Source organism: Vanellus vanellus, assembly GCF_965231255.1.
Source record: "Vanellus vanellus genome assembly, chromosome: 1".
Taxonomy (NCBI): Eukaryota; Metazoa; Chordata; class Aves; order Charadriiformes; family Charadriidae; genus Vanellus; species Vanellus vanellus.
In genome coordinates this window covers 191,759,027-191,830,886 of record NC_138905.1, presented here as the reverse complement: position 1 = coordinate 191,830,886, position 71,860 = coordinate 191,759,027, and the positions used below count along the sequence as shown (strand labels likewise).

Genomic DNA, 71,860 nt, shown 5'->3' with positions numbered 1-71,860 from the left:
AGTCCATTTCACCAGTGGGTTGGATGTCTCTGTTCTGGGATGACAGCATCTGTTGGTGGATGCCAGGGACAGGAATGGCAGTCAGCTGCAGTGGTGCTTCCAGGATGCAGCTGCACATCCTCTGCTGAGCTTGGAGATGACAGACCCTGATGTCCTCTGCAGGGCCCCAGTAAGTCTGGCGTGGTGTGTGGCATTGCTCCATCCTTGCTGGTGAGCCGTGGGGTCTTGGTTGCCTCGGCTGAGTCCCATGGGGATGCATCAGGGTGCCTTGTGCCAGCTGGCTTGCGAGAGCCAAACAAGGAGCTGAAGACACTTGCATTTAAGCAAGCGCGCTTGCAGCTGGTGCGATACCATTGTAGCAAGCGGTTGTCGTCACCCGCTCTGCTGGTTGCAATAATAAAAAGAGACAATTTAGAGCTGTACAGCTCCGACTGGGAGTGCTTCCCAGCTCCTGGCTCTGCATGTGCTTCTCAGCCATGCCCTGGCTTTGCTCTGTGTTGTGCAGAGTGTGAAGTGCCCCAACCTGTGCAACATTTAAGGGCTCCTGCCTGCAGCTCTGCAGCCTCCTCACTGCTCCGTGTCTCCCCCCCCATGCTGCTGGGTTTTCTCCATCCTCTTGGCAGTGGCTTTCCCTTGTCAACCCATGTTGTTCTTGTCTTATTCTTATGGCCCTGCACCTGCAAACCCTGTTATGACAGGCTCCCATGAGAAGTGTTGGCCACCAGCATGAGAATCACAGAATCACAGAATCACAGAATTATCAGAGTTGGAAGGGACCTCTAGAGATCATCTAGTCCAACTCCCCCGCTAAAGCAGGATTGCCTAGAGCACATTACTCAGGACTGCATCCAGGCGGGTCTTGAAAATCTCCAGGGAAGGGGACTCCACAACCTCCCTGGGCAGCCTGTTCCAGTGCTCTGTCACCCGAACCGTAAAGAACTGTTTCCGTGTATTTGAACGGAACTTCCTGTGTTCTAACTTGTGCCCATTGCCCCTCGTCCTGTCACTTGGAACCAATGAAAAGAGCCTGGCTCCATCCTTCTTCAACCCACCCTTTAGATACTTGTATGCCATAATCAGGTCTCCCCTCAGCCTTCTCTTCTCCAGGCTAAAGAGTCCCAGCTCTCTCAGCCTTTCCTCATAAGGCAGATGCTCCAAGCCCTTAATCATCTTAGTTGCCCTTCGCTGGACTCGCTCCAGCAGTTCCCTGTCCCTCTTGAACTGGGGAGCCCAAAACTGGACACAGTATTCCAGTTGTGGCCTCACCAGTGCCGAGTAGAGGGGGAGAATGACCTCCCTCGACCTACTGGCCACACTCTTCCCTATGCAGCCCAGGATTCCATTGGCCTTTTTGGCGACAAGGGCACATTGCTGGGCCATGGATAATTTACTGTCTACCACAACCCCCAGATCCTTCTCCTCCAAGCTATCTCCCAGCAGGTAAGCCCCTAACCTGTACTGGTGCCTAGCATTCTTCCTCCCCAGGTGCAGGACCTTGCACTTGGTTTTGTTGAACCTCATTAGGTTCTTCTCTGCCCAGCTCTCCAGCCTGTCCAGGTCACGCTGGATGGCAGCACAGCCCTCTGGGGTGTCAGCCACCCCACCCAGTTTGGTATCATCAGCAAACTTGCTGAGGATACACTCTGTCCCCTCATCCAGGTCATTAATGAATATATTAAACAAAATAGGACCGAGTATTGACCCCTGGGGGACACCACTGGTTACAGGCCTCCAACTAGACTCTGTGCCGCTGATCACAACCCTCTGAGTCCTGTCCCGCAGCCAACTCTCAATCCACCTCACTGTCACCTCATCTAGCCCATACTTCCTCAGCTTCCTAATGAGGATGTCATGGGAGACAGTGTCAAAAGCCTTGCTAAAGTCAAGGTAGATGACATCTACGACTCTCCCCTCATCCAGCCAACCAGTTATAACATCATAGAAAGCTATCAGATTGGTCAAGCACGATTTACCCTTGGTAAATCCATGTTGACCACTTCCAATAACTTCCTGTTCCTCAACGTGATTGGAGATGACATCCAGAATGAGTCGCTCCAATATCTTCCCAGGGACAGAGGTGAGACTAACCGGTCTGTAGTTCCCTGGGTCCTCCTTCTTGCCTTTTTTGAAGATTGGAGTGATGTCGGCCTTCCTCCAGTCCTCAGGCACCTCTCCTGTTCTCCATGACCGTTCAAAGACGATGGAGAGTGGTCTAGCAATAACATCCGCCAGCTCTCTCAGCACTCGCGGATGCATGCCATCAGGGCCCATGGACTTATGAATGTCCAGCTTGGCCAAGTGGTCTCTGACCCGGTCCTCCTCAACTGAGGGAAAATCTTCCACTCTCCAGACCTCCCCTTTTGCCTTCAGAGGGTGGGATTCATGAGGGACAGCTTTAGCAGTGAAGACCGACGAAAAGAAGGCATTCAGTAACTCTGCCTTCTCTGCGTCCTCCACCACTAGGGCACCTGTCTCATTCACCAATCACCTTCCTTTCCCACGTCTCTTCCTATTCTCAGGTTGTCGCTCTCAGTTTGCATTAGGGGACCTGACAAAATGCACACACAAAGCTTCACAAGCAACAAATGTGCCCCATCAGCATGTGCTCCCATCAGCACTAACATCTTGGTAAGCAAGAACAACCAACAGGGAGTTTGAGAGGGTCCAAAGGGTCAAAAAAAAAAAAAAAAAAACAACCAAAAAACCCCACGTATAGTTACCATGGGAAATCTGTCTGCAGGGAGGGCACCCATGCCACCAGAGAGGATGCCAAGGGGAGGACACTCCTCTGGGAACCCCCTGTTCCTTCTCCTCCCAGCTGGCCATGGGGTCAAGGTTTCCTCTCCCTTCTGTTTCTCCCCTTTAATTTTTTTATCTTTGCCAAAAAGCAGCTATTACCTCTGGAGTCAATCCATGCCACCAGCTACAGACCCCGTGAATAAATCTTTGTGCAGGACCAGCTGTCTCATCATCCAAAACACAACAACCTGGGGGAGCCTGCCGGCAGCTGAGCACCAGCCAGCAGGTGGGCACTGACGGAAACGGTGTCCATCTCCCCACAGGATTCAGTGTTCACCAGCTCCTGGCACTCCTGTGTTGGGATCACATGGGGGGCAGGCTCCAGGAGTGATGCAGAGCCGGGTGACCAAGAGACAAGGTCCATGTGATACCTGGTGACCTGCAGGAAAAAGTCTATCCAGGCACAGCCCTGCTGGAGCACCCTCACAGGAACAAATCAAGGTCCATCAGAAAGGCAGAGCGCTGTGAGCAAAGAAGCTGCCTGTGTAGTTGACTCTTCCTTCACCGTACGTTATCTTCAGACACTGAAAGCAGCATCAGAGATGAAATCAAATTCCTGTTCTTAACCAAAACAATTCACAAGGCCTCCCATTTTGATTAACAGCTCCGGTCCAAAAAAAAGAACACATGAATATAAAAAACGAGGTTAGGATCCATTTTCCTGCCTCTCTTTTTCCGTGGCACCATTTCAGTGGTATTTCGCTGGGAAGACCAACGCACGTGAACCACACCAGGTATCATTAGAAAGCCATTCAAAAGGATGAATGCAGGCCTGCTTTAAAAAGTGACAACGTAAAAATAGCACTCCCTCACTTTACATGTCTGACCAAGTACAGCAGATCTCTACGTGAGCTCAGAAAATGGCTATTTACTTCCATGACTGAAACAAAACCCTCTCCCTGCAAGCACACACCCATATGCTTAGCCTTATGCATGTGTGGCGTCTGGTTTATTCAGTCAAAATAGCTGCGAACATTGTTATTTTCAGGATTTGAGAAGCTATTACCATGGGGACTGAAGATCCAAATAGATCCTGAGATCAGATCACAGGAGGTTTTAAAATAAAATTGCCATTTATGCCAATAATCATGTGAAGCCAACTTCAATGTGTAAGTGTGGGGACTCGCCACTTTGGTGATGTCTTACAAATTGAAGTTACAGAGACAAGAAGAATATCATATGTTGTTCATAACAGCCTGGTACCAAATGTATAATTACTTGCAGGCTTTAAATATGCAGAAAATCTCCTCAAATGAGCAGGAGATGGTGGTGGTAGCCAGCTGTAGTGGGTCTCCGTTGGTACCAGAAGCATAACTACACTTGAATATTCTTCCATCGAGGCACACAAAGGGAAGTGTCTCTTGTTCCAGGTTCACATAGCACCACATCTGTGACCTTATCTCTGCAGCAAGACAAGCTATTATACAGAGATATATACGTTATATATATCTCTCTAAAAAACTTATACCAGAGTAGAAACTAAAACTTGTTTTGCAGAACAGAAGTTATTGGAATCTGCCCCTACTTCTGTGTAATCTCTACAGCAAAGCAATCTCAGGCTGCGCTATCAGCTCTGGCAAATGAAGCGATGTCAGGGCAGGTTAATACTTGGATATGAGAACACAAAAGAAAATCCGCCTTTCTAAGGATGCTGTAATCAGAGCTGCATTAACCAGGGATGGACACAGCCTGCTCTGCGTGGGCGCAGGGAGGTACTGGTTGCACAACATGTGCACGTTGCGTTGCTGGGACCAAAGCGAGGAGGGGAACCAGTAAACCCCCAGATCCACCTCAGTAAATCTTTGCATTGTCTGTCTTAATTATTTGCATTAAATTGTCTTTGCTTATACAAAATGTTCATAATCTGAGTGAGTGAAATCAGATCAAATCCAAGTGAAGGCTCCTGATAACTTTTAACAATGTGAGCACTAAAGATACTTTGGTGTCACTGCAATTCCACTTTGAGACACTTCTGCTAAAGAAAATGCCTATTTTCTGCAGTGCAGGTGTAACTCTTGCAGCTCTCAGCAACTGTGTTTACGAGAAAAGGCGCATTGCTAAAATGTGCCAAAATCTGAAAAGGGTCATCGTGCTTTGTGATGGTGTGGTGGGTTGACCCTGGCTGGACACCAGGTGCCCACCAAAGCTGCTCTATCACTCCCACTTCTCAAAGGGACAGAGGGAAAAAATACGACAACAGGATCATGGGTCGAGATAAGGACAGGGAGATCACTCAGCAATTACCATTATGGGCAAAACAGACATGACTTGGGGAAATTAATTTAATTTATTGCAAATCACATCAGAGTAGGATAATGAGAAATAAAACCAAATCCTAAAACGTGTTGCCCCAACTCCTCCCACTTTCTTCCCGGGCTCAACTTTACTCCTGATTTTCTCTACCTCCTCCCCCTGAGCGGTGCAAAGGGACAGGGAATGGGGGTTGTGGTCAGTTCATCACACGTTTTGTCTGCCGCTCCTTCTTCCTCAGGGGGAGGACTCCTCATGCTCTTCCTCTGGTCCAGCATGGGGTCCCTCCCACAGGAGACAGTCCTCCATGAACTTCTTCAACGTGAGTCCTTCCCACAGGCTGCAGTTCTTCACAAACTGTTCCAGTGTGTGTCCTTTCCCCGGGGTGCAGTCCTTCAGGAGCAGACTGCTCCAGCGTGGGTCCCCCCTGGGGTCACAAGTCCTGCCAGCAAACCTGCTCCAGTATGGACTCCTCTCTAGATGGGTTCTGCCAGGAGTCTGCTCCAGCACGTGCTTCCCACGGGGTCACAGCCTCCTTCGGGCATTCACCTACTCCAGCATAGGGTCCTCCATGTACTGCAGGTGGATATCTGCTCCACTGTGGACCTCCATGGGCTGCATCGGGACAGCCTGCCTCACCATTGTCTTCACCATGGGCTGCAGGGGAATCTCTGCTCCAGCACCTGGAGCACCTCTTCTCCCTCCTTTTTCACTGACCTTGGTGTCTGCAGAGTTGTTGCTCTCATATTCTCACTCCTCTTTTCTGGCTGCTGTTTTCCAGCAATTTTCTCCTATTTTTAAATATGTTACCCCAGAGGTGTTACCACCGTCACTCAAAGACAGGCTGTCCCTCACCTGCTGTTACATTCTCTGCCTCGCCGCAGTCTCCACAGCTTGCACAAGGGCTTCGGGGATTCCTTTTGCCTAAAGGATGCACCAAGACAGGGTACCCCTGGTGGTGTTGGTACAGCCTGAGACTGACATGGCTGATGGGCCTGGTTCACTAGCCAGGAGGGACACCAGGGAAGCCACACATGATCATACAGTTGACACAGGGCTACCTGCACCATGCCTCCAGGGTCATAACATGTGGACTTGCACCACCAAGGATATCACCCAGGAGTATTCTGTGCAACCATAATGAAGAGAAGAAAGAAAACTCCCAACTATACCAATTAAATTATCCACTTTGAAATATAAATTAAGAGAGCCATCCTGCGGACAGTCCTCAGGGACCTTTCCTGTAAACTGCATCCCTTTGCTGTCTCCTTCAGGCGCAGCATAGTCTGCATCAGGGATTTCCTGGCCCTTTTTGGCTCTGGGGCTGGGCTTCAACCAGTGCATCACTGGGCTGCCTGTGCCAAAGGCTCCGGGACAAGGAGCAGACCGCCTGGAGCTGTTCCTACCAGGAAAACCAGCAAGCCCATCAGGTTTTGGTGTTCATGGCACAGCCCAGCCCAGCCTCCTCAGCATCTCCATCCCAAGGCGAAAGCCTAGGCGGCTGGTGGACCATGGCTATGCAAACAGTATCTCAGGAGCTTTGCTTGGATCGAAGCTCAGGGCAGGATGGCATTCTGGCTCCTGATCACTGTCTGACTTAAATTTGAGAAAGCTGTCCAGGCCCTGGTGTAAGTCTCTGTGACCCTTCTGGTTCTGCAGCATCCTGGAGCTCAGACATCAGGAGAAAGGGATGTATTCAGCTCCAGGTGGGTGCCCGGGCCCTGAGCACACCCCGCCTCCTCCTGGGGCTTGGGCTGCCTGGGCCTGGGGCCAGCTTTGCCAGTGCAGCTGGCTGGCCTTGAATCAAAGAGCTGTTTGAGAACAAGCTGTGAGGAGCCTCGGCAAGAACTCACTCCCCTTATCTTGGGAACTGCTTTTAAGCAGGGCTCTTGCCCTTAGTGTCTGCTTGAGCTACACTGCAGCTATGCCTGTACCTGGCCATACAACTCATCAGTGTGGACCCCAACGTGACCTGGGACCTGCATCATCACCACTATGGTCTTGTCTGGTGATCGGGCTTTCGACTGACCTCATCTACCATTGCCCAACCATGCTCTTCTTGCTTGGGTACCATGGCAAAAGGCCCCTGTTCATGAAGCCCCTACAGCTTGCCCACCTTGCTGTCAAGCTCAACCCCAACTCACCATCCCATATGGAGCTGCCTGACAGTGAGAAACAGCAGAAGATGAGGAACCAGTGTGTACTTATTCTGGGGTTTCTTGTGAGAATAGCGGAGGAGGAAAGTGGTGCTCTGTCCCAGGAGGAGCTTCCCCTAATTCTCTTCCCAAAGTGTGGACAAAGGTGGTGAGACAGCAACTTGGCTCAGACTAAACACAGAGGGCCTATGAATAACCAGAGGTTTTACAGTTCCTCCTTCACTAACACTGTCCCCCAGAATCTGGAAATGCTAGCAGACCAGCCAGCTACTCCCTCAATGCTTCTGCTCCTGGTCTGCAGATAATAAGGTATTTATAAACCCCAGCCCTGGGCTGTTCACTAGTTCTTCCAAAGCCAGCTCCTTCCCCAGCTCTTTGTGTTGCCCCCAGAAGCATCTTCTCCCAGCAACAAGGGCAGCTCTCTGGGACTGGGTCCTGGCAAAGATGTACTTGGGAGGGTGCTCATTTCCCTGAGCCCTGTACCAGTTCATATACCTCCTGACAGCCCTGTTTTGGCAAAGTGCTATTGACTGTGCTGCCTATGGATAGCGGGATATGGTATGCTGCTGCAGAAATGTATTAAAGACTGCCAGGTCCATTGAGATGCTCTTGAAGGACTGGGAAAGGCCATCAGAGAGCCATTGTAGCCAGGGTAGAGATTCCTTGTTTGCACCATCCTTGCCTGTGGCTGGAGTTTTCTGCCAAAAATCCCCACCCATGGGGGTTTCCCCCTAGACTGGAGTCTGGCACAAGGTAATCTGCCTCCAGTGTGGGTGACTGGAAAACTTGGACCTTGGCTTGAAAGGGGCAAAGCAGCAACGGGACAGCATGGTGGCACCCATAAGCTACTACCTCAAGAATGAGGGATCATGCTGTACCCTGAGAGTATTCAAGTGCCAAATTCATAGTGCCATGGTTCACTGAGCACTAACTTGCTGGTGTAAATATTAGGACTATTCTGGGTCAGACCAAAAACCGTCTTTTTCAGTATTACATCTCCAACAGTCACCAGTAAACAGATGTCTTAAGGAAAGCATAAGAACAGCAAAAAATGTGATGCTTCTCCCAACACTTTCCCAGCTTTCAATCGTTTTCAGATTAGGAGTTTCCTGACCTGGGTGTGGATCTTTGTACACAGCAACTTTCCATGGGCTTCTCTTCAGTGGACCTATCTCGTCTGTCCTTGAGTGCATGTTACCTCTTCACATTCACAGTATTTGATGGCAGCCTTTGACAAAGCTGGAGTCTTTACCAGGATTTATCTCACATTCATTACTAAGCCTCAGTTACCATGAGGTAAGAACATAACTCTTCCTGTGAAGAGAAATTTTTACTCCAGTGACGGAGAGAAGTGCAAACGTGCATTAATAGTCTCACCAAAATTATACATGTACCTTAAAGGAAAATGAGTGTCAAAGGCATTGTTTGTAGAGGACTTTGCCTTAGTTTTCTTTATGTGTTACTCATCCCTTTTTGTCAGAGAGCAACACCCGACGAGATGCTGCTCAGCCAGTTGCTGGAGAGCTGTATGTACAGTGGGGACAGCTGCAGACAAAGCAGGCAGGAACCCCGGCTGCGCGCATGTCTGACCCCATGCCAGCCACGCCGCCTCTAGCAGACACGAGAAAGCAAGGCATGAAAGTTAACGTCTGCTGGGAGTTAGAGTGCACACAAATAGTGGTAAATTTTGTAGGGAAAAGCTTCCTCTCGCTCTGCCATGCCAATGGCACTACACGGTTACAGCTGTCAGAGGTGCTTAGGCGTCCCATTTTCAGATGGGCGAGCAAGATGCGAGACTCGTGAGCGGTTTAGATCAACTTAAAGGCTTAAATAACTGTCCTTGTACCTTTCTGTGGTTACAGGTTGCATGATTTTACAGACTGCTCTTGACAGATGGTCCATTGCCAAGTCAGCAGCAGCAGTTTAAGATGGGGCACCTTGTCAGCTGCCCCACTCCTCTGCTGGGAGCAGCAGGAGGCATCCACACCTCCTCCACCCCACAGGTTTCGGCTTCAGCTGCTTGTGGCTGTGAATGGAGACACTGATGAGCTGACACATGTTTTATTTGCCTCTCCTGCCTCGCCTTCTAACATCCACTAGCAGGGTGGGACTTACAACAGGTAGCGTCTTAAAGCTCTGCACCTAAATCTCCCCAATCCTTCTTAGAGGGACTGCCAGCAAGGGCATGACTCAGGTTCATTAGATTCCTTTTACATGCTGGTTTTCTTGTGGCTGTATCAACTGGCAGATATCGACAAAATCACTGACTGCAGAAGAGCAAGTGACCAGCTACCGCGGGGTGAGTGGCCTCTGACTCTGGAGCTGTAGGTGGAGTCCTGAGCTGATCACGTGGACTTCCCAAAATATTGCAATATCACCTGCTGGTTTCATTTTGTTTTGCTGAAGCCAAGAGGTCATCCCAGAAACAAGCACAGCTCAACTCTGTTCAGTAACGGGACACCTGAAGAGTTGTTATTGTCCCACATCTTTGAATTATGAGAGGTCTTTCCTCCCCATAGCTCTTTAAACTATGAAGTTTATGTTATTGGGGCACTGAAGGCACCCACAGACATTGCTGACCCTACCCAGACTCTTTTCCTCCCTTTCACCCCTTCCCATCACCCAGGAGCCCCATTTTAGCCCAGCCAGGACATCAGCCTGTGCATCTGGGCACCACTGCAGTGTCGCTGGGGCAGGGAGATGAAATGGAGCGTGAAGAGGCTGCTCAGGGACAGTAAATCCTATTAGTGTGCTCACAGACATATATCTTGCAGGTCTTGGCAACAAGAACATGTTGATATGAAGCTCATACGGTGAGGAAAAATGGCCACCCCAAACCACATGGTTCATTCAGTTCTCAAAGTAGCAAAGTACTCATTCCCTGTATTTTTGTAGCGTCTGTTAATTACAGTGCCAAAAAGTAGTATTTTCTTAACTACATCAAAATGTTTTCTCTCTGAGTACATGCAAGTTTAATTATGTAGTCACGATCTCCACCAAGAAGCTTTATTCAGGCAGTAAAACTAATCAAACTTCCAAGTAGCTCTGTCTAAGAGGCGTTCAATTCCTGAGTGTCTACTAAGACTAATGAAATGCAATATAGAAACTCTGAAAGGCTTCCATCATGGATAGGAAAAAATGGGAAAGAAAAGACACTGCCACCATTATACCTATAAATCCTACCTAGTAGAATAGGTATAGATTTATGGATTGGTAAATTGAGTTGTCACAGTCTGGAGACACTCCATATTTTATTTGCAAGTTTTCCTTTTACCTCACAGATTATGATGAAGGGAGCTGAACAAAGCTCTTTTGTTCGTGGCACGAGTGGGCAGCTCCTCCAGAGTATAACTGCAACATCCCTGCCTGGCAGGGCTCGGATCGGCATTGCTCTGATGTCCTAGCAGGCCTGAGTAAGCCACAGCTGGCAGCTAGGGCCACCTTCCTTGGCAGGTAAAACAAAGTTCTCAGCTACTGAATCCACTTTAGCAGCTTTCTTGAAGACAGCTGGACAGCTGGATCCAATTCTCCTTCAAAAGAGCGAGTGCCAGAGCCTAGAAGCCATCTCTGACATCTCTTGACAAACACCGGTCACATTGGTTGTGCCATTTGGGCTTTGCCTGCTTCTGGCTCCTTCTTCTCCTCCATTGCTAACAATAACGGTGCAGCACACCCAGACAAAGCCGTTGGGAAAAGGCACTGAGGAATGTGCATTGGGAGCCGAAACTACTTGGATACGAGAGGGATGGAAATGCTACATTGATCCCTCAGATAAGAACATTTGGTACGCAGCTGAACAACAGTGAAGAAGAGCATTAGTCTTCCAGATTTTTATTCATCTCCATCAGGCTGCGAGCTTTGTTTTGCCAGAACTGTGAGTTACAAGTTACAGTGATTCGCACGATATAAAGAGGGGCTGGGGGAAGGCAATTAAAAAGCCGAGCTGTCAGTTAGAGGGAGAGACTCAAAGAGGTCTGTGAAAAGCTTATATATATAGCTATAAGGGTCTGCTGCAGAACCTCATGTGTTATGAGAGGAGCTAGGTATGAACATTACATGTTTTTGATATTCTGGGTTTTTGGTTTTCATGGAGACTTTTCTTCCAAAGAAATAATACTGTGCTTTATGGAAGGTGTTAGATCACTGCTTACAATTACATCACCCCTGCGCATCCTCTTATCTAGCCTGGAAATAATAGGTGCAGCTTCGAGGTGCTGTGTTTGACCCAACCTGCTGTGCCCAGGCTATTATTGATCTGGAGATTCTGGCTCTGTTTGTAGTGTATACAACTACCACCACAACTGCACTAATGACTTGGGGGTGGGGGGGTGAGGGGGTGGGTGTGCAGTAATTTTGACCATTTGAAGATAATTTGTTGGACTGGCAGAGACCACTAGTGGTTCTGCATTTACGGTAGATTTAACAGACCCTGGGACACATGCAGCTGCTGCGTGCACATGTGGTACAAAGTACTCTGGCTTTGGAGTCCTCGACACAAGAAGGACATGGACCTGTTGGAGCGGGTCCAGAGGAGGGCCACGAAAATGATCAGAGGGGCTGGAACACCTCTCCTATGAAGACAGGCTGAGACAGTTGGGGTTGTTCAGCCTGGAGAAGGCTCTGGGGAGACCTCATAGTGGCCTTCCAGTATCTGAAGGGCACCTACAAGAAAGCTGGAGAGGGACTTTTTACAAGGGCACATAGTGATAGGATGAGGAGTAATGGCTTCAGACTGGAAAGAGGGTAAATTTAGATTCAATATTAGGAAGAAATTTTTCACTCAGGGGGTAATGTGGCACTGGAACAAATTGCCCAGGGAAGTTGTGGATGCCCCATCCTTGGAAGTATTCAAGGCCAGGTTGGATGGGGCTTTGAGCAACCTGGTCTATTGGGAAGTGTCCCTGCCCATGGCAGGTGGGTTGGACTAGATGATCTTCAAGGCCCCTTCCAACCTAAACCATTCTATGACTCTATGACAGGACACATTCACAGAGCGCTGAATTTGCTTTCCAGGTAGGGCTCGCTTGTATGGCAGGTGAGCTGAAGGAGACTCAGGGCCTCACAAAAACATCTGGATTTGTGAGGTTCTTGTTGTGCAGCGTTTCCCTGATGACGCTTCAGCAGCCGTGGGAAGCAGAGGCGCAGAGCAGACCCTGACATGCCATGGCTGGCTTTGTGGGCGACCCATGCCAGGAAGGTCACCCCACGCTGCATTTTGGGGGACAAACCCGCAGCTAACAAGGGCACATGGTTTCAGGGACCATCCCGGAGGTGCCGGGCCCACTGCAACTCCCATGTCAGGGTCGATCCCCACAGGCCAGGGAGGGCCCCGGGCCCCCTCAGAAGCACGAGGCCACGGAGGAGCGTCTGTCAGGCCCTCCTCGCCGCCCTCGGCGCTTCCCGGAGCTCCGCAACGTTCAGCACCGAGCCGAAACCCCTCAGCCGGGCCGGCGCAGGGCCGCACCGCGGCGCGGGGCCGGCGGCCTCCCCGCCCACCCGGCAGGGCGCGCTCCCGCCCGCTCCACGTGCGAGGCCGCCGCCCGCCGGGACTACACCTCCCAGCATGCAGCGCGGGAAGAGGACGCAGGTTACGCCAGGCGGGAGGGCCGCGCCGCCATTGGCGGGAGCCCGCCGGCCGCGTCACGTGCGCTCGGCTGCCGCTCTCCCCCGTCACTCAGCAACGGCCCTCGCGCTCGTCACGGAGCGTCCCGCTTTCCCCCCGCCCCCCTCTCCTCCTCCTCCTCTCCCCCCTCCCCCCGCGCGCGCCCTCCCCTCGCGCGAGCCGCCGGGAGCCGCCGCCGGAGCCGCCTCGCAGGAGCTGGGAGCCGCTGCCGCGACCCGCCGCCGCCGCCATGGCCGAGAACGCCGCCGCTGCCGCCGCTGCCGCCGCCGGCCTGGAGAACCACCGCATCAAGAGCTTCAAGAACAAGGGCCGCGACGTGGAGGTAGGTGTGGGGCCGGCGGGGATACCCGGCCGGGCCCGGCCTCCCTCCGGCGGCCGCGAGAGGAGGGGCCGGGGCCGGGGCCTGGCCGCGCTGGCGGCGCCGCCGCCGGCGGGCGGCGGGAAAGAGGCGGGGAGCGGCCGCCCGGGGCGGGCGGCGGGGAAAACACCCGCGGGGGGGTGTATTTTTTTAATTTTTTTTTCTCCTCCGTCATGCGGGCGCGGCCGGCGGGGGGCGGAGGAGGCGGCGGCGGCGGCGGGGGGAAGGGTTGGCGCGGCCGGGCTGAGCGCGGCCTTGGCGGGCGGGCCCCCTCCGCCGCCTCCCCGGCTTGCCGGGGTGCGGGAGGTCTCGCTGGGCCACGGGCAGGGCCGACTGGAGGCGGGATGCACACCCACACCCGCTCCGCGTCCCCCTTCTCCCGCATCGCTCCGTTCTCCCACCCCGGCTGCTAGCCCCGTCCTGCCGCCTCCCCGCCCCCGCGCTCGGCGGGATCGGGGGCTGGGATGGGGCGGACAATGGTGCCGGCTGCCTTTTGTGCCGGCCCCTGCGGGCGGTGATAGCCCTTCCGACGGGGCCGGGGGCTGCCCTGCCCGTCCCCCCTGCCCCGCGGTGCCGCTGCCGCACGCAGAGGCCTGTGCTGGTGGTAGGGGCCGCTCCCACACTCCGATCTGCCTTTTCGCAGTGTACTGTGCTGGCCGGTTTTGCTCCCTGTACTGCCTTAAATCAACCTTTTTTTTTTTTTTTTTTTAAATGCTGGTAGGCACATCAGTAGTCGTCTGCTGGGCGTCTCCATCTAAATCGAGGAGTGTGGCGCTTACTAAGGCTAATGGGGTAGTAGTTTACTCCCCCGAATTTGAGGGACGCTGGGTGATTAGAAGCTTATTCCCTGGAGGTGTACCGAACGTCTTCTGAATCTGTGTGTCATTACCGGGGACATCTTCAGTTCTAGTCGCGATTGAAAAGGGAGGAAATCCCAAGTCTTGTGTCTAAGGTTCTGTAATAGGAAAGGAAGGGGGAGGGAGCTGTTCTGAAATCAGACTGGGATTGAAATCGGATTAGGATTCGCTAGAGTGAAAACCTAAATGTGTGTCACATTACTTTGACTTCACTTGAGGGTCTTTTCCATGCTTTTGTTGATTTTATCACTTAAATTCATGTCTGTAATCAATAGGGCTGGAATTTTAGTCCTTTGAAAGCACATTTTGTATCTTAGCAGAATTCACACCTCTGCTGCTATTGTTTGGGTGGAGACAATTTTATGCAGGTCAGTCTTAGCAGCAGCAGTGTCTTTAAGATGACATTCACGGTGTAAACTAATCTTGATCTTAATTTTTGTTGAACTTGGTGACAGTGAATCTTTCTCACAGAAAATATTCTATGTAAAGAGTATGATAACTTCAGCACTTCTGGCTAACATTAGTAAATGTTAGAAAGTAACTAAAAATTGCCCTTCCTTCTGTTTAGCAGTTGCTTTTCAGGGTAAGGAGGAGGCGTGGTGGGTTTCTTTTTCCCCTTCTCATCCAGTGAGACTCTTCCTGCTGCTCCTCATTCATTTTGTCCTTGTCTCATCTCCCTGTACTGGTTACTGGCTTTGTTGCTGCTTTCTCAGTCACTGGCCTCAATCCATCAGAACTCTAAACAGGGAAAGGTTAGGTATGTTCGTGCCTAGTGTGAACTGATCTGTCATCCATACTTGCTTATATTATAGCATGCCTGAGACTAGGGGAATTAAATATCTGCCTCTATGGGGGGAAGAAGGGAACTGACGGCCTAAGCTTTGCTGGAATTAGTTATGCCAGGCCAGCTAAGGTAGCTTAGCTCTCATTTCTTCCTGAAGGGGAGTAATTATTTTGGAATAGGGTATTTGCTGTTATGGAGAAGTCTATCCTCTAGGGTTATCTTCCAGTGTGCTGACGGACTTCCTTTTGTGGCTGAGCCTAAGACTGGCAGATAGCTCCAACAATGTTAATGTGGTTAAAGCTTTCATCCATGCTTTTGCAAAGAGTTAAAAATCTAAGAAGCATCTTTCTTTTGGGGGCAACAGACAAATGAAATACAAAAGTATGTAAAAGTTGTATACAGGTGGAGATATGCTAAAATGAAATTTAGATTCATTTAAAGGACTGTAAAGATTAGAACTGTGTCAGCATCATTCAAAACAACTTACTTTGTATTAAATGTCTGAAATTTTCTACTACCCCTCTTTTTTTTTTGACTCTTTTCTGATCATGGTGCTTATTTAAAAGTTCATGTTAGAAGTACCCTTTTAAGTAAACTTTATCTAACTTAAGTCTCTAGAAGTAAAGCAATGTAAGTTTAGTTTATGGTGGATAATGAAGGAACACAGCAGTGCTATATAATTGCTGTTACTTCTCTTGAGAAATGCTTCTCTTGAGATACTGCTACACAGACTGACCTGCTGATTGGACAGTTTGTCTGTATTTAGTGAAAGCTATCAGTTCTCCACAAATATTTTTTTTTTCTAAATCAAATACTATATGTAATTCCCAACTGTCAACTATTAAATACACTTGGTTTGGTCCCTGTGCTGCAATAAGGAGTTTTATGTAGAGATCCTGCCTCCAGTTTTCTGGGCATGACTTTGGAAACCAGGAGGCATCAGTGCTGTCATTGGCATTGACCTGCATCTACCCATGTTGTCAGATTCCACCAATAAGAAAATGAATGGTTAGGATGATGGAGGAATAAATCATGGTCTGATATCTAGATTATATCCTTTGGAAAATCTAAAATATTCAAAACCGTACGCTCTCAAGTTCAGTTTGAAAACAATGGTGTTTGAGTCACCTTCTGCCTGGAGACAGTCACTGCCTTTGAACTCATCAGGCTTGAATACATTCTTCAGTAATATTCCTTTGGCTTCTAATAAATACTGATGAGTTATTATTGATCCCCTCTGGGTGCAGACTCTTCTGGCAGACCAAAATACTTACTCCTTTAATTTGTAGTTAACTCATATTTTATTACTGGGTTTGCTAGGCCATGTAATTGTCTTTGCTTTTTGTTAATGCAACTTTAGGGGAAACAAAAGATGAGTAAGTACTTTTGTTTTATGTTAAGGCAGACCTCAGTACCCCATGCAGCTTCTCACTGTGCTTCTTTTCTAAGAGCAGAGAAACAGGTCTGTTGAGCCAGAAGTCAAAGCTTCTGAATCCTTGACCTGCACAGGTTCACACTCTTTTTCCTAGTTTCAGGTTTGGGTGGAAGTTTCTTACCTTTTTGTTGGCTTCTTCTGTTAAGGAGGTAGAGTTGTCTATATAGAACTGGAATTCTGATTTTGAGGTATTAATAGTTCCAAAAAGTATTTAGCCCCCAAAAGAGATAATAGCAAAATCAAATGCTAGAAACGAAGCATTACTCACTTAGTTTGTGCTCTTGCTTTTATTAGTGAGACTCTTCTATTTTTATAGGTACTGACATGTGATTAGCAGCAGAGCTAACCTGAACCTGCAAAGCTGAGTGATAAGGAGCCAAGACACTAGTGGCTTCCTCCGGGTGAACAACTGCCAGAACAGTTTCTCCTCACAACCTTCTCAATTCTGTGTTCTCCAGAGATGTGAAAGGGCTTTTAAAATTGTCCCATATAGGAAGAGAAAGCTTTCCTGTGTTGATCATAGGCATGTAGTCTTAAGTTTCAGTGGGTTTCTTCTAAATGTATGGCACTCGTTATTCCAATATAATTGAGGCTTTACAGGACAAGATTAAACAGTTGCAACACTTAATTTGTAACGCCCCGTGTAACTGCTGGGTTTATTTGTTTATATTGACGTCTAAGATAAACTAGCTTTTAGAAAAGCTAATTTGAACCTTCTGATTTTTCCGTTTGCAGTTCTTCAGCTTCATTCTTTGCTGAGTAACATCCTTCTTAGTTTTTTACTTCTCCATCTTCTTGGACTTGAAGTGTTACTTATTCTTTATTACAATAGCAGGCACCCATATGTTGGTTCACTGTTCTGATGTTAAAGGTGACAGATCAAACAATTCAGCCCATTTCTTTTTGTCAGGATTAGTTAGCATCCATGACTAAAACTGAGGAACAGAGATGTTACAATTTGTAGGGTTTATTGTTATTTTTGTGTGTGGTGCAATGAGACTTTGTGGTCATGTAATTAGCAAAATGCATACTGCATAAAAATTGAAGCTCCATGGGCACTTATAAAAAAAAAACAAAACAACAAACCAACAACTAGTGAGGAGTTAGTGCGTTATAACCTAAATAATTTTCTGTAAAAACACTTTAATGGCTGGCATTAAGATTTCCTTTTTGTATACATGTCATACCCCTAATCATAAGTTAAAAGAACACGAGTCCTTGAACTTCTGTTGCTTAGGCCATAGGATTAACCTCCTGAAGATTGCTCAGCAAAAGGAGACATAGCCATTCTGTCATCTTTCATCTGCTCCTGCTCTATTTGATTTTAAGAGGTCCTGGCCACTGATGTCTTTTCCCCAGTTACAGTTTTTTTCGGGGCAATCTTATCACCTTTTGGTGTCTGTGTCACCTTTGGGTCCAGCGACTTTGAAGGATCTATTTTTTTTTCTGTACCTTCAAGAGCTCTGGAGCCCTCAACATAAGAAGGACGTGGCCCTGTTGGAGCGGGTCCAGAGGAGGGCCACAAAGATGATCAGAGGGCTGGAGCACCTCTCCTATGAAGACAGGCTGAGACAGTTGGGGTTGTTCAGCCTGGAGAAGAGAAGGCTCTGGGGAGACCTCATAGTGGCCTTCCAGTATCTGAAGGGCACCTACAAGAAAGCTGGAGAGGGACTTTTTACAAGGGCACATAGCGATAGGATGAGGGGTTATGGCTTCAGATTGGAAAGAGGGTAAATTTAGATTCAATATTAGGAAGAAATTTTTCACTCAGGGTGTGTTGAGGCCCTGGAACAAATTGCCCAGAGAAGCTGTGGATGCCCCATCCCTGGAAGTGTTCAAGGCCAGGTTGGATGGGGCTTTGAGCAACCTGGTCTATTGGGAAGTGTCCCTGCCCATGGCAGGGGGTTGGAACTAGATGATCTTCAAGGTCCCTTCCAACCTAAACCATTCTATGAAAATCCCAACCCCACATGAGGCAGAGGAAGAAACTGGGCATAGCCCAGATCTCCATCATCAGCTCTGGCAGCTTCAGTGTATTTACTGTTGCTGCTTTGCTAACAGTATGGATCTAGTTCTTGAGGATGCTTGTATTTGTTCACATTTTTCTGTCATGTTGCCATGAATTTGTTTGCAAGCAGAGGAATACCATTCTGTGGAGGCCAAATCTGTACAGTCTCTAAGCATCTTCAAAAAGGTATAGGTTGACTTAAAGCTGTGTTCCTGTCAAATGTCAAAGGCTTGTTGCAGTGGCGGTACCATAGCTGCACAGTGTTAATGAATGAGCAGAGATGCTGCCAGCAGCTCATTTCTTGATGCTGTTCTGTGCACTAGTGGTTTTGCTGTCTCCTTGTATTCCCCTCAGGCGCTATGTGAAACAAGTAAGGCTTGTAGCAACCCCAGAAAGCCTGTTACTCCCAGCTACTTTGCAACAATCCAGTTTCTTTCAGGAGCTCACTTTTTACAGATTGATCAGCTTTCTTCCTTTCACTTTGCTGTTGTAGGAATGGATACCAGTAAAAGAAGGACTGGGAGGGAGTAGGGCTGTAACAGCTGATTTAGGTTGGTTTAAGGTACTGTGGACCCACTGTCTTAATAGCCTTCACTGGCTTGGTGAATCTCAGTAGTTTAAGTAAAACATGGGTGTCAGGTAGCTTGCTGTTGGGAACTGGATTTAATAGAAGATCCAGTACTTTCATGCAGAGTTTCTAAGCTCTGACTCCTGCTGCTTCTTTATTGCCCTTTCAGGCCAGTATACTGTTGGCAGAATACCGGTGTACATGTTTGTACCTTGGAAAGAATTACATGGGTAGGAAGTAAGAGGTACACGTGGGAAGCCTCGGTTACTGTTGCTACAGAATTCTCCAAACTACAGTTGGTCTGCAAGTAAGTAGTACAATGCTGTGAAGTGTTTGTGACTCTTGGCAGACAACAAACAACTGGTAGGTCCACTTAGATATACTGTTGTATATTTTCCTTGTGAGGTTCAAAAATCAATTGAATGCATTACATTTTAAAATGTTTAAAGACACAGATACCTCAGGAAGTCATAGTTTATTTCAGAAATACCTGTGGAGAAGACAGTTTGGAGATGGCATCTCATGATGAACATAATCTTCATAAGCTGATTAGGATCTGTGCTTGCTGTATTGAGGCCCAATTATTGCTGTTTGTTGTTGTGATATACCAACCCTTAGCTAATGTTCCTGTAATTACAGAATCTGTTTTTCTTTGTTCTTGTGTATTTGTAACACTACAGCAGTTGCACTGGTATCTCTAAAGCTTCTGCAATTAAAGGATTGATTTTTAACTTGTAAACTGACAAAGTCTGGTCAAAGTTGGTAGCAGTGTAACTGTCATACTAGTTTTAAGAGCTCTTTAGCTATTTTTACATAAGTTCTTTGAGGTTTTCATAACATTTGGGCAGTTCCAGCACAAATCCAGGCAGGACATTTTGTCCTCTAAAACTGCATTATCTGAAAAGACAGTGGAGGATGTACTAGCTACAAGTGAGTGATCAAATTTATGTTTATTGTGGGACTGGAAGTGGAATGAGGCATCTTAATTTATAAGATTAGGCCAGAAGAGGCAATGAACTGGTTGAAGGTGATCGGGGCATGTCATCAAGTTGTTAAGACAAACTGTCAAATGAGATGACTTGAAATGAAAAAGAAAAGTAAAACCTATATATTTCCCAAGAATGGGGTCTATCAGTTGTTTCCAAAATACCCGGCAGTGTGAAACTCTGATACTGAATTGGTGTTCCTGATTACTTCTGTAATAGTAGAAGCTGTGGACTTTACAGACCATTTCACAAAATTTGACATGGGCTGTAAAAAGAGCTGGTTTCTTCCAAAAAGTTAGTCCTGTACCTGAACTGGCTATGCCTTCCAAGTGAACTAGTTGCAAAGCTCTTCATGTTTCTTTAATTTTCTGCTCCCTTAGCTTCCTGAGCCAGCCCTTCAGGTCTGGGGAGGGCCAGTGCTGGCTCAAAGAGGTCCGTGTGAAGGGGAGGAGGTATACCTTGTTTAGTGATATTTAACTGTTGGTTTGTTATCCTTTCACAGTCAGATTGACACTGTTAAATCTGCTGGGGAAGCTCCATATTGTTTCTTCTGGGTCAGCTGACACTTGTCTCCTTTCTCAGTTTAAGCAAATGTTACAGTCAGTTTTAAACTTGATTTTGTGTGTGTGTTTAATAAATGGAGCAAGTACAAAATAGGAATATATACTATATGAATGGCTGCAGAACACAACACACAATTAGTATCTTCCCCATTTAAACACCTACTACTGAATTACTTGTTTCCCCCATATTCTGTCATGTCTGACCAGCTGAGCATCTCTTCTTGTGAGTTTTTAACCTTGGTTATTGTCACATGTGGTAATAGGTGGACTTTGGAGGTCACGATGCTAATTTGCAAATTCAACTTGGAGAAATGGCTTCCTTGTAGTTTGACTTGTTAGCCCTCGTAGAGATGTATATTAATGAGTGCCCAAGCCTCACTGCAAACTTGCTGGTGTGGAACACAGTCAAAGCTCATTTGCATGCAGAGAAGGTGGTTAGAAGGTGGTCAGAGAGGGTGCTAGGGTGACCTGTGGCCAGGTTTTCAGAGGTGCAGTAAGGGATTCCTGGTGAGGTGCAGCGTGAGACTTCAGGTTTGCAGTTCTCAGAATGTCCTAGTCCTTGCCTTTTTTTTAAGTCAACTACAGCGTAAGTCAGAAAGTTGATGAAATTACACAGGGAGACATTGTAGCTCTCTCCCAGGTATGCTAAAGTCACCCTAACCAGCAGATACTGTCTTTGCATGCAGCTTTTTGGCATCGGGGTCTCTTGCTTCTTTTCATGCATGCAAATGTTAATGCAAAGTCAGTGCTAGTGATTTCTCTGCACCAGAAATGTGACTTGCAGCCAGATATAGAAGGCTTTCCACATCAAGAGAGAATCCTGAAATGAGAGCGCCCTGCTAGGTGTCAGCAGGATCCTGTTAACCACTGTTCATCAGGCGTGCAAGCAGCACATAGACTGGTAACGGGCAGCGTTCATAACACACAACAAACATCAGTGAAGCAACCTTCCAAACAAGAAGAGATGTTTAAGGAGCTCTGACACAGGTAATCAATGTGACAGCACCTTTGAGCATCACAAGCTGCCAGCGGCAGTTCAGAATCTGGCAGTACCCTCTTCCCATGACCATTGCCTGTAGGGGTATGTCCCACTATACCTCGCTGCTCAGTGTAACCTGTGTTTCGGTGGGCCCTGTAGCTGTGAAGTTGGAAGGAGTTTTGTATTGGTTCTTGTCCGTCAAAACCAGAGCATTTCTGGTGATCTTAGCAACTTCGTAGGGCTAGCCGATACCCCTTTTATGGAAGGATGTCTAAATTGGAATATTTAGAAACTGAACGTATCCTCAAGGAGAGGAGTATGATACCCAAAATGTTCAAATAGCAGAAACATGAAATCTGAGTGTATGTCATGTTAAAAAGTGAGGTAGAAGCATCTAGAATTCATGACACTGAAATGATTAAATCTGAAGGGTTGCTGACAGGGTTCATAAAAGTTTGTGGGATGTTGCTGGAGTGTATTTTCTAATTTCAAATGCTCCATCTTCCTGGATTATCAACTGGGTTTGTTGTTTTCTCTTGCATCTTGAGCAGAATGATCTCTTCATAGATTTAATTAGGCGGCTAGCACATGTTTAATCTTTTTTTGCCTTTTGATTATATCTTTCAAAAAATAGAAAAAAAAATCTGATTTCATTTGAGCCATGTCATATTATACCAAAAAAGCTTACTGTGGTTGAATATACAGACTAGCTCTTTAGGGACTTAATTCGTTGTTTTTTTCATGGTACCCTGTGAATGTATGCAAATTGCAATAATTGTTTCCCATTTTATAGATGTAATAATAGGAGTTTTTATTTCCTCACTTCACAGGGAGGTGCTTATAAATATATCACAGAATCATAGAATGATTGTCTGAGGTACTTTGATGTTATAGTTGAAGACTAAGTATCTGGAAAGGGAGTCTTTGTTCAAACATAGATTGCACAAGAAGGTATCTGGCTAGTATTTAGCCTAGTAGATTTCCTTTTTTTTTTTTTTTTTTTTTTTTTTTTTTTTTTTTTTCCTAGGGGAAACTAGTATAAATATTTGGCAAGCTTAAGAATGTCTGGTCTTCTGTGGCATTTGCCCCAGAAGTCTGAGGCCTTTCTGACCAAACACTTGATTTTGTAATTAGATTCTTGAAAGGGGTTATCTACAATTTTATAAAAGCTTTTACATTTAAAAAAGTTCATTTCAGTCTTTATGCTGATCTAAAGATCAAAATTCCGGTCTGATATTTGCACCTGGTTACCATGAACAGTCATTTTAATGTTGCTTTGCTGTTTTCTGTTTTCATGTCCTGTACACAAGGGAAGACTGTATTTTGCCTGTGAAATATGGCATTAAAAGTGGTGGATTTGGTTTCTGGTAACATCTGTTAGAAAAAATGGAACCTATACCTTTGAATTGGGGTATTCTAGATTATAGAAGAGGAAAGGGACATCTGCCTTTTTGCAATGGCAATCAGCTGTTATGCTTGAATAGACAGGTCATTGTACTGTCTGTCCTGGGTAAGGGAATGGGAGGGATGCTTACTTAGGAATTCTAGGAGAGAACAGAGGTGGTGTCATGTCTTGGGAGAGACCAAGGAGGCATGTAGGTGCTTCACTTGTTCTCCCTCAAGGAGAGGATAAACTTCTGTTTCTAGGATATTCTAAAGCATCTGCTGCACTGTTTGGACAAAACGGGAAAATAACAACTATCCTTTTAGTGTTGACATATCTGAATAGAAATTTGTGTACTGGCAAAAGCAGATTCCTGTAACATAAAATTGTACCAAATTTCAAATCCTTTTAGGTATTTAGAGTGTGTCAAGAAGCCTTAATCTTCCAACTTTTTTTTAAAAGTGTGAATGGGAATCACTTGTGATTAGGGTATCTTGGTTATCCACTGTTCTTGGTGCATATTTGGCATATCACAGTATTCAGATAAGGCAGAGCTGGCATTGTTGGAAACAGAACGGCATAGAGTATTTTACAAAAAGTACGGGGGGGGGGGGGAAGACTTGTATCCTTCAGACCAGTAGTTTCTTTTGGGCTGTAGCATAAATGACAAAACTCTACAGTTAAGTTCTTCAAGGTGGGCCCTTGTCAAAGTGGAGACAGCAGTGACTGCGTTGCCACAGCTTTTTGGAACCCTACGTAGTCAGGTTCCTTGCCCTGTTAGGACCACAGGACAAAATGAATATTTTGAATTAGTTGGTGATCCTTGCTGCCTGCCTGTTGGTCTGCACAGACCAACTGTTGCACTGTGATGTTGTGCTGTGATGAGTTAGCTTGAGGTGCTGTGGGACTACCTGGAAACTTCAGTTTGACTTCAGATGGAGCCCATATGGCTGTGTTGTGGCCTTTGGTCTGATGTCAGTAAAGGTGTAATTAACAGTGTTAAGATTTATATCTGAATGGACCTGCTGTAAAACTTTTGACTAGGTATGTCCTTGATTCACACAACAGCAGTAACTGGAATCTATTACATTCTGTCTTCCTTCCCCCAGTTGAGTTTTGATGTTGAATAGAGAATTCCAGCTCTTCTTTTATTTGATAGTAAACCAGCAGATAACATGTTGATTGTATCCTGGACTGCTTTGTGTCCTTCAGTAGTGTTGCAATTTATGTTGAGTGCAGCCAGCTAAATTGCTTCAGGTCCAGTCTTCTGAGGATTGTTTCATATGTCTGTACTTGTAAACTGGGTAATTGGTATATGGAAATTAAAACATGAGTGCTCACATCTCAATTCTTTGCTGGTAGTAGCTCGGTATGCAGTTTAAACAAATACAGGGAGGATATTGGGACCTTGAAGAATATGCTTACAAAAGAGCTGGTAAGAAATGAAGTGAGCAATTGCCTTTCTGCCAAGGTCTCTTGGAGCAGTAGAAGTAGATAAGGTGGATGGTCAGCTTTGTCTGCTTCCATGGGGCTTTCAGGTGAGTCAGCACCATGAGCAACAATAATTGGAGGCTTGCGGCTTTCCATATTGGCATGCATGTCTGACTTCAGTGAGTCATTACCCATCATGAAGTAAAAGAGGCACAGTGGATATCTGATGGATCCAGTTTGCTGAGACTAGCCAGGTTCAGATGCTTGAATTATCTTGCCACAGACTGGCTAACAAAAAGCAGCTGGTGTTCATTTTAGGGGCCCCAAACTGGGGATTAAAAATAAAATAGCTTGGCAGCTCCAACTGCAAAAGAACTAGTTTTCCTTCAGCGGCCCTTGTTAACCTTGAAGAGAGTGAGTCCCAGACAGATTATGGCATAAATATTGCGCTCTGCTCCTAATGTACCTAGGGCTGAGTTAAAGGTTACAGGCCAAAATGAAACTTTATAGTATTAAGGTTCTGCAGTACACAGAGAATCTGAACCAAGTTCTAATACTTTCTGCAAAATAATAGAATGTTTCCCTAAAAGAGGAGCAAATACTTCTTGGGTCAAACAGTAATCAAATGAAATAAAACTCTTTTCGAGTCTCAGGTCAGGGTACAGGCATATTGTAAGTGTATTTGGCTGCTTTGGTCGATCTGTTGCTTATACTGTGGAATCTATGCCCCCTGCCTGCATTTGTAACTGGGTCAGCATAATTTAATATGGAGCTATGATAACAAAGCCAGAGGTGAAGTTGTTCTAACTTTGTAGTCTATATGACTGAAAAATGTCACTGTTTTTCTTAGAAGGACAATTTGGAGCTTTATGGGAGTACTTGGTAATTAGGTAAATCTCAAAATTGGGTGTGGGGAAGAGTTTGCCTAGACCATACACTGGGGGAAGGGGGGGAAAGGCTGGGTAATAATCCATGCTACTTGTAACTAAAGGAATAAACCTAGTAGGAAGGGTTAGTTTTGACTCAACATTTGGGTTAGTTTGGCATGGATGTAAAATCTTTTTGCACATCCAAAAGAAATAGAGGGGATCGTTGTGTACAGTGTCACTGGTTTTAGTTCTTTCAGTTGTGATTAAGTAGTTGCATTCTGACCATCATGATGCAGTCGCAGAAATTCGATTTAGTAGTGCCAGAATTTTTCGTTAATATATTGTGATTTGCTTGCAATTCTTGGAGTGATTTATGTGCACTTTGAAAGTGTGAACAGGTAAAAGAGCAGTATCACCTTCTATCAGTGTCTGTTTGTGTCTTTGTTTTTGACTGAAGCTGTACAAGAACAAGTAGAACAATAACGTCAGTCTAAGCTTCAACTTTACATATACTAACAAATTATATTCCTAGCAAATATTGAGTATTTAATTTCTAATGTTAACTAAAGACAGGCAGCTGACAACCTTAATCATCTCAGCTATTGTATATGAGCAGGAACTTTTTTTTTTCTGCCCAAAACCAGCCTAGCTCCGAGGCTTCTGCATTTTCATGTGCATTGCAGTATTTCATGCCTGCTAAAAGGTGTCAGCAAAGGAATAAGGAAAAAAGGCTATTAAAGCAATTTCTAGGAAAGAACAGTGTTTACTTCATCAATGCAAACACCTTCTCCTTTCACTGTGTTGCACCCACACCTACATTGTAAAGTATTTAAACTATACTCTAAGGTATGCTCATATGCAAGAGGGGAGGTATTAGTTAAATCCAATCCAGCTGTTGGAACTGGGCCAGTTTTTTCTTTTCTGTCAGTTAGGCAGGTGGAAGTAGTCTGGAATTGATTTGCAAATGCTCAGTTTCGGGTACCCTGTGTGTTTAGTCAAGCTACTTGGCTATGCCAGCTATGTATTCAGGGTAGCTCTTTCCTGTAAGTTTGTATCTTCTGGTTTTCTGAGACTGGTTTCTGTAATGTTAAGAAGCAAGAGCAGAAATAAAGAATTTAAATGACCAGGTATCTTTTAATGAAGCTCGTAGTTCCAGAGAGATTAGAATCAGTCAGTGAATTTGTTCTCCCTTTTCCACTTAATAGCTGAACTTTCGAAAGCAACTAGATGCAAATCTTACCAGTGCTCTGAAAACTTATGTTTTGTATCCGGAGAATAGCCAAAACAGACATTAGCCTGTGATGTTCATCTTGTCAAGGTGAGCTTGGCTTTCCCACATCCATGGGCTAGCTGGAGGCTGATACCTGCTGGTTGGCCCGCAGGAGAGCAGGGGTAGCCAGCTAAGTGCTTGTGGGGCAGCTGGCAGGCCAGCCGCGCTGGCAATGTGATATGCTGGCTGGCATAAAAAACATCTATTTCCTGCCTCTCCATCTCTGATGTTTTCTGGGCTTGCTCCTGTTGCAATGAAAGTGGTGTAAATGTGTTGATTAAAAGATGACACTCCTCAGGTATCCCACTTAATGAAGTGCCTAGTCTGGGTGAGCACCACACTGAGCTCCAGATCTTGTTGCTACAATGGTAGGTAGATTTTTAGTCATTAAATGGTTATGCTTTAATCTTCCCTCTGACACAATTGGTATAGCTAAAAATGGCTAAAATATTTAAAATTCATACCACTCACTGTTGCAGCATTTGATTATTTTTTTCTGTACAGAGAATCTGTTATTTAAGTTCTTGTATGTGAAACTTCAATTTTAATTTAAGAAATCTTTATCCCAGCATAACAAAGGGAATATAGTGACTTCAGCTTCTCACTAGTTGTTTTATTCACACATTTAAACAGTTTTGATTTTCTGATTTGTACTGTAACTGGGGATGTAGTATAATCAGGTATCCAGACTTTTTTGTCTCTGAAAATGAGGTACTTAAGGGACTGTGAAGTGCTTAATCAATCAATCAATCAAGATTGATTTTTAGATACGAATTAGAAATTTCAAATTAACAGGAACCATAAGACTAGTCCCGATATTTCACTGTGAATGAGATCTAACTTGCATAAAATACTATCAGTGTTTTAAATCATTCTTTCATAAATAAAAGAACAGTTTTGACTGCTATGTCTCAAATATGGTTTTGTCCTTTTGAATTAGCCTGAATTTTCTTCTTGTAATCTTTTAGTCTGCTTTGGTGGAGTTGTGTTTTGGTTTGTTTTTTTTTCCCCAGGAAAAACACACTATATTATGTATTTGCTACAGATGGTTTTGGAAAACGTGTTATCTTATTCTGATGTAGATTAGACAGGTACAGCTGATTGATTTCGTGATTCCTTGGGGTGTGTTTTTTTTTTTGTTTGGTTTGTTTTTTTTTTTAGCTAACAGCAGCTATATCAATTGCCTTTTCAGGTAGTTTAATGTATTATGCAGTTAAACATTTTCTATGTTAAACAAAGGCTCAAGAAGCTTGAGAAGCTTGCTAGACTTAATTCTCTCCTCTAGAATCTCAGTGCTATTCAGAACTTCAAAGTAATCTTTTTTTTTTTTTATTTATTTGTTTGCCAGGAGGGTGTGGATGAACTGTTTTAAGACATCAAGTGGTAGTGTTACAGCAGTGATACTAGCTCTTTAAGGTGCAGTGAGCATCTTGTGCACCTTTGTACAGGGTTTCACAAACGGGACTTGCAAGGTATGTGTGGTTGAGCCAGAGGGTCCCAAATGTTTAGTCACTTAAAAATAATTCTTTGAATGTGCTAGTGCTAGGGGTTACTGTTGCACTGACAGTTCAGAATTGCCCAGGGTTGTCTGTAGCCATAGAGTTTTATGTACAGTTTTGTCTTCTGTCATAAACCAAGTATCAACTGAAAAATCAGAAAGATGTTTCCCTTCTCCACAGGTGGCTCTGAAATTAAGCTTTGAGTTTATTGTCAGCTTCTTGTTGGAAGAGAGATAGCTGAGCTGAAACGCTGATCTGATGAAGAAGATAGCATGTTGCTTCTGCCCATTGAGTGTGTCAAGGGCAGTTTTACAGGGACTGAGGCATTCTTTGAAGCCTTATTTTGATCATTGACTTAAGGCTTGGTTTATTTTCAAGGTCTAGTGTCTCTTGAATCTCATCTTTAGTCAGCTTATCATTTTTGTGTTTTGTATCGGCCTGAAACAAGGTTCCCTTACAGCCCTTAATACAACAGCCTTAATATGTGTGGTGATTTTCTTTATTGACCTATAAAATTAATTTCAGTTTTGATACTTTGATGGAATTAGGTATCTGGCTTTGGAAGGGTATTCAGAAATTCAGGGTGGAATTGAGAACACTGATTTATCTCACAGCATCCAGTAGATCTTTTTTTTTTTTTTTTTTTTTTTCCTGCTTTATTTTATAAAATAGCAAAATGCTAGGGAAATTGAGATTAGAAATATTGCTGAACATCTACTTTTGGCTTGGTACAAGACGTAACAGTACCTGGTGCATTAGTGTGGTTATGTCAGCCCATCAAACACTGGTAAGTAATTATTCTTCAAAGATGGTGAACTGGGGAGAAGAAATCTCTTGTTGCAAAAGCCTGACTTGAGTGGTGTAATAATGGAGATATAATGTTGTAGCACAACTTGGTAAGCATTGTATATTTTTGTTTCTTCATAGTACAGGCTGGCTGATAGTTACTATCCACAATTTTTGCTTTCTGTACCTTGTGTATGGTGCATTAATACCTCTGTTTCAGAGCAGCCTCACAGTTCAGATTCTGCAGGAATAAACTGTCATCATTTTTGTGATTTGTAGAATTTTGCCTATGCCAAGTCTTCCTCTTCTGAGATTTGAAGTATTTTATTTATTTATTTATTTATTATTCAGTGAAACAGTTCAGCTTTGTCTTGAGGGGGTAGTTTTGAGATGTACTGTTTCAGTGCGACATGAAGTTACTTGTTTGAGTACATTAAGCTGAGAAGTGATCATAGTCAGATGCTGTGGATGTCAAGCACTGTGTTAGATCCATTGGTAACATCTTGCTAGGCTTTAATTCATGTTGCATATATAGACTTTAGGAGATGGTTGTCCTCCCAGCCTGAAAGCTGGTAATGAATCTGTGGGGTTAAGTTGCAGAATAATTTTGTCTCTTCTCTCAGTTTTCGCTGACCTATGTTAGCTGGGGAAAATGTTTAACCTTCCTACTCTTGAATACATCTCTTGTAAATGCCTATCAGTTCCCTACATGCTGGGACTTGCAGGTAGTATAAAAGTGTGTTATTCTGCTTACAGTGGTAATGCTTCCTTAAAGGGAGGCTTGCGGTGGTACTTAAGACTGCAGGAGGGTGCTTATAACCTGCTATATTTCTAAAATGTTTTATCTGAAACACAAGCTTTAAATACTTACCTTTTAAGAAATGCCAAATGAGGACAAAAAGTTAACTGGATCACTTAAGTCTGTTTTTTGGGGAAGAAAATTTGGGCTTCCCCACCCTCCCGATTAGAAATTGTGCCTATCAGTCTAAGTTTTAAAATTAAACTTGCAAAAGCCCAGTGGGAGAGTCCAGCATACAGCATGGTGCTATATGTATTTCCAGTAATTGAATGAGGCTAACACATGCTTTTGGTCTGAAAGGTAGAGGTCTGTCATAGAGCAGTCCATCACTAGTGTGTCAGGTCCTGTCACAGAAAGGAGAAAATCAAGATTAGGAACAGTCTGAACAAGTCCCAATTAAGTAGCAGGCATAAAACTAAGAAATCAGGCCGATGTCAGGTGCGTACATATGTTTTTCACACACAGTCTATAATTGCCACAATTGACATGCATGAAGTGGAATCCATGGTGTTAAATGTATTGGTATGCAGTGGTCATCTCGTATGTCTGGGACATGAAGTGGAACGCTAGCATCATCAGGTTAGAAATAATGTCAGTGTACATCTAGCTGAGAGCTTTGGTCATGATCCAACCGTGGCAACCAAGTTTTAACTGCCAGAATGCACCGTAGGCTCTTTGGGAACTTTGGTCCCATATACTTGTAGGAAGACTGTAGCCCCAACACTGTACTACTGATTCTTGGATGATCCTGGTGACCCCGACATGCTGAATTTTTAAAGGTGCTGTGTGCACGGGAAACTCTGCAAGACTGGGAGCCCTTAGTTCAGTGGGGGCCAGGTAACACTCATCAGTTCTGTGAAGTTGAGGCTAAGTCATGTCCCCAGTTATCAACCTACCTGCTCTGTGAATGGAGAAGCAGCTTTGGACTTTGTGCTGAGTACTACCTATTCTGCCTTTTAAAGGAGGGACGAAAAAAGAAAATGTACTAGAGCTGCTTTGAAAGAGAAACTAAATATAATAAGTTTAAAGGGGAATACAAAAGAAAAGCTAAAATGGTAAAACCTAGGTGGTATGGAGATTGCCTTAAGACGTGCATTAAAGCTCAGAAAATGTATGCTACTAGTCAGCAAAAGCATCTATGTAGTTGATAACCTTTTTTTGAAGAATCTTTCTAAAGAGTGGTAGCTTTCTAAATGAGGAATAGATGAGAGATTCTTGCGCACTAAATGTAAAACCATAATGGAGTAGTCAAATATTTTGAAGGATCAGTTTGATAAAAGTGAAAAACTAGTAAAAAAAATATTGAGACAGAATTGCAATAGGGTAGGATCAGTGGGGCTGAAATAATGGAAGTATGAAAGAAAGATAAAACCCTAATTGAAAAGCTGAGTGAATTATTTGCCTTTAGAAAGCAGCTTAGAGTCTTCCCAGTAGAGCCTTTATGGATGGATGGCTCTGAGTAACTGTCTTTAGTCAAAGCATTGTTAGAGGAGGTTTTAGAGTAAATGGATGAAATTAATAGTAATGCCGTGCCTGGGACTGCACTGTATTTGTGTTTTTCTAAACCAAAAATATTAAGCTGCTGAACTGTTGAATGCGGCATATAGTCTTTCTTAAGTCTACCTTGCTTCCAGAAGAATGGTGGGTGGCAAATGTTACTGCTGTCCCCTAAAGAGCTTCAGACTTGATCTGATTTTTCTGCTCAATAGAAAATATTCTAGACTGTTATCACATGGATAAATGAAAAAATGTAGAGCTAAATTGTAATTAGGGAGCAAAGTTAAAGTAAATTGTGCCTTGCATCCATTAAATTTCAAACCTGGCACATACAGTACTGCATTTTGTGGAGAAAATGCTAATGGATAATCAATCTAATTGATTTGTCCTGTGATGGGGTACCCCTTAAAATTTAAAGTAGGAATAAAAGATTAGATTTTAGGGAGAGGTGGGGTGATGTTACTAGTGGGAAGGTCTGTAAGGGACTCTAGTGTCTAGCACATTTGGAATGATCAAGAAAAGGAAGTTTTATAGCAGAAACACAGCCAGAAAGACAGCCTTGTCTAACTATGTTTTTCCATTGAACTGCAGAGTTATCATGGGGAAGCAGTATTGAAAAACATTTTCAGGCTGTTTAGTGCTTTGACATTTGATGCAGTTTTTAAGGTAATTAAAATATAAAATTCTAATATCATGAGAAACTTTAATAACTGGTCTAGCTACTTACATGCAGTGATTTTTTTCAGGTTCTTCATTTGTCCATTCCCTACCTTCCCAATGTTCTCTCATTCCCCAGCAGTCCAGTCCTATCATACTGAGCTTTTGGAGCAGGCTCAGATAATCACAGGAATCAAATGTCTTAGCAAAATAATGAGGGGGGAAGAAAGTGTAGCTCTGGTAGATGCTCTAGTGCTGGTGTCCTCTTACTGTAATGAAGACTTGCTTTGTTTAAAGTAGTGTATTTCACGTGTGTAGATGTAAAAGAAGAAAGGTGTCTGTGTTTACTTGAGTGAGTTGGTTAATCAAGCAGTTGACAAGAAGACAAGCTTTTCTTGCACTCAGGTCAACCTAAAATAATTAAATGAACACTGTTACACAAACTGGTTGAGAACAGTGAAGCTAAGATAATTTTCTAAGCACTGTAACTACATCCTGTATAGGTTCACGGTGTGAAGTCTGCTCATTTCATTTACCTGTGTTTGAGCTTTAGCATGTTTGGTATTTCCTCTGATGGATGGTTGGGAGTGCTGGTGTTCTCTCTGTGCTGCTGGTTTTCACTGTTACTTTTGAGCTTATGGAAGTTATTTCCCCTAACTTAAAAGGAACATGATAGGAGCAGTGAAGGTCAGTAGCAAGGATAGGACATAGAAAGTATTTTAAAAGGCTAATTTTAGTTAGTGTGGGTGATCTTTCTAGGCTGCCAGCAGTCATCCAGTCCTGATTTTCTCTGAATTGCATTCTGATGGTACATGCCTTTTCCACTGATTGTAAAGTGAACCTGGGGAGATTGCCTTCACTAGGCTAAAATTGCTCTTTCTCAATCTTGTGATCTCTTTTAGCAAAGAGCATTGTAGGGAATGCATCCTGAGTGCCCAGTATCTTAAAGGAGCTGCGATGTTTATGGGCTGGTTTTCCTTTACAGTGTTTAGTTTATAGATCCCAAGTAGACTCAGTGCCACTGTACTTCTTTGTTTCCTTTTGCCACAAGCCAAATCTGTCTTGTTTTCATTGAGCTTAGTCATCTTCTATCACTTATGGTTGATTTTGGCCAGATAACTGGCATAGGCTATGTGTTCAGGTTGTGCATGTGATCATATGTGAATGTCTAACTTGTATTTACTGCTTCTTTTGATGTGCACATATAAACACTTAGAGAGTAATTCCAGTGCAACTTCACAAGGAAGTCAATGTTTTCTGCCTTTGGGATGCTTATGAGGATTTATGACAAAGGTTTCTGTAAGATGTATAATCTTCAAAATAATAATTAAAAAAAAAAAAAAACACCCCAAAAAACCTTCAGAAAACAACTCGTGCATCTTGCTAGGAAAGATTGAGTTATAAATTACACACACTGTTTTCCTTATCTTTTTGATGAGTAGCTACACTTTTGACCTAGAAACAACTGACTCCAAACCAAAACACTTCTTTCTTTACATAGGAATCTTTTTTTATTTATTTACAGACTATGAGAAGACACAGAAATGAAGTTACAATTGAATTGCGGAAGGTGAGTTGGCTTTTGTTTATCAGCTGTGTTGCTTTGCTAACAATGTTCTGGTGTCTTAGCTAAATATTTTACCATGAGCTTTGCTTTGTGGCCCCAAACTTATATAAAAGCATTGTAAATTTGTAGATTACTAACTGCAGATTGTAATGTTAGCTTTACTCTCCAACTCCATAAGCTCAGTACAGCAGAACAGTACTGCTTTACTCCAGTGTATTGCTTGGAAATAATCCATATTCAGTTTCTGTACTAGCTCTCATATTATTACACTGAAGCTGTCAGCTGTTCGAATGTTTAAAGTCTCCAAATGGGAAAATGGAGAGTTTTAGCATTTAGAAAGTGTGGATGTTCTTTTATTTTGTTTTCTGGAAATTACTGCTTCTGTGCTGTAGAGGGAGTTAATTTTAGGGTCAGATTTTAGTTATATTGGGTAAATGCCAATATAGCTGGAAAGATCATGACCATGAGAGGTGATCTAGTTCAGTGCTCTGCCTAAATACAGGATTTGTTACACCTTTGTCATTCATAACACTTCCAACAGCCTTTTTAAGCACCAGGTTTGCTGCTGGAGGACATTTTCACAAGCTAAACTACTCTTGGCCTATGTATGTAAAGAGAAGGGTTAAACTTTTATCTGCCTTTGGGTACCTTCAGTATATTTGAGAACTGACACCGGCCCCTTTAGTTTTATCCTGTTGAGACAAATTCAGTTCTTTACACTTTTCTTGAAAATTCTGCTTCCTAGATTTTGACTTGCTGCTGCTTCTCAGATCCAAATTGCCTTTATCTTTCTGGAAGTATTGAAGTCCGGAAGGATGTAGGCCACAGCTGAGGTTTAAATGGGATGGTGAAAAAACAATTCTTAACACAGTATTCCTATTTGTGTTGAGCACGTTGTTGACTCGCACTCGGTTTGTGATCCATTATATCCTTCGGACATTTCCTACAGTACCACAAAGTGAGGGTAGTTGTTCTCGTTTCTTATTTGCATAGTTAAATAAATGCATGAGTTTTAAACATGATAGCTTCTTGTCTTTTGAATTGCATCTGCTTTTTGCAGACTTTCATAACTTGAATTCCCATTTTGTTCCCCAGTATGCTTCAAGGCCTCCCCACCTTGGTATCACCCATGTTTTCTAATATTTTCATTAATGACTTGATGGAAGTGTGTGCTTTCAATATTCTAGATGTCAGCCAAACTCCCTTGGGTCTCCCATTTGATGCATATCTCCAGTTTGTCAGTTGAATCATTGACAGTCTGAGTGGGGCTTGCTTAGGAGTGCACACCGCCCAATTTAATCTAAATTTTTTTTTCATTATTTGCAAATCGAGAGAGAGAAGAGCCATGCTAAAATCAAGGTGAAGGGTTTGTAAATGGAAGTTATGTTGATAGAAGTCAGCTTGACTTGTTCTTGAGAAATTTTGTCTGCACTTAACACCTGATTATGTAGGAGCTACCAAAAACCTTGTGCTAGTATTTTCCTGGGATCCTTCTGCTCTTTTTAAAAAAGAGACTTTTTTTCTTTTTTTCAGGTCTTGTAGATAAATGTCTGTATGTCATTACAATATCAAAAATAAGTATTTGTGAGATTCATCCTGAGACTATAAGAATTAATTGAAGAAACCTAATTGAACCCAGATGATTGGAAAAGAAAAATCTTAATACTTACATGAGGATGATGTGTTACCTAAAAATTGTTTAATGATTTCATATTTTCCTAATCAAAGAAACTAGCTGAACATGTCTGAACATGTTGTGTAGATTAAGCTGCCTATGGCCTCATCGGTACTGGCAGATGACTGAGGTGTGGAGAAAGCTACTTTTACATACAGTGGCAAGTACCAAGTGAAAAATGAATGTAACCTGTTTTTGCTTAAAATGAGATTCTGGTGATTGATTTTGACATCTCAATTATCAGCAGTTGAAGTTTATGCTGACATGTTAGAGGCCTTCTCTTCTGTGTTCAGAACTCAGTGTAAAACTCGCTGTATCGCTGTGAAATGTGCACTGGGCAGAGTCACTCGTAGCACTTGGGCAGCCTATGCCTGCTAGCAAAGCAATGCTGTAAAAGATGGCTTAGCTAATGCAGCATATCCTCATGCATCTGGTTGAATTGAGACAGCATGCAAGCATTCCAGTGAAGTCTTTTTAATTCTCATAATTGGTTTTTGTAACAGGTCACAATTTCAAGGCCATTTTATTACAGAAGCACGGTGGGGAGTAAGTTATATGGCTTAAGACAAGGCGTGTCTGTGTGGAAGGAATCTTGTATGTGCCAGTAATATGTGAGTGAAAATGAGGAAGAGGACGCCTATGAGCTGCTAGTGACTTTTCACTGGAAACTGCACATGCAAAGATCAGTTACACACTTAGAGAAGCCTTCACGCTGGATATAGGTCAGGCTGTAAATCAAGAGTGAACAGCAGCTGCAGAACGCAGGAAGTTGTGTACTTGTGGAGTGTTTGCTGAACATCTTTCCCTGATGAGACCAGAAGAAATCTACTTTAATAAGAGATTCAGCCTATGTCCGAGTTGTTGGTTTGCAGCAATCAAACTGGTGCTGGTGGGCAGCTGGTTTGCTGTGAGAACTCTGTGGCAACTCTGTGGCAGATGTGAGGCCATTGCTTCTGGTACAGAATTGGGACTGAAATGTAAAGGGATATATTTTATTACGCTCCAGCAGTGGAAGGGATAAGCTGTAATCTCATTGCTTTGGTCTTCATCTTTATGGCTAACACTGCTACCCTAGCATTCAGGAAATGTTTGTGTTGGCATGACCTTAGTGTAATCCACCAGTGCCTCTTCAAAACAAAGGGATATCTTCGTTTTATCCTAGTTATCCAGATGCTGAGTGTACACCTGGCTTTTGAAGAAAACAGGCAAATTGAGCATATTCTTGATCTGTATAGTTGAAGCACAACATAGTCATGGGTTTGTCTTTGAATCGACTTTTGTATAAATATTAAATGAATGGATCTGATGAAGTTGCTTACATCTCTCTTTTGTAAGATGGAATAAATAAAAAAAATCACAGCTTTGAACAGTAGTAAACAATTTCTGCATGCATTAGTGTGAGGTGTTTATTCTTTTGAGATTACAGACATCAAGGTGCATTTGCAACTCATTCTGTGTTTCAAGAATGCATTATCTCTATTCACTATCTTCACACCACAGCTCTTATTCAGAAAGAAATTACTTTTACTTTTTTTTTTTTTTCTTTTCCTTTCCCAGTCACTTAAGATTTGATAAGGAATTGAGTTAACAAAGCTATCTCTGACATAAAAGGGTAGCAGTCTGGCAGAATCCTGGCTGAGGCATGGGTTGGCACAGAGAGCCAGTCAGATGACCCTCCTCATGGTCAGGTGCCCTTTTCTGATTCCATATTGGCCTTCCTGAACATGTGTTTTATGCATTTTGGGAATGGACATATTAGACTTCTGGAAAGATGGTCTTGGTCTCTGGCGATACTGTTAGTGTAGCAGTGGGTCTAAGAACTTAAAAAGTAGCTGTCTCTCTTTCCAGAGAGACAAGATGATGATGTCAATTTTAGTTATGGAGCCTATCTCAGGATATAGAATTTAAACGTCTTAGTGTAGTGTCTTGATGAAGTCTGATTTAGAATGTTTATCACTTAATTTTGGCATCACAGAAACCCAAAGGCAGCTCTGTTAGCAACAGGTACCCTAGAATTAATTGGCTAATCTAGCTGATTAGTATAACTCAAAAGGGGGGTGAGTTGGGTGAGTAATGGTTAGGATTCAGTTTAAAGTTCCATACGTAAATGAAGCCTGTAACTCTGTTGCTGCAAGAGATCATTTTGTTCTAGGCATTTAACTTTTTATGAGGAGGAAGCTTGACTTGGGCGCTTGGGTAGTCCTTAGCCAGGTCAATGCTATGGTCATTGAGTTAGGTGCCACCCTTCAAAGGAAGCCTTAACACTCCTAACCTTAGCAGAAACAGGGTATCCTGTCCTCCTCTAAAGCCTGCTAACTGGAATCCTAAGAACTTCCAGGATCTCTCACAATGTTTATTTTTGACTTTTTGGCAAACTCGGCTGCCTCTGAGAGCTCATAGGCATGAGCTCATGAAACCTCTAATTGCCAATTAAGTTTGATGCAAGGCAAAGCAATTATTTGCTAAACAAGTGGTGGATTAAGGAGCCATGGGCATATGTGTTTTTTACCTGTTTCTCAGGCATATGGTACTTAATCCCTGCTCTGATCTTTCTTAAATAAGATTACTTACGTCCACAGTAGCTCCAAAATAAAGTAGTGAGCCTTGAAGAAAGGAGTCTGTCTTCATCTTGCTGGGAGAGCTAGGGTGGGAAAAATCTTTTTCCGATTCTCAGGAACTCTGAGAACGCAAAAGAGAAAAAAAATCCATGTTTTCAGGTTCAGAATAGTAAAACTTGGTTCAGTTATACATCTTTTCTAGTTCAATGTGAATGGATAGCTTTTCACTGTAAAATACATATTTTTTTTTTTTTAGGCATAAGTCTACCAACTTCAAAAAAACATATGCAATCACAGGGAGTCTGAAGCACTTCCAAAGAGTTTTCTCTATCCAGTATTTGTAGCACAAATTCTCAAGTAAGATCTTGCATCTACCCTCTCTTGATTGATTCCTCAAAGAAAAGACCCTAGGAGGGAATATTAGCTCTACAGAGAGACTTAGATAGATTGGATCACTGGGCCAATATCAATGGTATGAGTTTCAACAAGGGCAAGTGCCAGGTCCTGCACTTGGGCCACAATAACCCCATGCAGTGCTACAGGCTTGGGGTGGTGTGGCTGGAAAGCTGCCTGGCAGAAAGACGCCTGGGGGTTCTAATTGACAAGCGGCTGAATAGGAGCCAGCAGTGTGCCCAGGTGGCCAAGAAAGCCAATGGCATCCTGGCTTGTATTAGAAATAGCATGGCCAGCAGAAATAGAGAGGTGATTGTGCCCCTGTACTCAGCACTGGTGAGGCCACACCTTGAGTATTGTGTCCGGTTTTGGGCACCTCAATACAAGAGAGAGATCGAGGTGCTGGAGCAAGTGCAGAGGAGGGCAACGAAGCTGGTGAAGGGCCTAGCAGACAAATCATATGAAGAGTGGTTGAAGGAGCTGGGACTGTTTAGTTTGAGGAGGAGGAGGATGAGGGGAGACCTCATCACTCTCTACAACTATTTGAAAGGACACTGTAGAGAGGTTGGTGCTGGTCTCTTCTCACAGGTAATTAATGACAGAACAAGAGGGAATGGCTTCAAGCTCCAACAGGGTAGGTTTAGACTGAACATTAGGAAAGAATTTTTCACAGAAAGGGTGGTCGGGCATTGGAATAGACTGCCCAGGGAGGTGGTTGAGTCACCATCCCTGGATGTGTTTAAGAGGTGTTTAGATGTGGTGTTGGGGGATATGGTGTAGGGGAGAACTTTGTAGAGTAGGGTAGATGGTTGGACTCAATGATCCCAAGGGTCTCTTCCAACCTAGACAATTCTATGATTCTATGAAAATTATATTCTCAATGTATTCTTCTGGGCACTTGGTTGAAAAGGACTATGAAGAAATTCCTTGGAGGTTTGCTTGAGTCCATTTTAGTAAGACCATGCTTTTGCCTAATTTAACAGGCTTCAATCTTTGCAATCTGTGCTTGGGGCTTTTGGGCCACGCACCAGTATACGCATACATATGCATCTACTTATTTTTAGTCAACCTGCTCATCTTCTGAGAAAGATGTGCACCAGTCAAACAGGAACATTGTGACTGCTGTCTCTTGTCACAAAGGTGAGTTAGGAGAAATCGAATGTAGAAAAGTTGCCTTTGTTTTCTAACTGCACATCTGTAGCTGTGCTCTTTATCTGAAGAACAGTCTTGGAATCTGTTTGACCGCCCTTGGAGGCAAGGGACCTGGTTCACTAAGCATGTAGGATATAATTTGATATCCACGGATTGTAGAATCATCAGATTGACTTGTTCAGACTTTATACAGGTTTACAGTTTGGTGGGGTGTGTGTTTGTTTGTTTGTTTCAAATCTCTGTAGGTGTTAGTGAGTTCTAAGACTGTGAGTAGAGCCAGCTAATGGTCTTTTCCCAACTATTAAAGAAATTGAATCTTTCCCCAGGTTTGTATCCAAGAGCTGTTACCAGAAATTCACTCTGGCTAGATAGCCTACCCAAGAAAACTTTCATTAAGAGGATATTCAGTAGAGGTTTTCAGAGAATCACTTTACCATGATAAGGTTGGAGTGGTAGGCATTTTCTTTTTCTTCATGATGCACTGTGGCAGGTGCTCTCACCCCCCCACCCCTCCCCCCAAACAAAATTGGAGATTACATGTAAGTGAAACCTAGGGGTTCAGCTCAGTCTGTCATAACAGTGGTAGCTTAAAAGGAATGTCCAGAAAACCTGAATCTACCTCCATCCCTGTCCTGATCCTTTAGTCTTTTCTAGAATGTAAGAGCAAAGAGCTGTTTGTTGTCATCTGTGAGTGTCATCTGAGTATAGCTAATGGTGGCTAGCACTTCAGTTTCTAATGTTGTGGTATTCTTGAAGTTCTGCTCTTTGTCCCCACAGGACTCAAACATCTTAACTTTCATGACAAAAGATCTTCTTCCTACTAGCCACTGCGTTCCTAAACCTCTCCCTGACCTGAAGAAGCATTTTATAATGGTGTTTGTTACCTGAGGGCAAAGATTTTCTTGTTTATTTTCCCTTTTGATCTTGAAGCTTTCGAATGAAGTTGAGACTCTTCATGGAGTTTCCCTGTGTGTCAAATGCTGAAAAGCATGTATAAAGTTACATTTAACACCTTTCACAGGTCCATTAGAGTATCCTATTGGCCACGTCCTGTAGTCCTAAGTGGAATACAGCGCATAGCTTGATGATAGCTTTGCCCACAAGGATTCTTCTTCTGTTAATCATGTTGTCTTTAAAACTTGTTTACATTGATGGGCATTTTATTGAATCCTGTAGCCATCTCCCAAGAAGGTAAAGAAGTACTGGGATCTGCAGGATTTGCATATTTACTGTGTATGCATCCTGACCCTTCCCACTGTCAGTGAAGCAAACGATGGGTATCTGTCATCAAAAACTCTTAACAGATCATCACACTGGACAAGAAAGTGCACTCATGATATCATTACTGTTCTTTCTAATCATTTGGCATTTTTGCCTGGCATATATATCCCCATACCTTTTGTTTTTACTGAAACCTGTTGTAGTGGGATATCTACCAGAACGTTGACAAGCTCATAACCAGCAGTCAGCTGCTGTTTATAAATTTCAGACTTTATTGTGCATAGCACCTGTGGTTCAGGCAGTGGTTGAGGATCTTCCCTTTTGAAGGAGAGCTGCTTAGTTTTGTTGGTGACAAGGTCTTACCCTTCATCAGGTCTTACAGTCTGATGCCTCTCCCTTTGAAAGGGCTCACTCACCAGTCTTTGGACAGGACAGCTGTATCCAGGTATGCTCATTTGTCTTCATTTTCACCACCAGAAGAGGCTGGTGCTATGATTTAGGCAAAAGCTTTTGAGTTTGTCACAGTATGACAAAACGCAAGGATTTTAAGCTGCAAATCATGTTCTTTTACCTTATGCAGGGGAGTGATTGGTCTATCAAATTAGTGTATACTGTGGTTTAGCTGTCTAGGAATTGAGCGCTCTTGCAAATAGACAGAGCTGTTTCAAATAGCCTTAGAGCCACTTTTTAGGATTGGAAGGTTCCATGAACACTTTGGCATCATAAGAAATGCTAATAAGAATAGCTTTTCCTTAGTAAGAATTTTTTAGTGCTTCTTAATAAGTACTAGCCTCTCTGCTTCAGGCTGCTGTGGAAGCTCCTCTATATACGTTCTTCAGAGTTGTTTTTCAGCCCAACCATCTGCAAACAGTGAGTAACTACAGGAACATTCTTGCTTGGTCTTACTTTCCCTGGCTAAGGTCTTTTTTTCTGGAGCCTATTGCACCATATGACTGACAGCCTGAAGATGTTGCCTGCATTCACAGAAATTCCAGCATCAACCTGTGGTCAGTTACGTCCTTTGAAGTTCATTTCTGTCTCTTATGGAGGCTAGAATATCTTGGCATTAGAATATACATGCTTACTTATTTTGGTGAACATTAACATTAGGAAGCATTCTCTTAGGCATACTTATGTTGCCAAAGGAATTGGATAGTTGTGTCTGCAGGTATAAATGGCTCTCTAAGGAGCTATTAACTTGCTTGCTGGAACCGGAGAGAACCGGGCTCTTGGTTAGCTCAGCTATGGTGTATCTTATGGCCATCTTTAACCTGCAACTACAAATGGAAGGCTTTTCAGTGTTACTCAATCTTACGATGCTAAGATTTTTAATTAATCTGATGCAGTTTTCCTCTTGTTGAGACATCCTGTCCTATAGTGGAATTTAGACCTAGATTATGGATGTTTGATGGGCCAGAGTTTGCAGTGTCGTTCCTTTGTTACCACCTCTGCCATCGGTGGCCTCCCAGTGGGATGTCTTTATTCCTGATCACTGCAGAGCAGTTAGTTGGAGCTCTGTTTTATTTCACCTCTCAGCCTACTGCTGCCATTAGAACAGTCCTTCAGTGTGTGTTCATCTAGGGATTCATTGGACTTTTCTCCAGGTAAATGGAGTTTTTGTCAGTAGTACTATGTACTGTTTAGAGATAATCACTGCATCGATGTACATATGCATGAAGGAGAGAGACAAGTTACTTATCTGTTACTGTTCTTCTGTAACTGTCTGTTCATTTACAACCTGCCATTCTTTCCTCTTTGTCCAAGTCCCTGAGAGATTTCTAGGGAGTTGGAAGAACTTAAAAAGAAACGTGTTCACCACCCATTTTATGGCGTGTCCCTCTAAATACTATTCAAGCGAATTATTTCAGCTAACAGTACTTGTATAGAAGTGCACACACTGTGAATAAACATGAAGTGTGTATCGAATAATGGTTACAGGCAGGTAGTCTTTCTGAAGTTCTTCGAGTGAAGTGGCATGGAATAATCCAGTGCTTTGTCCATTGGCATGCTCTAGGCTTACTGCCTGGTGTTTGTGGAAGGTGATTTTCCAGCTCTTTGGTTGCTGAAGGGCATGCGGGTCTTTCCTGGCATTCTGTGAGGGCGCTATTCAGTCACCCACAGTGGGACTCTTGCTTTGTTCCAGCTGTATTCTCTGTATTCCAGCCACTGCCATCCTGGTATTTCAGGATATTTGAGAGAGGATCTCAAGATATTCATTCTTGGTGTCTGGAGTAGCTGGATACCATATCCCTCCAGTAGAGGCACAACGCTGACAAACACCCATCACTCAGAATGATGTATGTGTTGAAGAGACGCGTTTATAGAGAGATACACATTCATATTCAATACCACAGTTATTGTAGTGTGACTTTGCTTTTTGCATCCAAAAACTTCTAGATCTTTCAAGCTGGAAAATGCATGATGTGGTTTCAACTGTTTCTGGTTACTGTCTTTTTGAGAGGAAAAATATTGAGGGTGGAAGTAATGTGCATGATAGATGCAGCCCACATGTAAGCAAATATCAAATATTCTTATCCATTTTAATAATGTGATCTTAGTTCTGAATGGATGCAATCTATTTAATGTCAACACAATTGAGAAGGCTTTCACCTTATTTAAGTTTCCAGTTACAATAGCAGTGAAGTAATATGACTTTAAATGGCTCTTGCGTACCCTCTGCATTCTGAGGGATTTCAGTCGAATGTCTCTGAGGTGCATCCGCTCTGTGCCAGCATAGATGCTTTTGTGGGGAGCAATGCGGAAGAGTGTACCAGTTTCTCTCCCCAAATGTGGGGACAGTTCCTTAAGATCAGAAGATTCAGTGGTGGGGGAATCTACTAATACAGTAGCGTGAAACACCTAAATGAGAGAATCTGCTGTTTGAGCTCTTAAAAAGCTTTACCTTTTTTTACTGATGGAAGAAATCTGAAAATAATAAATGAGATAATGCGACGTTTCCTAACTAAATTTTCTTTTCAGTAAGTTCAATAAAAATAGTTCATTCGCTAAATTCTTGACTGTTTTAGGTATTTCATCATTTTTTTAATCAAAGGATTGGCAAGAGGCCTACATCTAAAAGGCTTTTTTACAGAAATTTAAAATTAAAGAACACCTGTCCTTATTGCAAGATGTTGCAAAACACATAGGTGAGCACCACTGACACCGAATCATTTGGTTGAAAAACAAGTAGATATCACCAGGTGAATCAGTGTGGACAACAATTCTTACATCAAACATATTTTAGAAAAACCCTGCAAAGCTCTTTCCCTGAATTTCCTGAGCACGAGATGTAGAAAATCTAGCCAAATATTTTAGGAGGAACAGAATGGGAAAACCCTGCCTTGTACCACAGTAGTTTGCTGCCAATGACAAAGAAACTTGTCCCTTCCCAGTAAATGATTAAAGATGAAATGTTTAACTTGTTCCAGCAGACAGTGGCAGCGGTTCTGCACTGACCCCAATTCCTTCAGGCTGCACCTTTTCTGAGGATGGGGAATGCCTGCTGGACCAGTGTGTTCCACCCTCATAACGTACATCTCCCTGTATGTTTTGTGTGGACTTTCTCAGCACCATGATCTGTGATGATACCTCTAGGTAGGAAGAGGACAGTTGACTGAAGACATCAGGACCTTCCTCCAGCTTCAATCCCTTCTCCCAGTATTGGCTTGTTTTACCAGGACAGCACAGCTGATCCTGTAGGAGCCATTCACCCAAGGCAGGAAGGAACTGCTTTATCCACAGATGGATGCGTGTAGTAGCTGTGCACTGGGGAGAAAAGCTGACATGTACAGCTCTGGAGAGGCTGTCGTAGCTAATCTGGGTGATCTTGTTCGCTCTTTTGGGATTTAGTTTCTGTACTTAGACTTCACAAAAATTAAACTGTACTAAGTTTGTGGAATGTTGTCTTCTGCATTAAAGGGTTATTTAATTCTGGTGCTTGTTTGTTGTTTTAGCATTCTCTTATCTAAAAAAAAAAAAATCTTAATGTACTGCTTGCTAGCCTTTCAAACTGAGGCTGGAAAAGTTGTTTTAATTTTTTTAATGTCTAAAAAGTAAGCAAGTCTCAGAAATTTTGTACCCGAGGTTGCTGTTTTTTCTAACGTATAATAAAATTAAATGTTGGGGACTCCTTCAAAACATAATTCTGTTTGGAGGCTTTTTTATATAATACAAGCAAAGCATGATATAATACAATCTCTATAGTCAGTACTGTTTGGTTATAAGATAATTGTTTGGAGACTGAAAAGCCTGCCTTTCCTTGCTAGTATAATAGATTTGGTTTAGGTGTTGTAGCTGTTTGTTACACCTTTTCAATGTTTTGCTTCATTAGAGATTGAAATCTTAATGTGCTTAGTAAAAAAAAAAAAAAAAACGAACCACAAAAAGGTGTTCAGACATAAGTGCTGCATCATCATCTTCCTTGCCCTTTCTATCTTTGATTGTACCTCTAGACATACCAAGCAAGGGATAAAGTCTAAAGTTTAGAAAAGGCTGGTTCATACTTTTGGAATAATACTTTTAAGATATTTTAAATTTGTAAAAAAGTGCATTTGGATACAGTTACAATTGATGATTTGATTACTTTCTTTTTAAATTAGGGCTTTAGGTGTTCAAATAATCTAATTAAGCAAAGTAGAAATGTTAAATGGGTACTTTACCACTGAAAAGATAATTTTTTCTTCAGTAATTCCTTAAAGGAGCTGAGGCTGAAGGGTGCTTTGTTTTAAGTTAGAAATTAGGCTAACAGTGTGAGTGGGAAATATTACAAGTGTCAGTGCACATGGAGCATAAAACTTTACACACAAAGTGAAAATACATGTAACCAGGGAACTTTGAAGTAGGTTTAACTGAAAACTAATCTTACACTGGGAAGTAATTTCTGTTGTGTGTGGCTAAATGTTAATGTCACGCAGATCTATGTGTGTTGTAAATGTTTCTTAGAAAATTGATCCCCAAATTGTAAGTTATAATTTATTGAAATGGCATGGATTGTCATCGTTCTGTCTGTGATTAGCAAGCTGCTAGATTCTTACAGCCGAAATACCGCACATTCTATTTGCATTAACAAATGCCTTTAAAAAAAAGGCAGTCTTACCTAAACTCTTATTTTGAAAGGGGCCGTTATATCATCACCCTGTACTAATAAGCACTGTGTCTTTATTTTTCATCATTCCTTTACAGAACAAAAGAGATGAACATCTTTTGAAAAAAAGAAATGTTCCCCAAGAAGAAAGTTTAGAAGATTCTGATGTTGATGCTGACTTCAAAGCAGTAAGTTCCTTGATTCCAGAATTACTTTTAAAACTTTGGTGTCTCAAAACAATGTATTCTGTTTTTACTTTAACACTAGAAGTCTTGCAGTTATTTGAAAGCAAAATTATGAACTGATACACTGTTAAAATTAGTTTGATTGTATTAAATGTATAAAAAGAATATAATTTAGCAACAAAATTACTAAAACATTTTTTCTTTTCTTTTCAAGCAAAATGTAACACTAGAAGCTATACTGCAGGTATGTTACATTTAACTTTTTTTATTATTATGAAAAGTGTGTGTTCTCTAAGGTTTTAGTTTTTACTGTTACTTGTTTTTTTCAGAATGCCACAAGTGACAACCCAGTGATCCAACTGAGTGCTGTCCAAGCTGCAAGGTAAAAATAAATAAAAGCACGGAATTGTATTTCCTACATGCTTTTTCACGATGAAAGTTACTTATTTTACTTTTACATTTAATTTCACAGAAAACTCCTATCCAGTGACAGAAATCCACCTATTGATGACTTAATAAAATCAGGAATTTTACCAATTCTGGTAAAATGCTTAGAAAGGGATGATAAGTAAGTATACTTTTAAAAATGTTCATCTTTGCTGAAAATCTGCATGCAAAAATCATCTCATTATTTCAAATGAAGCAGAGGATTCATAGCACCATATAATCTTACACAGTGGATCGCACCCCATGATGATAAAGCATAAATTCTCCAGGACTATTTATTTTGCCACTGAAATGTCATTTTGTTTTTTAGAGCTCGCATGAGCATATCCAGCTAATGGAGAAAACCTTACTAAATTTCTCATTGGTTTTGAATATTCCAGACTTTTTTGTTATGTGTTGTTAAGAAACCTGTCTCTGACTTACTGTGTGTATTTGTGTGAAGGCAGAGAACATGCCTGGTTGTGAACAGGGCTCTTCTCTTTGCCAGAATACACTTGTCATCTTTTTCATTAAGGTTATTAGCTTAAGTTTCTAGCTTCTTTCATTCTCACCGCAAAGTGAATTTCCTTCTGGCTCTGTGCTGCTCCCCCATGTCATGGTACAACACAGTGAGCACGCTGTCTGTTATGATTCTTTGTTGGAAAACAAGAGTTTCAGTAAGCTCTACTACATTGAACCTGTAGTTGCAAGAATTTAATGACATGTAAGAAAAATGCCATATTCCACAATCCGTGAGCCCCTTAGATAGATGGGGATTAACACATTTAAGGTAAATGTTTTAGCCTATTTTTGGTCTCAGGCAGCTATAAATGTATTTACAGTATTTCCGTTTTCAAGGTTATTTGTGCAGCCATGAGGGCTAGAAACTTAAAAAATGCAAGTTGGCGTTTTGGGTATAATTTGTTGGTTGCAAAAACATGAAGCATGAGTAGCTTTGTTTCTAGCTTGTTTAACAAAACATTTGCTTAGAAGGCAGCTGTCAATAATGTTAAAATCAGGATAGCATTTTAAAATGGGTCATGCCCGTCTGCTCTAGTAGTAGATGGTTAAGTGCTGTGAAAACTCTTTTAATTTGAATTTTCTGTCTGTTTTTTGTATGATTTACCTTTGTAAATGTTTAATAAGCCTTTTGAAATTGAACTCAACGTTATCTTAAGCAGTCCTTTTAATTGTGATTGCTAAATAATATTTAGTAGAGTTAAACTCTGCAAAGACTTTGTATAACAGATTGTTAAAGCTTTTGTTCCTGTTATAACTGAAAGCTTATCACAAGAGGAAGAAAAGAAGGACTGACCTAGAACTAGAATTTTAATGCATTTGATCCTAGAATGTAAAAGGTTATAGGTAGCTGCTGACAGGTACTATTTGTTTTTACAGATCCTTATTTACACATCTTGGGCCCTCCTATCTAATTCTTTTCCAATCCCTTCCCCAATAAAACCTTAAAATGCTTTGGAAACTAATGCACAAAAAAAAAACCTTAAAGGAAGCTTTATATATGGCTATATATAAAACATAATTGATAAAGACCCAAAAAAGCACGGAATTGAAAAATAGCCACCTAACAGTAAATATTCTCTGCTCCTGCCAAAGCCAGACATCTCACTGTTACGCTAACCACTGTAAACTGTAAACTCTTTTATAGCTTCTAGAATTCTTAAACTTTAGCATTTGCTTGAACAACAGTTTTCATGTAAAGTGTTTTACTAAACTGCTGTTGGCATAGACAACAGTTGACAGACATCTTGGAAGAGATGTTCCCCCAGCTTTCATAATATCTGTCTAATTTTATCTGCATTTAATAAGTGAGTTTTAATACAGGTATGATGCGGTCTTTTGATACTGTTGCTAGACCTTTCCCACCTGTGATGGAGCAGAAAAATGTCTTTATCCCAGTATACCAGCTTACACTTGATCTGGGATGTAATATTAGAAGGGCCAAGTTTTTATTGGTTATGGTCAGACATGGTTAATTTATTGAGAATTACTAATGGCAGCAAGAGAGTTGCACTTTCTTCACTAAATATGAATGGTGTTTGGACCAGATGGAAGTGAAGAGGTGTCTGTTATCCATTAGAGAGGCATAATTAAATTTTGTGATGAGGGGTGCTAGAAATCCTTCATACAGGAGATAATTTGTTGACCAGAGTAGCGGTCAGCTTTGCTGGTTAGTATGTGCTTCAACACTGTTTTTATGGCTTTTGTTACTAATGTGAAGTCAGAATGCTGGATGGTTTACAAAAGTTCATAGAACATAAAATCTGTTTTTTCTACAGCTTTCCCTTTGAAATGTCCAGGCTTAGAGTTTTTTTTAAAACTTCTAGCTCAGTGGCACTGCTTAAATGTAGAGTGTCTTAGGGTGGATACAGCTAGTAATACTGAAATGAACCATAAAACAATCTGCAGATCATGTTTCAACTTATTACTATAAAATTATGTCATTACAGCCCTTCATTACAATTTGAAGCTGCATGGGCATTGACTAACATAGCATCAGGCACTTCTGCACAGACTCAAGCTGTTGTACAGTCTAGTAAGTATTACAATTGGGTGCCGGATATTGTGGGTAAATGGGAAAAGTGGGTGTGTGATAACAAATGCCATTTGTTATCAAACTAATAAAATAAATTCATGTCCATCCTCTTTCTCAAAAAAAAACCTACATTTGCTCTTAAACATTAATCTGATTGTCACTAATGATTAATATTAAGGATCCCAGACCTGATTTTCCCATAAAGAAGATAGAGAATGACAGATGATATAATGAGTATGACAAAAAATGTTAGTCCTTTCTAATTCTTGGGTTGATTTCTGAAATCATGTACCATTAATTGCCCTATGGCTAAAACTTATATGAGCGAGTAATTCTTTGTACCTCAAAGGTATGTTCATAAATCTTATTAAAGTTGTTAAATTCATATAGTTATGTAAGATTGGCCATTTAAATACAGAGTTAAGAAAATTACCATCCTTTCCTTGCCCATATGATGAGTATCTCCTGTACACACCGAGTTTGTTGTGCTGCCTTTGTTTCTTGCTTAGCCAGTGAGACTTCCATTATGAAAAGAGATAGAAAATAAATTCTAAAGTTAATTGAAAATAAATTATTCAAATTAATTTTTCAGGATTATATATATATAGCTTTTATGTATCAGAATGTTATCTTAAAACAATCACCTTTGTGCTAAATACAGCATTTTGTCGTTAAACAGGAGACTATAGAGAAGCAAATATATCTTAAATTGTCTTGGCTTATTCATAGTCAGTTTTTTTATATGGGAAAATGGTGACTTAGTTATTAGATTTCTTTTTAAGTGTATGAACCTGCCTTTCAAATCAAAATGCTGTTTTGTACATTTAAATAGCTAATAAAATTTCTCACTAATTGTTAGATTCTGTATAGTTATGATATTGGAGAATAAGAATGCTTATCAAAATCCAAAGCTTTTTTTTTTTTTTTTTAAAAATCAATGTCTTGAATTTCTTTCAAAAAATCCTGATATGATTTGGGCATCTCTGTTTTTAGATTGCTTTTCTGGTGTCTAAATATCTTTGAAAATCTATTCCCAAGTTTTTTCATCCTTCCCAACTTGTTCATTGGTTTGTCATTGTTTTCTTCCTTTTCAAGTCTCACAATGTTATCTTATTTGAATGAATAGATCTAAAATATCTTTGAAAATCTATTCCCAAGTTTTTTCATCCTTCCCAACTTGTTCATTGGTTTGTCATTGTTTTCTTCCTTTTCAAGTCTCACAATGTTATCTTATTTGAATGAATAGATCTAAAATATCTTTGAAAATCTATTCCCAAGTTTTTTCATCCTTCCCAACTTGTTCATTGGTTTGTCATTGTTTTCTTCCTTTTCAAGTTTCACAATGTTATCGTATTTGAATGAATAGATCTAATGAAAAGGCTGTTTATAGTATTATCTTTGCAGAAAAAAATCTGGAAAAAATATTAAAGTAAAAATTAAAATTAGAATGAAATATGTACAGCACAGCCAAAAGCATTGCTGTTACCTGAACAACTACTAGAAGTTCAGGTTGGGATATATCTCTCCCAAAATCTGTTTAGCTAGTGCTTGAAAAGAAGAAAATGTGATAAAATGACTTTAAAGAAGCAAAAAGCATTTTCCAAATGCTTTAGTCCTGAAGAGAAAATAGACGAGGTTTAGTCTAAAAGTCTTGCTGCTTTGGCTGGAAGATGACTAAGGGGAAAAAGCCTCCCGACTGTACTCCCTTCAGGTAAGGGATGGTTTGAGGGAACAAAGCAGCTATAGAAGGGGCCGGTGCAGCGTAAATACAAAAGAAGGTGGCCTCCTGCAATCAAGGACAGGTGGCAATTGGAAGGCCCAGCAAAAGAGGAAAAGTACCATACACACAGAATAGATCTTTGCAGGAGCCAATTTGGAGCAAAAGTAATTAATTTTCTGAGAGCGGTAGATCAGATAACCTGCAATTCGCGCTTTCTCAGACTGTCCTCCTGTCTGCGTGCTGATATGAAATAATTTCATTCGTGATTTTGAAAGCATACCAGGATTGCAAGCTAATATAAACTACATACTTGACCCTCCTCTCTGAACTATGTTGAATACATGTATGGCTGAAGTGTAATCTCAGTAATCACTGGGAAGGAAGCTGGAATATTCCACTTGAGCTAATGGAAGTGGGGTGATTGTTACAAGAACAGTGAGAGTGTTCTTATGCAACAGTGTGTTGCTGTCCCTCCTAACTTGTCAGTTGTAGGCAATTGCTGAATTGCTCATCTAGGGCAGGGAAGGAATTTTAGGTAGTCTTTATCCTTCATTGCTCTGTATTTTTCAGGAAAATACATCAGGGGGGTTTGGCTCATTATTGAGTATTAAATTATCAACAGAATGTTGATTCACAGTTGCTTACAAATTGTGTTGCAATTTTTAAAAAATTTCTGAAGCTATTTCTGAAGCTATTTCTACAAGAAAAAATATTCTTTCCTTTAGTGGTATATAAATTGGTCTATTTTACTTTGCTCAGAAAGACTATAGGACAAGTATGATCATATATAGATTAAAAAAATTGCTGCAAGAATTACAGTCTTTCAAACAGTGTGGGCTATCCGAAGGGAAGTAGTGCATGAGAATAGTAGAGGGATGGTTTCTTAGCTCTGTTAAATTTATTTAATTCAGCAGAGGCTGATATCTAAAATCAGTACCACTTCTTTAATCTGGTATGTTGCCTGCATTATATAAGAGCAAATTAAAACGTGTCTCAGGACTGGCAGATGGATGTAAATCATCACTGCATATGGAAACTAACTATAGCCACCTCTTGGGAGGAAGCTATTTTCTTAAAGTCAAGGTTTGAAGCATGTTTGCATGAGTAGGCATGTCATTCTGCTAGGTATGTATTGTGATCTTGGATAACTGGAAAATCTGATTTACCAGAACATTAAACCTAGCACCTATATACTTGAGGGTCTTGCATATCACTTTGAAAAATATGGGGAAATGTTTAAATGTGAGGGATATTGTTGCTTGTTTTCAAGTCTGTTTTTCCCCCTCTCTAGATATGTACAGAAATGTTTAACTGAGGTTTTGTACGCTCTTCATAATAGAAACACGTATCTTAGTATAAGGAATGGTAGCAAAAGTGTTTTGTATTCATCAATGAAAGTATTGTGTGTATACCATCTTCCATTGAAGTCAAATCTGATCTTTGCTTTCTGTAGATGCAGTACCCCTCTTCTTGAGACTACTTCATTCACCACACCAGAATGTTTGTGAGCAAGCTGTCTGGGCTCTTGGAAATATTATAGGTAACTCTTGTTGTTATTATAATGATTTGAATTTAGGGAGCGTTTCATTTTAGAATTTGACTTTTTGAACATTGGCATTATCATATAAGACTATGTTTCCTCTAAATTCTGTGGCTTAATATAATTTTTTTGTGTGGCCAGAATTACATATCTACATCCTATTTTTTTCTGAAGAATAGTATCACTTGCTGCACAAAATATTAACTGGATAAATTTTGTGTCTCGTAAAATATACATACATATCTGTACGTATGTATATTTAATTGAACACGAACTATTAGTAGTAGGCTATTGGTGAGGAAACATAGAATTTCAGTATCCCAACATGTCATTGCATACATTTCAGGATTTTCCATTTTTAATGTAATTTCTTTTACAACAATTTTCATTTCTGTAGGTGATGGTCCTCAGTGTAGAGATTATGTCATATCACTGGGAGTTGTCAAACCTCTTCTGTCCTTCATCAATCCCTCCATTCCCATCACCTTCCTTCGGAACGTCACATGGGTCATTGTAAATCTCTGCAGGAATAAGGACCCCCCACCGCCTATGGAGACAGTTCAGGAGGTAAATAAAGAATTATGAGACAGATAATTTTCTAATACTCTGGGCTAGAGGCTGAATGTTTTTACATTGTCATACTATGAATTTATGCATGTTTTTGCCACCATCTTGTGCCACTTACCAGTTGTTAAATGAAGTAATTTGACCAATTTGATGCTTCTTAATAAGGTTGTAATAAAGGTATTTGTAACATCTGAAACCGAGTAAGACTAATGACTGATGAGCCATATATTAAAATGAACACAACAAAATTTAACACACTACGAAGTGTTAGCATACTCAGCATTTCATGTATTTTATCAAAAAATGGCTAGGGACCTGATTTTGTATATAGAACTATTCAAATGTAATTATTTTCAGTAAGAGGAAATGTATGTAAACTAGGGAATGTAGTGTAGTTTGTGTTTTGACTAGCTGTGAACATGCAGTCAATGTCAAGTCCCCACTTGAGAAGAGAAGCATCTGAAAATCCTTTTAGACTGGTGAACAGAGTAAATGTGGTGTTTATAGAGTAGGCACAGCTAGTAAAGTGATGCTATTTGAATAGAACTAATGTTGTAATATACATAAAGTTTTAAGATAAATTCCAAAGTGTAGGTATAGTTTTTGAAGCCACGTGAAGCATCATATTGTTAGCAACTAAACTTTAATGAAATTTAAAAAATGAAGCAGAGAATGGGGAAACCTTTACAAGTAGTACTTTTAACAAATAAAACCCCCGTTCTAAGCAGTCTGATCGTGGCTCAGATTTGTTTATATTTTCTCCATATGTGAATACAAAAATAAAACTTTAGTCCAAGAGGGTTTAATATATTGATATTAGGCTAATGAGTTTTATTATATTGTGTGGTAACAAAGCTCAGAAAATAGCAGAGGGTTGTCCTGTCTCTGCTTATTTTCCCTCAAAATACAGTCTGCTCTCTGTGTGTCTTTGAAATACAGTACTGCCTTGTATTTTTACAAATTTTAAATATAATACATATTTTTTATACATACTTTGAGGGAATGACCCTGGGAAGTGTGTGAATGCAATATGCTAATGCAGTCTCAAGCTAAGCTTTGTGACTGCAGTACTTGGAGTCATGATTGTACAGGCAATTTTATTCTACTGTAATGACTGATGAACTTCTTTTCAGATTTTGCCAGCATTGTGTGTTCTCATTTACCACACAGATATAAACGTAAGTAATTTCTAAACTTTTAGATATTTAGATACTTTGTTTTCTCTAGAGAGAAAATGCTGCAAGATTGTGTTTTGAGTAGCAAACTTGGTTTTGTGTATTAATTTATGTATAATTAAGTAGTAAATGCACAGTTAAATATGAAGGCTCATATAATTGTAGTCATTCAGAGCATGAAAAAGAAAGTGCAAACACCATTTCTGAAATATCTTTTCTAAAAGTTTTTTTTATCCTTTACATTAGAAACTACATTAAAATAAAGGTCCTACCTTGTGGAATTGAACACTAGAAATTTAAAGTGCCAGCTTTACCATCAGCTTCACTTTAATTCTGCCCCAATTTATAATTTTTGCATAGATGCTATATAATACATGTGTAGAAAAAGTATATCTAATTCTGTATATCGGTCTAATCAAATATTGTGATCATATGGGAAAATCTAACTTTTGTAACCTGTTGGGTGCCTGACTTTGCAACCTGTTTAACTAAGGCATTCGCATACGAAAATATGCTTAAATAAACAGCAATAAACTATTGTTTTGTGGCACCTTTGACAACTTTTCTTCAGTTTTTTAATACTAAACCTTCAGTATTCCCCACATTCATGATCCATGGGTTTACATGTATTTTATGAGCAAAGTCCTAGAGGGGTGGACTTAACCTCCTGAAGTCTTATATTGGGACTTCAGGAACAAAGATCTGTGTAACTAAGGGATATTGAGCTGCTCTTCTCCTCCTCCTGTCAGGACTTAGTAATGTCTTTGACTCTTGCTCTCTGTAGTGATCTTTCAATTCAGGGCAGCAGGAACTGAACCTTTGTGGTGGGTCTGGGGATAGAGCATAAGATCGGTGGAACAGTCTTCCATTACTTCCACGCTGTGGTAGTGGTGTTTCTGCTGCTCTTTTAATGGTGAAGTGGGCCTGGCTCCACAACATATTTACAAACAGTTTAATTTGGGATTTTGCCAGGGTTTTCCCAGTGTAATGTGAGTGGGAGACAGCACATGGTGACTTTCCAATTCGTAATTTGGACAAACCTGAATGGAAATTCATAGCAAAACCAAACATACTTCTAACCTATGGGCTTTTTTTTCCCTGCCAAACTTGAAAGCTTTTGCAAGGAATGATTGTGTGAGAGCTTCTTGAAGTAGATATGAGCCTATGTGATGCCAGGTTTTGACTGATCTCAATTAGGGTGCCCGCCTTTTTGATCCTGAGAGTCAGGTGCTAGTTTGGAGGTACCAGTCTGGTCCCAGCCTCTCTGTACTGGAGCAGCAAACCTATCTTTGGAGATGAGTCAGTGACGCAGGTAGGTCAGCCAACAGTCCTGCGAGCACTTCTGGTGGCTGCTGCTCTCATCACCAACAGGGCTGTGGGGCAGCAAACTGGTGAGGCACCATCTCTCACTGCTTCTGCTGCGATACTGGCTCCACTGCAGCACATTCTGCTGTCCCTGTGGCATTAGCAGGTGAGGGCAGCAGCAGGCTGTGTGAAGAAAGCATTAGGTCTGTGGTGTCTGGTCCCTGGAGCTGGGTGGAAACAGCCTGTGGGTCAGGACTTTAAAGTCCTTCCTATGTTTCAGTACTGCAGTATTTAGCTATCTTAATAGCTGGAAATTTTAAATGGGTATCTGTTTTTAAAAGTAGAGTAGATCCACGTACCTCAACAGGTGATGTCCTCAGTGGGGTCCAGATTTCTCTTCCTGCAGTTTCAAACATCATCTCTAAGTGATGGGATATCCCTCTTTCTGCTGGCTTTGTTTCTGCTTCAGATACTACCTTTCAATGACTGTAACTTTTGTACCGTTCTTTTTTGGAGGGCTCTCAAATCATCTTTATCAAGTCATCAGTGACTTAGATTTTATATTCTTTAAGATACTCAGATTGCCCTGCATGATAGTCATTTCTTCTGTGGGTTTTTGCTTTGCTTGAATAGTTGCCACCTTACAATAGTTGCTAGTTCTTCAGATGGTATAAGAACTCCTTTCCTTTGCTGTGGATTTTAATTTTAATATGAAAGCAAAAAAAGGCACACATCTAGAATAGTTCACAGTTTCACTTCAGAACTGCACTGTAGATTGGAAATGCTAAGGTGTAGATAGATGGCTTAGAGACTAAGGGGACTTAGGTATTCTGTAATCAAAAGATAGCACAGCTCACAAATGACAGCAGTGCTAGGAGGCTGGGTTGGTATGTTCTTCAGAGGGTTACTGGCACGACTACTTATCTGAGCTGGGTGTCTATCTTTGAAACACAAATCAAGCCCAACAGTTTACCTTTGTGAGATGCTGTATGCTGTCACTTTATGCAGTAAAATATGGTATTTAATTTAAAAAATTTTTGAGAGAGGACCTATAGAAATTATTATTATGGAACAAATGGCCCCAGTTTTCATAGTTGTACATAATAATCTAACATTTTACTAATTAGGTCTCATCATAATGTTTGAGTTTTTCCTGTAGCTAAATTGCATGCTCTTTTTCTTCCCTCCCCAGACATGTGGAATGTTGATCACTAAATTAAGACTCCGTTATATGGATTTTACTGTTCAATGTGTAAACCGTGTTCTTTCCAATTTGTAGATTCTTGTGGACACTGTTTGGGCTTTGTCCTACTTAACAGATGGTGGAAATGAACAGATACAAATGGTGATTGATTCAGGAGTTGTACCTTTTCTAGTTCCCCTTCTGAGTCATCAGGAGGTTAAAGTTCAAGTAAGTCTGGTTCAGCTGCTATTGAATAGTCCTTTGTAAGTTATTTTTGGAAGAATGTGCCTTAGAGTATTACCAAGATGAGCATTTATAGCTACATTTCTTACAGGTAAACCTGAATGAAAAATGTTACCTGCCCCAGGGAAAAAGATTATTAAAATGAAAGAAAACTCAAACAAAACAGTTCTAATACAGTTTTAAGTAAAGTGAGAGGTTAAACATTAACTTCTGTTGTGCCTCCCTTTTGTAGTCCTAAAATATTTAATGTTAACAGATTTCGTGTTTTCCAGAATTCAAGTTATATGCATTCTTTTCTGTTGCTGCATACATGGTTGTGCATATTCTGTCTGAATAGCTCATGGAAATTAATTAATATTTTGGGACCTTTTGAATGTTAAAATATTTGCAGATGCTGAGTCCTTTTAGTAAAGTAAATTTCTAATTAGCTACAAGAGGTAGGTTAACGGAGCTTGTCTGTTTAATTTCAAAGACAAAGGGAAACCAAAAGTTAGTTAATGTGTGCTTGATTTTTATAAATCAACTGCTGTACTTGGGAACTTTTTTATGTATCTGTGCATTTATCATGTTTGTTTAGTTTGTACTTTGGATGAGACGTGGCTGTCTTGAAAATTGTCAGACCAGTTCACTTGATGAAAAGGAATCTCTCCAGCGTTCTGTCACTTGTAAAGCATTTACTAACCAATACGTAAAGATAAAAGTCCACTTCTGAAAGTTGACTGAGAGTCAATAAGAAGAAAAGTAGTTGTGTGTTTTTTAATTCTGTAGTGGAGAGCTGAATGGAGAAGGAAGCAACCTTGGCAGACATAGTCAAAACCTAGAAACAGTTAATGTAATTGTAACTCCAATCAGATACATGATGAATTAACTCTTCTATTGTTTTAATATTCTTTTAATTTCTAATCTTTTTGAGTTGAGCTGCAGTGCGTCTACTCAGTAAAATGCTGTACTGTGTGTTTCTGTTTTGAAATAGTAACTGTTTTGAAACATTTTTAGGATGTTGCTCAGAGGATGAAGTGCTAAATTGTATTTTGCAAAGTGTTTTTTATAAAAAGACATCTTAAAATGATCTTTGTTTTAGCATAAGTAGCAGCAATGTCTTTAACATGCAATTTTTTTTTTCCTTCCCACTTTGGATATTCAGACAGCAGCACTGAGAGCAGTAGGCAACATAGTAACTGGTACTGATGAACAGACACAAGTTGTTCTCAATTGTGATGTTTTGTCTTATTTCCCAAATCTCCTGACGCATCCAAAAGAGAAGATAAATAAGGTATGATTTGTTTCTTCCTAACTTAATGCCTTTGTTTAAGAAATAAAGCAGTAGTCTATAGCATATTACAGAAGAATTTCTTCCAGCTATTTTTTCCAGCATATGAGCAATTTTGTGTAAAGATGCATTTGAGGCTGGTGCTTAATTTAGGGCTGAAGCCAAACAGGCATAATGAGGATCCGTGCATTGGTGTTGATGCCTCATGCTTTTTGGGAAGACTAATGGTTTTTGCTTTGGAGTGTGATAGGTTTTTTTCATTTGCAAAGTGACATTATAGTTATATTATAACTATATAGTTATATGACAATATAGTTATATTATGAAATAACTAAAGAGTGTTACTTTTGGTTGAGTCCAGTGAGTTGAGTGAGATTGATTCAATTTTTCCACTCCACCTTTTCACAATGGAATTTGTTCTCTTGTCCATCTTCACCTTCAAGGACATAGGGACTACCACTGTCCTTTTCTGAAAACTGTCCCTGCATTTCCTCTCCTTCCTTTTGGCAGAGGAAACTTCGCTGCTGCAAGGACTGGATGGAATAGGGGGAGTTAAATGAAAGAAAGTGAGCAGTGTCCTCTTTTCCACAGGTGTATTTTGTGTTATTCGCAATTTTTTTTTTAATCATTGTGCCACCTTCCACTGCAAAGTTGGGGCTGGCTGAGGAGGAGGCTTTTTTGTTTAGCTTACGTGATTCCCCCACATAGTGTACCATTGAGGGGGAATCTGTTTGTGAGGAATCTCTGTTTCTTCAGGCCCTGTCAACTGTCAAGAGCTCTAAAGAAGTTATATTTGATGGTTCAAACTGCTGTGATTTGTTTCTGCTTGCCCTTCTAGTTCTCACAAAAGAATGATGAAGAGCTCTTTTTGAATGCCAAGAAAGGAATTATTTTTGTATAAGGGGAGTCTAGAAATGCTTTGAGTTTTGTTGTGAGGGGCAAATACAAATTGAAGCAAGACATACATCCTTAAAAAATGGAACCCATTATGTTTTTTTCCTGCAGTACTTTGTAATTGGCTGCTGCCACATCTGTTTGTCTTTTGCTTAAGATTGGAGCCTTTTTAAGATCTTCTGGATTGACTTGACAAGTATCCCCTTTTGTAACCCGGAATTTGTAACTGCCATTATATAGATGTTAGCTATGCCGATACTATCTCCTAAAGGAGGTAACTGCTGAGTAGTCTCAGGACTGAGAGTCCTGTCTGATACTTGAATGAGTTTTGCAAGCTCTGCTTTGTGTTTCGGGAAAAAAATGGGAGCTGGAGTTGATCTTCCTTCTATCAGCACAGAAAGCTACTACTGACTTGTCAGTAGTAGTAGTATAGGATAAGTCCTTTTTTTTATATGAGCTTTTACCAGTTTTCCTATTTTCTTTACAAAACTGATTGAAAGTTTAAAACATGGCTGTGACTGCAGCGGTGCAAAGCGCATACAAGGTTTAAGTCAGTGTTGCTCCCAATGTATATTGACACCCCTTGTGTAAGTAATAATCTAGCACTATGAATTAATCATACACATTTTACATCAGTCCTTGCATGTTTGGCTTTCACCATGCAATAAAAGTTTGTGTGCTAGAAGTGCTATGGGGGAGGAAACCTGGAGGTTCTGTTTAGTGATTGGTCATGGTACAATTTTAGGTTTTGAGGTTGTTTTGTTTAGTTTGGTTGGGAGGTTTTTTTCATCTGTTGACTATTTTTTTAAGTGTTTTGCTTTTTTTTTTCTGTCCAATCGTAGGAAGCAGTTTGGTTCCTTTCCAATATCACAGCAGGAAACCAGCAACAAGTTCAAGCTGTAATAGATGCTGGGCTAATCCCTATGATCATACACCAGCTGGCTAAGGTCAGTCAAACTATCAGCTATGCAAGTTGTCATCCTCTTTTTATAAATCTGACATGAGGAGTCTGTGATTTTTAATAATAAGCTTGACAGATGTTTCCATGCTGATTTTAATGAGCTATTAATTTTATTTTTCAGGGGGACTTTGGAACACAAAAGGAAGCTGCTTGGGCAATTAGCAATTTGACAATAAGTGGGAGAAAAGATCAGGTATGTGTAGTGGGATTTCAAATTGTCACTGAAATGTTGCACATGCAGCCATTTGTAAGAAGCACAATGTTGAAAGCACTTTTTTTTTTCCTTTATTTAGGTTGAATACCTTGTACAGCAAAATGTAATCCCACCATTCTGCAATCTACTCTCAGTAAAGGATTCTCAAGTGGTACAGGTGGTGCTGGATGGTCTGAAAAACATCCTGATAATGGCTGGTGATGAGGCTAGCACAATAGCTGAAATTATAGAAGAGTGTGGAGGTAAGTGCTTATTAGGCTTTTAAAAAATTTAATTTGCTGGCTTTATTCTGTCTTCTGCTTGCTGCTGTTGATATCTACTGCAGCATTTTTTTTTTTACCATGGACTATTTGAGTAAGCAAGTGAGACTTGTGCAATAAGAGCAATGACATTTTTTTTCTGTTTAGTTCGGTTTAGGGGTTGTCATGTTGGAGGCAATCGTTAAAGGAGCCTTCTGTAGCTTAGGTATTTTTTAGGTTTAAATGAGAATTGTACTTCTTTTCATCTGATTATTGTATATACTTCGTTCCGTGGTGAAACATACAATTCTCACTTTAGTTTATTGCCTTGGAAGCAGTTGTTGGGATAATAATTTCATTACAGACCAAAGCAGGATGAGGAGTCAGGCTTTTGTATATTACAGTCCAAGTTTTAACACATGCTAATTAATGTATTATAGTGAGATAGCAGTAAAGGGATGTTTAGGAACTTACTATACTGGCAGTTTTTGCCTTGTGTTATTCTGTGTCCAGTATGAACATGGAACTTGGGTTTTAAGCTGCTCTTGGTGTGAGACTTTGTCACCTTGTTGTTTTAAACTCATATGCAACACACAAATAAAACCACTTATTCCTTTTGGTGATATACAGAAAGCACAATGACTGGAACAAAAACTACTGAGTATGTAGTACATACTATGTATGTAGTTTTATCTAAAAAGAGAGAAGGTTCTATTATTCCTTCTTCATAAAATGTTACATTCCATGGTATGCAAAGATTCACAATCTACTCTTTTATTCCGTCTTGGAGACAAAGATGGCTATTGTGTTAGACAATATTTGCGAACTGAGCTACATCATCTTTTCTAGTATGTTTCAATAGTAATATTTCATTATTTTTCTTAGTTTAGTTATTTTCAAAATAGTCGGTAATTCAGTTTAATCTTATAAAACTCTTCCCCATTTCCTTTTATTCAGGGTTAGAGAAAATTGAAGCCTTGCAACAGCATGAGAATGAAGACATTTATAAACTAGCATTTGAAATCATAGATCAGTATTTCTCTGGTGATGATGTAAGTATACTAAAGATTGAAGAGTGTATGCGCTGTGCTGTTAGCTTAAGTAAGTACATTGTCATTTTTCCTCAGTTCCAGTTGTCATGAACATAGGTTATCTGGGAAGTCAGTTTTCCTGCTCCTTTTTCAGTACAGCGTCCCTTAATTGAAAGTCTTTGAAGAGTTTCTCAATGCCAAGAGTTTTCTTTATCAACATCAAGATGACTGCTCTGGTTTTGCCTAATAAATTGATTGTCGCTGACCTAATTTTGTCACACTGACATGTAAATTGACATGTAATTACTTGTGATTAGAATCTAAACAGTTCTCTGGCTCTCCTTTTTACTTTCTCATACATCAGTCTTTGGAGTGCGGGGGTGGATCCTTATTTTCAGGTAGATTACTGTATCTCAGCTCTGTAGTTGCTCAGTCTGGATTCAGCATTTAAAAGAGTCATCAAAACTGTAACACTTTCTGCAGCTGATTGATCTAGACCATCTGGTGTTTTGTTGCACCCTAATTAGGTATTTTGACCCTTTGGATTCTAGCTCTTTCTGCTACTGGCTGCTTGCGAGTGCCTCAGAAGCACTTTAACAAGCAATTTGAAGACAAATACTAATTATCCTTTCTAGGTCCTGTTCTGTTACTGGGAACCATTGAAAAGAGCCTGGCTCCATCCTCCTTCAGCCCACCCTTTAGATACTTGTACGCCATAATAAGGTCTCCCCTCAGCCTTCTCTTCTCCAGGCTAAAGAGTCCCAGCTCTCTCAGCCTTTCCTCATAAGGGAGATGCTCCAAGCCCTTAATCATCTTAGTTGCCCTTTGCTGGACTCACTCCAGCAGTTCCCTGTCCCTCTTGAACTGGGGAGCCGAAAACTGGACACAATATTCCAGTTGTGGCCTCACCAGTGCAGAGTAGAGGGGGAGAATGACCTCCCTCGACCTACTGGCCACACTCTTCCCTATGCAGCCCAGGATTCCATTGGCCTTTTTGGCAACAAGGGCACATTGCTGGGCCATGGATAATTTACTGTCTACCACGACCCCCAGATCCTTCTCCTCAGAGCTACTTCCCAGCAGGTCCGCCCCTAACCTCTATACTGGTGCTTAGCATTCTTCCTCCCCAGGTGCAGGACCTTGCACTTGCTTTTGTTGAACCTCATTAGGTTCTTCTCTGCCCAGCTCTCCAGCCTGTCCAGGTCACGCTGGATGGCAGCACGGCCCTCTGGGGTGTCAGCCACCCCACCCAGTTTGGTATCATCAGCAAACTTACTGAGGATACACTCTGCCCCCTCATCCAGGTCATTAATGAATATATTAAACAAGACTGGACCAAGTATTGACCAAGTATTGACCAAGTATTGGGGGACACCACTGGTTACAGGCCTCCAACTAGACTCTGTGCCGCTGATCACAACCCTCTGAGTTCTGTCCCGCAGCCAACTCTCAATCCACCTCACTGTCACCTCATCTAGCCCATACTTCCTCAGCTTCCTAATGAGGATGTTATGGGAGACAGTGTCAAAAGCCTTGCTAAAGTCAAGGTAGATGACATCTACGACTCTCCCCTCATCCAGCCAACCAGTTATAACATCATAGAAAGCTATCAGATTGGTCAAGCACAATTTACCCTTGGTAAATCCATGTTGACCACTTCCAATAACTTCCTGTTCCTCAACGTGTTTGGAGATGACATCCAGAATGAGTCGCTCCATTACCTTCCCAGGGACAGAGGTGAGACTAACTGGTCTGTAGTTCCCTGGGTCCTCCTTTCTTTCTTTTCCTGGGTCCTCCTTTCTTTCTTTCAGGGTGTCTGTAGTTCTGCAGCCTAGCAGAACTATGTCTTCAGTTCTTCTCTTAAATTGAACTCTCCAGGTACCAGCTCGAACTTTTAAGACTCGTTAATTTTCAGTTCATGGGTCCCTCATGTGATTGCAAAGTTAGTCACCAGAAGTTAAGATATGTGAAAAGTTCCCTATGCTTGTAATGATTCTGTGAGCAGTGTCCAATAGTCTCCATAATGGCTTTGAGACTTCTGTAGCTAACTGAAGAGCCCAGTCTAGTTGGTGTGGGTGGAAAAATATCCATTTTGAGGTTAGTACTCCCTTCTGTGCATTTACTTTTTACATAAACTAATGCAATTTAATCTATGCCTGATTTGCTGAATTTATCTCCTTTACTCAGGAGCAAAACTTTACTTCAGATTATTGTTTATACTGCTACTGTGTTTTCTGGGGCTTCTGAAACTTGGAAATTGTAGAAATTCCGTGATTGGGAGATAGGAGTTAAAACATAAAGTTATTGCCTGAAAGTTTGTCTGGTTTTAAGTAGGAAAATAACCTTTGTCGTTTGAGGACCCAGAAAAAAAATCCAAATTGCCCTAGGGAGACAAGAGGCTGGTTATGTTAGGCTGCTTGGCAGGGTTAAGATTGACTGCCCGGAAGTATTCCTGCCTTCTGTCACTTTGAGATCTTCCATATTCTCATGAGATGCTGCTGGCTGCTAGATATCCCATCATTGTTAATCCTATCTGTTCCTTTGCTGAGCTCTGTAAAGTGCACGGGCATGTACTTTAGGACCAGCACTCATGGCTTCCTGACTTTAGTTTATTGAGTTAGAGACGTGTGAAGTCAGGTAACGTTACTTTGTAGTACCCCTGCAGAAGACAGAAGTGCTAATTCATTAACTCACAAACATTTTGCAAAGCCTTCTGAAACCAGATTTGATCTTCATTTGGGCATGAGATCCTCTTCCTCCTGAGGATTGTTGCTGTCACCGAAGCCTTAATCTCTCCTTCTAATTTAGGTATTGTCATCCAAAGTAAAGAGAAATAAAGATTTTAGGTGAGTCAGTTTTGGTGTCGCATGACTCCAAGGCTGGATCTCAGAAAGCTATTTAGACCCATCTCACAAGGGCTCGTACCTGCTTCAGAATGAGACACACAGTTTGAAACGAGGCATATGGTTCCTGCAGCCTGGCTTGTAGACGTGGTGTGTTCAGAGAACAGATGAAGTTGATGATTTGGAGGAGGATGAGTAGGGTTTGAAGTTGTGCATATCCATGCTACTGACTGTGTTATTTGCTGTTCCTAGAGGCAGTAGATCCCTAAATTCTAACGGCTCTGAGGAAATTGGGTGAAGTTGGATACTGATGCCTTTCGTTCTACATCCATAGAGTAATGAAGTAGTTTGGGTTTAAAAAAAAAAATTAGGTTGCACTTATGAGCACTGTATAAAATGGCTCTGAAATGACTAATTCTAAATCCTTCAGATTCTGATAGACACTGAGTACTCTTTTAAGCTTTATATAATTATTTCTATCAGCTGCCGAGAAAAATTATTTTCATGTTGAAAAACGGGAGAAAGTACAAAACTAAGCTTGAAATTCACAACTAGTCATTAGCCAACTCTGGAATCACTAAAAATTGGCATTGAAAATAGCATAGGTAAAATAGCAACTGCTTTGACCAGGCAGCAACCTGGTGTCTAACCATTTCAATTTTTTGTTTCCCTAATGGTATTAGAGCAGAGTTCATGTGTTGTTCTTTTTAAACATATTTGAGGAATAGAATTTGAAAAACAGATCTAATTTTATTGCAATAATTCTTAAAAAAAGAAGAAAAGATGAACATTTGTGAATCTCTTGTACTGAATTGTGCAGGGAATTGGCCTCTCATGTATTTTTGTTGTATTTTATAGATCGATGAAGATCCCAGTCTCATTCCTGAAGCCACTCAAGGAGGTACTTACAACTTTGACCCAACGGCCAACCTTCAAACGAAAGAGTTTAATTTTTAAGTTCAAAAAAGTGCAGCTTCTCTGTCCCACACCAGTATGAAGCACCACCAGATGGCTACCAAGTGAAGAAACAAAAGGCTCCAAGACACACATGCCTCTTCGTTTTGATGCTTCTAAAGCAAGCCATGTATCGGTCACTTTGCAGTTGCCAAACGTCACTATCACATGGACTGTAAATGCATATGCATGATCTCTTAAACTGTTTCAGAATTCTTTTTAACAGTCCCAACTACCTTTTTTTTGCCTTTTTCCTGGTGCCACATGCTGACAACCGCAATCTGCAGTTTTGTTAAGAATATTCCATAGTGGTGGCACATTGGCTTTCCACGGAAAAGTAGCTTCTTTGGAAAATGGTGCGCTGTGGATCAAGACACTTTGGTATGATGCGTACATTTTGGAAGACTTTACAGGGGCCCAGTTTGCTCTGAGCCTCCATCATCGTCCTCCACAAGCATATTTTCATATACTTCATGTGGAAGAATAGATTCAAAAATGCAAGCCAAATGAATTTCATTGGTGAAACTGAAATAAAAGTAACTTAAAAAAAACAAAACAAAACAAAACAAACACTTGGCAATTGATTAAACACTTAAGTTTAAAACAAACAAAAAAACTACTTCTGCTATCAGTAATTGATGTGTGTTCATTAACTGCCTCAGAAACCAGGGTTGGAGAATGAACTGTAGATTTGGACTGGTAAAGCTTTTGCCATTATACCTAATTTTTGAGAACAGCGAGCCCTATTTGACCACTCACTTCAGCCTGTGTGTTCCTGCTGTTTTGAAGTAATCAAATGCTGTGCATGGTATTTTACCTGAGCTACAACCTGTTATGGACTTGAACTTCTGTTTAAGCTGAAAGCAAGAGTCCCAGACTGTAGAAAAAAAAATTCTGTCCAAAAATGTATTAGTTAAAAAGAATCTTGCTTTCAACTTTCAGTAGTCAATATATTTTGTTTTAAATTGATAATTGGATATGGTTGATTTATATTGGGTTTAAACTGTGGAGCTTTCATGTTTACTGTAATTTAGTCTTAAACTATTTTTTACTTAGTAACCAGTGCTTATGATGATGTGGTTGGCAACAAACCAGCAACTACTTAGAAGCGTCATAAAAGCTTCATTCTTGGAGTATTGGAAGAGTAATTCAGAAATTAGTCTGAGATCTTATTCACACAATTACAAAAGATACAAACTGGTTGATGTGTGAGGCTGTATGAAAGCTGCCGTTATTCAGCATAAACCTGATGTGCAGCGCACATTACGTTAACTTTACATAAGGTATGTGAGGTCATTGCTTTTGGAAAATCGTCTGACCCAGTCATTTTCAAAGGGATTTTGGTATTGCTGGGGTGAAGATCGATAATTTTGAAATTCTGTAAGCTATCACACAAACTGGTTTTGTTGCTGTTGTTTACTGGGTGTAATTTCCCAATGCATTGATGTGAAGGGATAGAAAAATCTAAACTAATTTAGTTATTGGATGTGGGTTGTATTTACTGTGATGAAGATAAGGACAGATGCCATCAGAGCTTTGTGGATCAGCTGTTTTTCCACTGATGAACAACGCATAGCAGGTGTGCATTCATTAAATATATATCTGCCAAGGTGGAGCCACTTTAAAGAGTGAGTTGTCTTGTATCTCAACGGGATACAAGCGTATGTTTAAACTGCAAGATTTTTACTTGCTAGATAATCTGTTTTAATATAGTGGTTTGGCCTCTGATTATTTATAGGTTTTATAAATTTTAGAATCAATTTCTCTTTAAGGTGGCTCAGATTTTTCAACTCTTGTGCACATAAAATTGAGTTGAAGTTCATTGTGCCTTTTTTCTTTTCCCAAAAGTTGAGTTGAAGCTTCATATGGTAACTGCATCCTATTCACACACTATAGTCTAAAATCTTGAAACTGTGTGGTGTTCGCTAAAAAACTAAACAATAAAAAGTCAAAGTTAGGTAAGGTCACAAAGTTTTTGTGAAATTAGAGTTCCAGCAGATGTTATTGTGAACAAATATTCCCCCCCCCTCTAATTCAATTTAGTCTCCCTATATGCCATATAGACTGACAGATACCCTGTTCGGCCTGCACTCACTGTTATCCTAGAGATTACATACAAATTGGTATTTGAAACAACAGTTTGCCACTACTGTGAAGATTTGATCCGTTTCTTGCACTCAATGCATTACATTAAAAGTGAACATCGGAGAACTGGGTAAGGCAGGACAAAGCGTTTGCTCAGTTCTTTCTGTTGTGACCTTATCAGCTTTTGATTGGGATTGCACCATTTCATAGTTAATAAAGGAAACAAAGTATATTGCTGCACTTTTACGTTTTCAGAACAGTGTTTAAAATTGCATTGTTTTTATTATTTTTTTAAACTATCAGTTAAAATAGACTAAAACGTTCTTTCAAAGAGGCATCTAAATGTGTTCCTAATTTTGTATATGGGCTTAGGTTTTGTAACCAATAAAAAGCTGCTATCAAATACTATAAAAAAAAATTCAAGAACTTATTTTGAAGATTATGAAACTGCGTAGTCTTCACAGATTAACTTAGGGGGTTTTGTCTTTGACTAGGTATTAGTTAGCAGAACTCCACATCAAAGTTTGAAGGCTGTTTCAAGAATGAATGAAGTAAGGTAATGCAGTCATCTCTAAAACCTTGCATCCTGTTCCAATATCGAGTTTTACACTTTTTAAGGAGATGTTTCCCAAACATGTACAGGAGGCTGTGGTAAGTGGGCTGCAGCTGATCCACAGAACTAGATTAAATCAGGACTTCAGTTTAAAGGTTTGAATGTGCACCGTAGTGTCAAGAAACTTCCACCGTCTTTTTCTGCCTCCAGAAACTCCTTTCCAGGCTCCCAGTGCTAGGCTCCAATCACTGATTCAGTTAAGCTGGGGATGCTGTACAAGCAGCCCTGCTCCTCCTGCTGGCTGTGCGTTGGGAGGGGGTGTGCACCAAGAGGGGCTTTAGGCAGGAGATCGATCTTCCCATGGCTCTCCGTAGCTGGGAGGGATAAGCGAGCATCCCTCACCTCGGGCATGAGTGACTCCATTGGGGTGCCGCTCGGGGATAGATGGAGCCAAGGCAGAGATTTGCATTGTCCAGCAGCCCCCTAATTAGTACGGTTCCGCTTTAATTACGTGACAGCATGAGTGGAGAGAAACCTCTTGAACTGCTTGACAGGTGCCTGCGACTGCAGCTATGGCTTTGCCGTCCTTGTTCCGTGTCAGTCGGGTGAGTCACGGAATGGTCAGGGTTGGAAGGGACCTCTGCAGACCATCTAGTCCAGCCCCTCTGACAGAGCAGCGTCACCTACAGCAGGTTGCACAGGATGGTGTTCAGGCGAGTTTTGAACGTCTCCAGAGTGGGAGACTCCACCACCTCTCTGGGCAGTCTGTTTCAGTGGTCTGCCACCCTCAAAGAAGTTCCTCTTCGTGTTAAGATGGAACTCCCTATGTTCAAGTTTGTGCCCGTTACCTCTTGTCCTATCACTGAGTCACCTGGAGAAGCCCCTCTCCATGGGTAGGTTGATGATGGACATGAGCTTCAGTGCCTTATTTTCATCTTTGCAAATGCTCTTCCATAGGGATATAAAAGATAAAGATCTCCAAATAAACCAACCCCCCATTTCTAAGAGCCGTTTAATCTCTTTGGTTCCTTCAGCTTTCAGTTGACAAAATGAAATTCTTGAATCATGGGTTTTTTTGCAATCTGTTAATCGTCCAGCATGTCTTACCTCCGTGACTTGAAAGACACTACATCAGAATAAATTTATTTTAAGAGACATCTTATTTCAAATAAATAAAACCTAGAGAATATCTTGATGTTCCCCCTACCTCTAAAAATATAAACACTCATTTTGTTTGCTTGATCTGCTAAACAGAAATGAGTATGAAGATCCACTAAGGGGCATATTTTTAACATTTGGTTTAAATCTCAGTGGACTGAATTTTGTTATTCTAATCTGATCTATAATGTCCTCTGGATTCTGAGTGTGTCAAACTAGTCTTTTCTACCAAAGCAGCATAGTTGTGTTGTGTTCCTTCTATTTCGTTGCATAAAACACTCCCTTTTGTGGCATAATTACACTTCTGTTGAAACACATGTAGGACAACAAATTATGCCAGGCCATTAGAAAGCACTTTACCAGAAGAAAAGGAAAATACAGTAAACTATGGGCTCCAACAGGCAAAGCCTTGGAAGATTTTGCTGCAGGGGTTTGTCATGATTGCCACCGTCAACTCTACGGCAGCACGGGCAGGGCGAGCTGGAACCCCCTGAGCTGCTCAGGTCTGCTTCAGGGTGGTATGTTACTTCAGACCGCTCAGGAAAATCGCCTCGTGTTAAGATGCAGAGTTACGAACTAGAGCAGCTTTGCACTTGCCTGGTTCTGTTTTGTGTGTACATTATCCTGCAGAAGAAGTGGTAATGAGCAGGTCTGATCTGTGCTGCTGGCTTAGACACAAAGATCTCCAGCTGCTGCTGCGGCAGCGTGAGCAGCTTCATTTTCAAATGCATTCACGATAACGCTTTCTTGAGCTGAAAGTTTTCAACTTCAGTAAGCAACACTAAATAAGCAAAAAACTATCTTTCAGATAGTTGTAGAGAGTGATAAGGTCTCCCCTCAGCCCCCTCTTCTCCAGGCTATACAACCCCAGTTCCCTCAGCCACTTCTCATGACTTGTGCTCCAGACCCCTCACCAGCTTCATTGCCCTTCTCTGGACACACTCCAGCACCTCAATGTCTTTCTTGTAGTGAAGGGCCCAAAACTGAACTCAGTACTCAAGGTGGGGCCTCACCAGTGCTGAGTATGGGGGGACAATCTCTTCCCTAATCCTGCTCACCACGCCATTCCTGATAGAGGCCAGGATGCTGCTGGCCTTCGTGGCCACCTGGGCACACCAATGGCTCATATTCAGCCGGCCATCCACCAACACCCCCAGGACCTTTCTTGCTGGGCAGCTTTCCAGCCACCCCGCCCCAAGCCTGTAGCGCTGCATGGGGTTGTTGTGACCCAAGTGCAGGACCCAACACTTGGCCTTGTTGAACCTCATACCATTGGCCTCGGTCAAAGTGTTAACACTGAGGACTTGAGGGCTCTTTTCTTCTCCCCTTTCACCTCAAAATCATCAAAAGAACAGGTTGCTAAACTGCATCAATGTTCCTTCCAAGCTAAGTTTGTGTGAGAGCTAAAAGTGGTAGCAGAGAAGAAAAAGCTCCTCACTGGGCAGGTTTCACTGCCGGCTGCAGGCTCCGTGCCCGCGGGCTGACCTCCCAAGTCAGCCTATTCCCCTCCGTTACACCTGAGAAACTCGGTGTGCACCTAACTGGCTCCTGACTTACTGGGTGTGTAGTTGCTCGGAGCTGCGAAGTGGGCAGCTGCGTGGAGGCTGCCTCACTGCTTGTCCCTGGGAACCGAACAACTGACTTACGGCGGTTTACCGCTTAAGGGGCTTTCGGTGGCAGTCTGCGCCTTGGAAAAGGTGACTACTAACTTATAAGCTGTTGAAAACTGCCCCTTTGCAACATCTGATGTGGGTGTATCGCTGCATTAGGAGCTTAGGTTACTGTCACCAGATTTAGTCCAGTGACAAAAGTCAGGAGTTTAGCTGGTCTCAGCTCATGCAGGACTGCTGCAGTCAGAGCTCTTGTATGGACTTCTGCTTCATTTCACAGATGAAGAAACACCTGGGAGAAGTAGCTTAATGACCAGCTGCATGCTACTGGGCCAGAAGCTCTGGCTGGCAGCTTCCTTCTTCCTCCACGTTTCCTCCTTGGTTTTTGCTAAAAACCAAACAATAAACTATTTCACCTTTGCCAGGGGAAAGGTGGCCACTTGGCAGCAAAGGACTGTAAATTAAAATCTAGCTTCCCTTTTTGTAACCTGCTGCCTGCTAATTGGCAGGTATTGGAGCAGGGTACCTCGCCCCCAGGGTGTCTTGGAAACCGTGGTCTTGGTGTGGCAGCCTGAGCAGGGTAAACCTGCCTGTATCTCAGGCTGACAGCAGAAAAGAGGTGAAGAGAGCATTTTGGGAAGCCTCATACAGTCAGGCTTTGAGTTTGAAGGTCACAAGTGAGGTTTGGAGCTTCCCCTGGGACATCTCACCAGGGGAATCCTCCTGGTGGCATCTCCATACACGTTTGAGAGATGGCCTGTCCTGCCTGGCAGCTTGCAGCTCCGTGGCACCTGCTCCCCCGTGGGACAACAGCAGCTTGGGACCCTTGCCAATGAAGTCCTTGGCCTCAAACACTGTGTGGTGCAGTGCATTGCCCCAGCACCAAGGACCTGCCACCTTCTAAAGAGCCCAGAAGTCTACCTCAAGGTGCAACAGCTTTCCTCCAGCTCTGCAGGGATAGTTGTGGTTATCAACACACCTTCTGGAGGACATCTCCAGCTTTCCAGCACTGCCAGCTCTGCCAGCAAGTGTCATTCCCAGCAGCTGGGTGAAGAGTTTGGCGCAAACTCCCATAAGAGCCATGTCCTAGCCTAGACCTTCTACCTAAACTCAATGTTTAAAGCCTCCTTAAGTAGAACGTTGGGATAAAATGCTGAGGGGAAGCTTAAAGTTTTAAATATATGAAAGGCAGCTGCAAAGCTGAAAGGAATAGATTGGTCTCCATGCCCACTGGTAACAAGATAAGAAATGCAGTCAGCAAAGTTGTTTAGGATGGGATGCTAGGAAATCTCCTATGGACAGGGAAAGAGTCACCAGAGCAATATACAACCTTTATCTTCCACCCTGTTTAAGGACAAGTCAGTGAAGTGCCATGGGGAAAACGGGAGTGACCAGCAGACCTGGGTATGGCCATGCCTTATTGGACTCTCCTCTATCAGCTCTATCCCAGCTGAAACCATGACACTGCATTAGTGCTCCCCTGTCAGCAGTGGCGTGTGAGTTCCCATGCAGTGGTGGAGGAGGCAAATAGAGTCTTCAGCTCTGCAAGGGGAGGGAACAACAAGGTCATTTGTTACCTCTGCTGATGGTGCTGGGAGGACAGACGGCAATATGAGCGAATTTTTTTATATGGAATGAAGATAGGGTGCAGAAAAGAACAACAAAAATATCGAGGCTGTTTTTTTTATTGAAGAAAGAGCAGCATCTGGTTGAAGTCAGTCACAAGTGCTTCTTCCCAGGGAGAAAATATAGAAGAATAAAGATCTCTCTAAGGGAAAAAGCCCAGGAAACCAAGGGGACAAACCAGCGCCTTCCTGTCAGGCCATGGTGCCCACATCATCTGAAGCCCTGGGGTTGCCTGCAGCCACCTCCACCAGGAGACATCCACGGCCCTCACGGTCATTCCCATGCAGTGTCTTTGAAGATCTGCTTTTTCTCAGGGG

General features: G+C 41.7%; 1 protein-coding gene across 1 annotated transcript; it reads left to right on the top strand.

The window, feature by feature from the left end:
- Nucleotides 1-12,982: 12,982 nt before the first annotated feature.
- Nucleotides 12,983-67,003, top strand: KPNA3 (karyopherin subunit alpha 3). The gene is made up of 17 exons (XM_082488505.1): nt 12,983-13,150; nt 33,084-33,128; nt 45,306-45,395; nt 45,607-45,636; nt 45,722-45,774; nt 45,865-45,960; nt 48,287-48,372; nt 51,546-51,632; nt 52,030-52,199; nt 53,333-53,377; nt 55,959-56,090; nt 57,250-57,378; nt 59,112-59,216; nt 59,352-59,423; nt 59,524-59,686; nt 60,641-60,735; nt 64,416-67,003. Exons 1-17 carry the CDS (start codon nt 13,058-13,060, stop codon nt 64,512-64,514), a joined length of 1,590 nt encoding a protein of 529 aa, XP_082344631.1. The 5' UTR covers nt 12,983-13,057; the 3' UTR covers nt 64,515-67,003.
- The last annotated feature ends 4,857 nt before the right edge of the window (nt 67,004-71,860 follow it).

Excerpts from the sequence above, each read along its gene's own strand:
- KPNA3 (XM_082488505.1), top strand. The coding sequence starts at position 13,058 with ATGGCCGAGAACGCCGCCGCTGCCGCCGCTGCCGCCGCCGGCCTGGAG. Across the intron at positions 45,396-45,606 it reads TTGATGCTGACTTCAAAGCA|CAAAATGTAACACTAGAAGC; the intron begins GTAAGTTCCTTG and ends TTTCTTTTCAAG. Across the intron at positions 59,217-59,351 it reads TCATACACCAGCTGGCTAAG|GGGGACTTTGGAACACAAAA; the intron begins GTCAGTCAAACT and ends TTTATTTTTCAG.